This window comes from Mytilus edulis, chromosome 9 (genome assembly GCF_963676685.1).
Source record: "Mytilus edulis chromosome 9, xbMytEdul2.2, whole genome shotgun sequence".
Lineage (NCBI taxonomy): Eukaryota > Metazoa > Mollusca > Bivalvia > Mytilida > Mytilidae > Mytilus > Mytilus edulis.
In genome coordinates this window covers 81,909,933-81,982,021 of record NC_092352.1, presented here as the reverse complement: position 1 = coordinate 81,982,021, position 72,089 = coordinate 81,909,933, and the positions used below count along the sequence as shown (strand labels likewise).

The 72,089-nt window shown below is 31.6% G+C and overlaps 3 protein-coding genes across 5 annotated transcripts; 2 read left to right on the top strand and 1 right to left on the bottom strand.

Moving 5' to 3' along the window:
* Positions 1-6,538: 6,538 nt before the first annotated feature.
* Positions 6,539-17,607, top strand: LOC139489181 (uncharacterized). Its single transcript, XM_071275360.1, has 5 exons — positions 6,539-6,649; positions 13,494-13,559; positions 14,051-14,235; positions 16,033-16,233; positions 16,637-17,607. Exons 3-5 carry the CDS (start codon positions 14,082-14,084, stop codon positions 17,605-17,607), a joined length of 1,326 nt encoding a protein of 441 aa, XP_071131461.1. The 5' UTR covers positions 6,539-6,649; positions 13,494-13,559; positions 14,051-14,081.
* A 22,805-nt stretch (positions 17,608-40,412) lies between these two features.
* LOC139490217 (uncharacterized) lies at positions 40,413-42,035 on the bottom strand. The gene has a single exon (XM_071277065.1). The coding sequence runs from the start codon at positions 42,033-42,035 to the stop codon at positions 40,413-40,415; it is 1,623 nt and encodes a 540-aa protein (XP_071133166.1).
* Positions 42,036-45,822: 3,787 nt separating this feature from the next.
* LOC139489177 (BTB and MATH domain-containing protein 36-like) lies at positions 45,823-67,446 on the top strand. Of its 3 annotated transcripts, none has more exons than XM_071275351.1 (4): positions 45,823-46,100; positions 61,991-62,060; positions 63,720-64,010; positions 66,840-67,446. In XM_071275351.1, the coding sequence occupies exons 2-4, from the start codon at positions 62,051-62,053 to the stop codon at positions 67,202-67,204; spliced, it is 666 nt and encodes a 221-aa protein (XP_071131452.1). In that variant the 5' UTR covers positions 45,823-46,100; positions 61,991-62,050; the 3' UTR covers positions 67,205-67,446. The 3 variants fall into 3 exon arrangements, with proteins under 3 accessions (XP_071131452.1, XP_071131451.1, XP_071131453.1); XM_071275350.1 differs by lacking the exon at positions 45,823-46,100 and adding an exon at positions 57,613-57,691; XM_071275352.1 differs by lacking the exon at positions 45,823-46,100 and adding an exon at positions 61,034-61,076.
* The last annotated feature ends 4,643 nt before the right edge of the window (positions 67,447-72,089 follow it).

Here is a 72,089-nt window from a genome sequence, read left to right as displayed (position 1 = left end):
AATCAAGGGTCCTAAAAATATGTCATCTTGACGAAAAATCAGTGATGAGGAAATGAGGTGAAAGGCTGCGTGTAAGACCATTTATACTGCAATCAGCTATTTTACTATACAGATAAAGCTATACGTATAAATTAAACGTTAGCTTTATACGCCAATGACCTCAACTAACCTATAAGCCCCGCCTATTTACCGGAACTACTGTATTTCATCAACAACGTCACGTCACAACCATGACAATGTGTAATAACAATGGTCAAACTTTTATGAATTTAAACTTGTTACAAAAAATGTATATCTTCAAATTGATAATTTATATACCATGTTTATTAAATGTTATTAATTAAGTTCATTTTTCCTTTCTAAATCCTTAAAATGTCAATGTCTTACCGCCTTGACTACGCTCATAGGGAAATACCCCAAAATGGTACCCCATGAGGGAAATTCTAAACACTTTTTTCAAACAATATTTGTTACATATTTTTTTTATTTTTTTATCGATTTCAGTATAGAGACAATACACGTATAGTGTCTTGAAATATGAAATTTATTTGTATTCGGCACGAAACGGGAAAATGCTCGGTTTCTAAGCCTCATATAAATAAATTTCATATTTCAAGACACTATACGTATCATGTATATTGTCTAAATCTGAGATGAGGAATACAAATATTTTGTCTGTAGATGCAACTCTGATAGTCACGAGATTCAAAATCAAGTCTTGAAAATGAATTATTAGTTACATAGTGTGTAAGTGACCTAATATGATATATACGGGGTCAGTAAATTCCATATTGGGTGAGAGCGATTTATCCTTTAGCCTTATAATGACAAACTTCAATTCAAGGAGCGTAAATTTATGACTTGGATGAAAGGTTGTCAATTTAACACTCATACCACATCTTGTAAATATGTTTAAAGTACTATTGATAAGGCTTGCAAACACCACCTAAAACTACCGGTTAACCGGTTAATCGGTCGAACGATTGTCCGAGTAACCGGTTAGGCAAAAGTGTACGATTTGACAACCCTAACTTAATATGTTAACTTCTTCTTCGTTTTCTTTTGTAAATCATAAAAATTTTTATAAATATTTCTGTACTGTTTTTTTTTATATCCAATACTGTAAAGCAATAACAGAGAGGAAAACAAAAGACTTAAACGAAAATTCAAAACATAGACTTATACAACCAAATAAGTACGCCATCGTGTAATCATCCGCACGATTCAGTGAGACATTGTCAAACGAATGTCTAAATAGTGTGACAAAAAAATTGTATGCGTTTGTGCATTTTTCTTTTATAATTTCAATCTAGGTTTTGTTGTTCGAAGCGAATTTAATTTGAACTATAAACATAGAAAACGTACAACGACAGCCATGTCGTAGATGATGGTATAGAAAACAAATAACATAAGGGCGTTTTTTTTTAAAATGGTATTGATCTTTACAAGTACATATTTGTGCAGTCAGTACATTACATTAGATTAAACATATTTTTTAGCAAAGAAACATACTATTTTTAGAGTGCTTAATATGATATTGATAACTGAATGGTTAATAAAACAAGAGGCTCTCAAGAGCCTGAATCGCTCACCTGGTAAACAATGCCTTCGGCCATGTTTTTCGACGAAATAGAAAATGAAACACAAACTTTATTTTATACACCCTACTGATCATTCAAATGAAGTTTGGTTGAATTTGGTTGAGTAGTTTTAGAGGAAAAGATTTTTTAAAGTTATGATGAACAAATTGTGAAAAATTGTCATTAAAGGACAATAACCCCTTAAGGGGTCAATTGAAAATTTTGGTCATATTAACTTATTTGTAGATCTTACTTTGCTGATCATTTTTGCTGTTTACAGTTTATCTTTATCTATAATAATATTCAAGATAATGACCAAAACCTGCAAAATTTCCTTAAAATAACCAATTAAGTGGCAGCAACCCAACAATGGGTTGTTTGATTCATCTGAAAATTTCAGGGCTGATAGATCTTGACCTAATGAAAATTTTTACTCCTTTCAGATTTGCTTTAAATGCTTTAATAGTTTTTGAGATATAAGCCAAAAACTGCATTTGACCCCTATGTTCTATTTTAAGAAACGGCGGCCATGTTTTTTGACGGATTAAAAATCGAAGCACAAACTTTGTGCAGGATAATCTAAGGAACAATCATGCTAAGTTTCATCCAAATCCATTCATTAGTTTCAGAGGAAAAGATGTTTGCAAAATTGTTAACGACGACAGATGACGACGACGGGCGCCAAGTGATGAGAAAAGCTCACATTTCCTTTTAGAAAAGGTGAGCTAAAAACTGCAAAATTTCCTTAAAATTACCAATTCAGGGGCAGCAACCTAGCAACGTGTCGAACATCTGAATATTTCAGGGCAGATAGATTTTGACCTGATAAACAATTCAACCACAGTCAGATTTGATCTTAATGCTTTGGTTTTTGACATTTTAGCCGTGGCAGCCATCTTGTTTGGATGGCCGGGTCACCGGAAACATTTTTTAAACTAGATACCCAAAAGATGATTGTGGCCAAGTTTGGAATAATTTGGCCCTATAGTTTCAGAGGAGAAGATTTTTGTAAAAGATTACTAAGATTTACGAAAAATGGTTAAAAATTGACTATAAAGGACAATAACTCCTAAAGGGGTCAACTGACCATTTCGGTCATGTTGACTTATTTGTAAATCTAACTTTGCTGAACATTATTGCTGTTTACAGTTTATTTCTATCTATAATAATATTCAAGATAATAACCAAAACAGCAAAATTTCCTTAAAATTACCAATTCAGGGGCAGTTACCCAACAATGGGTTGTCCAATTCATCTGAAGATTTCAGGGCAGATAGATCTTGACCTGATAATCATTTTAACCTCCGTCAGATTTGCTCTAAATGCTTTGGTTTTTGAGTTATAAGCCAAAAACTGCATTTTACCCTATGTTCTATTTTTAGCCATGGCGGCCATTTTGGTTAGTTGGCCATGTCACCGGACACAATTTTTTAACTTGATACCCCAATGATGGTTGTGGCCAAGTTTAGTTCAATTTGGCCCAGTAGTTTCAGAGGAAAAGATTTTTGTAAAAGATAACTAAGATTTATGAAAAAAATTCCTTAAAATTTCCAATTCAGGGGCAGCAACCCAACAACGGGTTGTCTGATTCATCTGAAAATTTCAGGGCAGATAGATCTTGACCTGATAATCAATTTTTCCCCAATAGTCCGACATCAAAAAGTCCGACACTGAATAATTGAAAAATATTTTAAATAAATAATTTTATTTCAAGTTGATAATTCCATTAGTTAAAACTAACCGTCCTGAGAGTCCTCAGAATAATAATAATATATTTCATAAAGTACTCACAATATTATCATTTTATATTGTCCAGCGGGAAATATTACAAGCATGTTCAGAACGAGAACAGTTTAACAGTACACATGATAGGTAGGTCCTGTAATAGATGCCGTCTAGGATGAAAAAAAGGTCAATGAAATTTTGACTGCCACTGGACAATGAAAGTATATCGAATAAGGACAGGAATTTACCTTGCAACAGGCTAAAACAAAAGGCCAGCGACGGCCCTTTAAAGAGTTGTTGCAATGGTTCTTAACCTGTGGAGAGCGTGGAACTCTCGCTACAAGAGGCATCGGACATAAAGTCACCACTCTTGACATTTATTGAAAATTAAAATACAACCCGCACAATCAAACAAACATCGAATGTTGACAAAGGTTTACTGCCAGTCGGATGAAAACCATGGTGATCACATGAAGATACGCAGCTTTGTATCTCTCCCAAAGCAGAGAAATAAGAAAGTTAAGGTTCCAATAATGAGGATATGAGTTTACAACAGCAAACAATACTGGAAAATAGAAATAATGAAAAACACATTTCTGGGACAGTCTCAAAGTGTATAATATTTGATATATGACAAGTAAATAGATGTTACCATCTATAGTTAAGTTGTAATTAAATATTCAGTATTCACATTCGCGATCGTGAAAGGAGAACTGGGATTTAGTATCGACATAAGGAACATATCTAACACGGTCAACTTACTCGTAATGGCGTCCGTAAAATTTACGAAGGGATGATTTCAACTTCACCATTTGGAAGTCTTGGTTTGATAGCTTCCTTGTGAGCAGGAACCCTCTATCAAGGAAATCATGATATGGAATGTTGCTACATAGAAATGGAAAGTTCACAATTGAGAAGCTGAAATCATCTCTTTTGTCGTTAAGTTTTCAATTGTTTCAACCGACCCAATTTTCAATTTCTAGATGTAAGTCAAGATATGAGGCAGACTTAACTGAATATGTTGTATCCTTTTTCTCTAGTTCGATGGAATACAAATTTTAAAAGAAATATTCCTACTCTGATACACGCATTGGCATGATATTGTAAAATTTTTTGAGGGAAATGATTCAAGTCCCCTTAAGCTTATAAACAGTACGGTGGGATGCCTCCTTTTTGCAGATGATCTTTTAATCCTGTCAGAATCAAAAGAGGGTCTTCAAAACAGTTTAAATAATGTTAAATTATATTGTAACAAATAGCAACTCTCTTTGAATACAAACAAAACTAAATCTTTGATTTTTAGTCAGTCAAAACATAAAAGTGAAACATCACATATTTACTATGAGAATAAAGCCATAGAGAGTGTAACAGAATATTCATTTTTGGGAATGTTGATAAAATGTAATGGAAATTTATCACAAAGTACTTTAGAGTTGACAAAAAAGGCAAAAAAAGTATTTTTTGCAATAAAATCCTATACTAAATCATTGAATAATCTACCTATAAAAGTAGCAAATAATCTTTTTGATTCTTAAGTAAAACCAATTATGACCTATAATTTTGGATACATATATTTCTTTTCATCGAGCCAATAACAGAGCCTTATCTTCAGGAAAAAGAAATTAATCAACTTGATTTTATAGACAAAACCCCCATTGAAAATATGCATCTTAAATTTTGTAAATCTACTCTAGGAATAAGAAAAAATGCATCCAATTTAGGAGCAAGAGCTGAATTAGGGAGATTGTCTATCGAATGTTTTATTAAAACACAAACCCTTCTATATTTAGCTAGACTATATAATAATAATATTAATCCATTGATAAAGGAAGCTTTTTCTCTAGCACAGTCTCTAGATTTGACAGGAACTTACTCATGGTATACATATGCAAAAAATATTGTTAAAGAGACTAATATTGACCTTAATATTCTTTCTACTTGTAAGGACATAAAAGATGTAAATAAAATAAAAAAAAGATATAAAGTTAAAAATGAAAAATAGATATGAAGATTTAATTCAAAATAAATTTCAAAACATTGATGATAAAAGTAAATTTTTTCTTTATAAAAAAATTAAAAAAAATTACAAACTAGAATCTTATCTTAATACATCTAATTTTCAGATAAGGAGATTAATCACTAAATTTAGAATAAGTGATCACTCCCTTTTGATTGAAAAGGGGAGATATTTTAAAATCCCAAGAGAGGAACGACTTTGCCATAAATGTAAAATACTAGAGGATGAGAAACATTTTTTACTCTATTGTAAGTATAATAAAACTCTAAGAAATGATTTTTTTCATCACATATGTACTGAAAATAATAAATTTAATAATTTAAATGAAGAAGAAAAAATTCAATATTTACTAAATCCATCATCGCCTTTACAAACAAATAAGTTAGGATCCTTCTTGAAAAAGTCATTAGAACTGAAGGCAGGGGACTCTTGACAACTTGTTTGTTGTTAAAACAAAATGTGATGCTGTTGTTATTGTGTATGTTTAATATGTATGTTTATTGTGTTTATTGTGTTAATATATGTTGGTCACAAACTGTAAAGTTTGATATGACAATAAAATATTTGTTTTGATTTGATTTGATTTAAAACTCGCATTATATATGGTTGAGAAATATCTGTTCTTGTCATTTATTATTTATATTAAATTTGTAAAGATTAAAGATAAAATAAGAAGATGCACCTCAAATACTGTATTTTTACTTCGATATATATTTTCACTAGTCAATAAATCTCCTTTCGAGATATCGGAAGACGTGTTTAACGTATATAATCTTATTTTGTTTTACTGTGAGTTTTCTGTCAAAGGCTCATCATTCAATCCGTTTTCAAACGAGATATTCTGTTTTGTATTAAAAAGTAAAATCACAAAAATACTGAATTCCAAGGAAAATTGAAGACGGAAAGTCCCTAATCAAATGGCAAAAGCAAATAACAAAACACATCAAACGAATGGACAGCAATTAATTAATTTTTTTATTAAAGCAAAACTACTGTATATACACAACGATGAATAAGCTTACAATAGTTCGTAATAATAAAAGTCACTGAAAAGTGATAGAGTTTCATTTTCCTACGGGTGAGTGGTTGTGCAAAAGTTATTTTTTTCAAATATAAAGTTATAATACAAACAGTTGTTCACTGTAACATATCTGTACTACTTCAGTACACATTATATAATAAAGAGAGCCATAAATTGTTCGTGAACTGGATGAACCACCTGCATAAAAATATCAAGATGATGGATAACTGACATTGGAACGTGAGGTTGATATGAGATTTGGAGCTGCGTCCGTGTGCCTAAAAATCTATTTATAGATATTCCAAGGTAACGTCGTCATGCAATATCTCGGTTTTATTATTTATTTTTTTTAATATTAAACATATTTTATTAACAATCACCTGTTACATCAACCCTCAGTTGCCCAGGGGAGCAACTAAGGGGGTCCCAATTTTTACAGTCTCATTTGTCGGGGAAAAAGCAAATGAGAAGAAAAAAAAACTCCAACTATGAATTATTAACATCAACCTTTATAAAAATTATCTATCCTCGTACAATTGTATTTATTTCTCACAAAGGCTACATGTATGTATTAAGCAGTTTCAATTTTATCCTACATCAAGTCTTTTGTTATGTTAATTTCAATTACATTTAAAGTGATCATTTACCACGTGCGATTTGTTAAAGGGATGTGTAGTTCATTCATAAAAGAAAATGGATTAATGATTTTGATTATCAAAAAGGATTTAATAAATCCTTTCCAAAAAGGATTTGATTAAATTATTTCAAAGATAGGGTGAGTAAATATTTGTTTATAAAATGAACCTGTTTTTTCTTTTTCTTAATCTTGTGGTCGGTTTATGTTTTAATTTTTTATTGTCCACATTTGTATTAACCTTTATTGAAACATTTATCTTATGAAAGTTAGAAACTTCAAAAGCAGATGTATTTAGTATAATTAATCAACAGGCAGTGTTAAAAGTATCTTGAGCAAATACTAGAACATTTGAGAATGATAAAAAGTCATATAATAAATCAATTTTTGACTTTGATTTCAGTCGATAAAATGATTCAGGGAGCTACTATTTGATTTTAATGGGGGTGGGGGGGGGGGTGGGGGCAGGATTAAAAAATTTCTCCTGCATTTATTTAGCAATCTCGGTACTGCCCATTTATTTTTCGCTCTGTTCGGTCCTGCCTTTTTTTTTATTAGTTTGTCCTGACTTTTTTTCATAAATTGTTATCCTGCCTTTTTTTAGCAAAGTGTGTCATCCTGCTTTTTTTTTACTCAGAACTCCTGTCCTGCCTATTTTTTTCCAATTTCATCCAACCCCCCTCCCCCCTAAAAATCAAATAGTAGCTCCCTAATCTACCAAAGAGACATATCACCCTCGTCCGTTTACCTCGGTGAATATAATATCTCTGGGTTAACTATTCTGTATTAAATAACCTAATGAAAAAGTCCATAATTCTATTTATAATACTATTCCTTAGAGTATATGAAAATATCTCGTTACAAATGATGTGTCATGTGTTTGGTTAGTATTCGGTTTGAATTAGTTTCCGTGTGCATTCACACATCAATACATGCAAAGTGAATTTAAGTCAAGCATGGTGTTATATAATTTTATTTCATTATATATAACTTCTTAGTTTCTAAAGAAACTATAAAAAAATAATTATCGTTTAAACAATAGTTTGACTTTCATTAAATTCTAAAATTGGGTTCACAGACATCCATCCCTGTACCTTACAAAGAATGATTAAATCATTCTTTTGAATGCTTCATTTAATTCAAAATGTAATGCATGTGTTAGTAATATATTTTTTATGCAATCTACTTTAATTATTTTTTTAACGAACAAAAGATGCAAAGGTGCATTAGAACCCATAAGTCGAAGACAAGACTCCAACATGGTGAAAACAAAAACCGACGAAAATATAAACAATTATTGTCCACACAAACTCCAACAAAAAAATAGATTTCATTTCTACTTGACGATAAAAAAACATAACTGATTTTTAAGAATCACGGTAAACATAATTATACATCCCAATTATATCCGGTAACGTAAATAATTGGGTTTGACAAACCCCAATCTTAATTAATTAAAGTACACGTAGTCTAAAATTTGGTAATGACATAAAAGGGCATTTCAACGATCTTGAAAGATTTATAGAATCACTTATTACAATACGGGCCCATATATGTAAACAGTCTTAGGCGTATACATGTCTGCTTTCTATTTTCATTGCATTGAAAGATATGTGTTATTTTATTTTTTCTATTTTATCTCGTAAGGCCGACGTCATAAATTATTTATAGTAACAGAAGTTGTCAATAAAACAAGAAAGAGTAGTTTCAAAACCCAAGACTTTAATATGTTAAAAAGTAAAATCACAAAAATACTGAACTTAGAGGAAGATCAATTGGGAAAGTCCATAATCACATGGCAAAATCAAACAAAACGCATCAAAAACGAATGGACAAGAACTGTCAAATTCCTGACTTGGTACAGGCATTTTCAAATGTAGAAAATGGTGGATTAAACCTGGTTCTATAGCGCTAACCCTCTCACTTTAATGACAGTCTCATCAATTTCCGATATTTTTACATTGATGCGTTAAATAAACAGACACAATTAATAAAATAGTCAAAATATGGGTACATCAGTCATCATCGTTTAACAATTTTAAAAGAAACAATTTAACAGAACACAAAAACATCTACTATCTACGAACACATTTATTAATTTGAGTGTCTGACGTCAGAAAATTTTATACGTCACATAAATTTGTCGTTCAATGTGCGTACAAACAATTTTAAAATTTTCATGGGAATGTTAGCATACAGGGTTAAAAAATCAAAAGTATGTAAGAATAAATTTAAGAAACAGTCTTAGACGTATATATACAAGCCTGCTTCTTATTTTCATTGCATTGAAAGATGTGTGTTGTCTTATTTTTTCTAACTGATGTCGTAAGGCCGACGTCTTAAATTATTTATAGTTACAGTAGTTGTCAATTAAACAAGAAAGAGTAGTTCCAAAACCCAAGACTTTAATATGTAAACAGTCTTAGACGTATACAAGCCTGCTTCATATTTTCATTGCATTGAAAGATTTGTGTTGTTTTATTTTTTCTAATTGATCTCGTAAGGCCGACGTCATAAATAATTTATAGTTACAGAAGTTGTCAATAAAACAAGAAAGAGTAGTTCCAAAACCCAAGACTTTAATATGTAAACAGTCTTAGACGTATACAAGCCTGTTTCATATTTTCATTGCATTGAAAGATGTGTGTTGTTTTATTTTTTCTAACTGATCTCGTAAGGCCGACGTCATAAATTATTTATAGTTACAGAAGTTGTCAATTAAAGAAGAAAGTCATGGGTTTTTAACTATACTCCTGAGTATACCCATATAAATTAACTACATGTTCTGTTCAATGTTGCTAGTTTGGAATAAAGGGTATGGAATAAATATAAATTTTGTTTATATAGAGTTAAGATTCTAGATATGCGCCTTTGATTCGTTTTAAGTGAGGTTCTAACTACATTTGTATATTATACAATGATTGAAAGTATTCATGACGTTTAATCACGTTTAAAAGTTTCAAGACAAAATGAAAAAAAAAAAAACAATGTACATTTTGCCTCTTAACGAAATGCTAGTTAAAACTTTATAATCGAGATTTAAATGCAATTTACTGATATGATCACGGTCCAGACTCTAAAAAGAAACACCTGTTATTGAAAGATCTTATATACATGTAACTATATACAATGCAAGGAGGCGATGGGTATACCCCAATGAGACAGTGTTCTAACAACAAAAAACAAACAAACTATATCGTGATGTCTATTTGCCGTCAATAATAACGAAAATTTCTTTGCAAAGTGTCAAACTCGATTTTGGACTCGTCTGAGGAAAATGCGAAAATTCAAACAAAACCGTTCGCAGATCTGTTTTCAATAAATTAAGAAAAATAATGCTTCAAAACAAATCGAAAACCAACAAAATTTATCATTAAGGCAACCATTTATGATGTTCTAAACATGACAGACAAAAAAAAAAACACGCGACGAGATTTTTACGCACCCGTTGTATGGTATATTATTTTTCATGCTGCTATTTAGGAGATTTGTTTTGTTGTTCAAATATTATCATAATTATATAACGTCAATTGCTATATGTAACAACTGTGTATAAGTTTATGTCACCATGTGTTGCATAACACTGTTAATATCAGATTCTTAATATATATATAGTTGGCTTTTTTTTTATCAATTTCGCCTTATCAATTACGCCATATCAATATATAGATAAATGAAAAAAGATGCTGTTCAAAATTAAAAATGAATTCAATTATTTCTAGTAAAGGATGTTGTCGTCCGAAAATAAATGATAGTTGAGTAAGTAAGGTAATCTTATTTTGTCATTATTAAAGACAGTGATTCATAAATGTGGTTTATTGCGCATGATGCTGTGTACAAATAATATCATCCTTTAGTTATCAGATATTCATTTATGCAACAACATAAATCACAGTACTGAAATACTGAACATCGGATGACCGCAGGTTCTTGTGGATGGTCAAAAGCACATGTCACAGAAACAGATCACATTTCTATACCTGAAACTGAGGTTAATTTACAGAGATATTTTTTTCTAATACAAGTTCGTGCGTGCTTGGATGATGAATAAATGACAGGAAATTTAATCTCACCGGAATAACTATTATATTGTAGTGATACAAATCAGTATACCTTGGACTATTATACTGATATACTAGGCAAAAAAAAAGAAACGTTTACATCATTGTAAGATCATTTAATTTTTTTATAATAAAAAATGATAACAAAAAGTTAATGGAATAGTTAGCTAACATAATTTTAAAGAGAAAAATAACAAGTTTTCTCTATAGAAAACAATAGTCATCATCATTGCACATTTTTGGACAATTTCAAACAGGGCGACTACAGAATTCAGGTTAATATGTCAATACCTTGTATGACCACCTCTTGAATTTATGACCGCCTGACACCTCCGTCGCATGGAATCAATAAGACGTCGAATAAAGTCTTGAGGGATGTTGTTCCATTCCCTAAAAAGAGCTGTTCGGATCTGGGCGAGCGTTTCCGGTAGATTATTCATAATGCCTGTAATTAAATATTTACATTGTAATCCACTAACGATGTTATCTTATAATGTCGTTCATTTGCACTCATTTTAGTGAATGCATCACTTGGCTGCCACATTGTCAATGAATGGGACACATGATCTAGCTTTGCAAATTGAGTGCCAAATTCTGTAAATTCGAGTTTCTCAGTCTCTGGATTAAAAACGTCTTATTTTTGACAACCTGTAGGTTTATACTTAAAGTAATACCCTACATCTTGTTTATGATACGTCAAATTACCAAATTTCAATAAAACCATGTGAGGTCGAATTTCTGTAAATATCGCCAGATTTGGTCTAAGGCCATAAGATTCGTAGATATGGATATTTTAACACCCTTCAGTACCCTGCATCACCCGTAGGTGAACGTTGATACTTTCATTGAAATTACATTGCATGTATGTTTCATTAAAATACGTTCTTTCATTCGGCTAACAGCCTTCTCGCGTCAATCTAAAATCAACTACCATTTCACAATGACACACATTTTCACAATGAAGTGCATAGGTAAATTAAGGAAAACTTGCATTTGGTAGTAATCGAGTTTTCATTATTATAGCGAAAATATGTAATTATAAGTATTAAATGCTTCTTTGAGTAGTTTTATAGGGTTGTAAAAGCGTTGACCGTGCGCACATTTTTAGACTGAAGAGCTTCAACGCTTCATACAAATGTACTTCGGTTAACGCTTTTACATCCCAATAAAACTGAGAAAGAAAATGGGGAATGTGTCAAATCGACAACAACCCGACCACAGAGCAGAAAACAGCCGAAGGCCACCAATGGGTCTTCAATGTAGCGAGAAACTCCCGCACCAGAGGCGCCTTCAGCTGACCCCTTAAAAATATGTATATTAGTTCAGTGATAATGGACGTCATACTAAACTCCGAATTATACACAAGAAACTAAAATTAAAAATCATACAAGACTAACAAAGGCCAGAGGCTCCTGACTTGGGACAGGCGCAAAATTGCGGTAGGGTTGAACATGTTTATGAGATCTCAACCCTCCCCATATACCTCTAGCCAAAGTAGAAAAGTAAACGCATAACAATACGCGCATTAAAATTCAGTTCAAGAGAAGTCCGAGTCCGATGTCAGAAGATGTAACAAAAGAAAATAAACAAAATGACAATAATACATAAATAACAATAGACTACTAGCAGTTAACTGACATGCCAGCTCGTGACCTCAATTAAACTGATTGAAAGATTATGTCTTCATCATATGAATATCAGGCACAATCCCTCCCGAAATGAATTAACAAAATGAAGCATTCAATTCTTAAATACAATTTAACAACTAGGATACTTCGAGCTTCTACAATAAAGTGCATACTCAGGTAAATAAAAGAAAAACATGATAGGACTCGTGTTTGCATGATCCTAGCAAAAAATGTAATTATAAGTATTGAATGCTTCTTTTAATAAGTGTATAGGGTCGTAAAAGCGCTGACCGTGTGCACATTTATGTGCGTCTTACAAAATATACTTCTGGAAACGCTTGTACACCCATCAAATTTACAAAAAGAAGCAATTTCAATTATTTAATTTAAAAGCGCAAATGTCTTTTAGTGTTTCACGAAAGCAATTTGTACCTATGATTGTATTCAAACCTCCTGTTACATACTAATATGAAATACGAATTCAAATTGCATATTAATTATATAATAACATAATTTAAGATTATGTATGGAAGAATTTGTTATCAAATTGTATTGTATCTATTCAGATCCTGCTCCGCATGTGGAGCAGGATCTGCTTACCCTTCCGGAGCACCTGAGATCACCCCTGGTTTTTGGTGGGGTTCGTGTTGTTTGTTCTTTAGTTTTCTATGTTGTGTCATGTGTACTATTGTTTTTCTGTTTGTCTTTTTCATTTTTGGCCATGGCGTTGTCAGTTTGGTTTAGATTTATGAGTTTGACTGTCCCTTTGGTATCTCACGTCCCTCTTTTATTGATTAACTGTTTTGATAGACCATTTATACTTTTAGATCTATTTACATGCCAAGGAGGTTTATTCAAACACGGTCTTTAATTTGGGGAATACTGTTGATAAGGTAAGTGTAGTGAATGTTTTTACTTGATATTCGTTGAATACATATACTTATGAAACCTTTAGTATACATTTAAACGTCATGTTTCAAAGTGTTTTTTTTATTATGGATATCTTCATTGTGTCGAACAGATGAGTAAAGCCCTTTATAACTGTTTTTGTTATAATAGTTTGTTCTTAAAGGCAGGGTTTAGCACCAATAAACTATTTAAACCCCGCAATATTCTTTGAATGTCTGTTCTAAGTTAGGAGCGTGCAATTTAGTGGTTGTCGTTTGTTGCTGTATATCAATTTGTGTTTTCGTTCATTATTTTGTACATAAATCAGGCCGTTAGTTTTCTCGTTTGAATAGATTGGTCATTTCGGGACTATTCGTAGCTGACTATGCGTAATGGGTTTTACGGTTATCTAAAGTTGTTAATTTTGGTGTCATTCAGATTTTTGTTTCGAGCATTGTCTCATTCGAAATCATATCATATCTTCTTATTTTTACAGTTATTGTTTCTAGCATAATTACTCAAAAGACATGCATATTTCATCACCGATCAAAAGACAGAAATTGAGATTATGGTTGTCATTTGTTGCTGGTGTTCTTGCCAATGCGCTGTTGGGACCATCAGAAATATTCTATATATATGCAAATGAGCTTCAAGTCATATTTAACGCCAATAAGAAACAAGGTAATGATGTTATTATATGTATAACCCAAACTAGCTATCAAGCAAAGCATGTATGCCCTTTTTTTTATATTATAGTCAGTCATGCTTTACAAAGATTGATTTATTTTGTGATTTCAAAATGGCTATTTGCACATACAGGTGTATCCGGCAATATCAGGTAGAAACTTTAGACTCTAATACAGGCAAACAAGTTGGTACCGTTAAACAGAAAGACATTTGATAATGTATCAATGAAAGAAACTTGAAACTATAACAACGAGAGAAATTTAACACTAACATAAAAAAAAACACTTGACACCGTAACAAAGTAAGACATTCGACATTATAACACAGAAAGAAAGTTAACACCATAAAACATTGACAGAAACTTGATACTGTGTCACAGAGATAAACTTGACACTGTATCACAGAGATAAACTTGACACTGAAACACAGAAACTCTTGAAGGGGCACTCAAATACTCATATTTTATTGATAACTATGTAAAACATGTATCCAAACTATCAAAAGTCTGAAGTAAACAATTTTCAGAGCATAGGGTCAATGATATGTAGTTTCGTTTCGTGTGTATTTTAGTCTAGACTCCATCTTATTTACTATCGAGTTGACCATATAAGCGATGTAAACATAAATATAGATATAAATAGATTAAGCCAACACGTGCAATTGGATTTTTATAGGTCGGTTTAATTTAATTTTGTAGATTAAAAATATATGTTTCTCATCGTTTTTACCTGTAGAAGAAAGTTTTTTGTGGATCGAATCAGTCACCAAATGATTTACCTTTGTTTCACGTTCAATGTTGACGTTATTTTCTTTAAAATAACCAGTACACGTACGCATGCGTTGTCCATCTCTAGTAAAGGAGTTACATTGAAGTTCACATAAATACGGATTTAATGAGGTCCAATTATTCACTTGCAAGTGAATAAGTCATTATCAATGTTATTTAGCTTAATTTGACAAAATTGAACCACTTTGGCTGCCAAAAGCGAATTATTATTTCACTATTTCACTTTCATTATTGATTGAACAAAAACAAATCATACTTTAGATTTTTTTATATATCTCGTAGCTAGTGCCCCTTTAACACTGTAACAACGTTCGTTTGTCCGTCTTTCCTGTTTCAGGTTCGAGGTAGTTTTTGATGAAGTTGAAGTCCAATCAACTTGAAAATTAGTACACCCCTATGATATGATCTTTCTAATTGTAATGCCAAATTAGAGTTTTGATCCCTATTTACACCCCTGAACATATAAAATGATAGTTCCCGCTTCAGGTTAAAGTGTTGGGGGCATTATGTTTTTCGGTCTGTACGTTCGTCCATCCGTCCCGTCCGTCTGTCCCGCTTCAGGTTAAAGTTTTTGGTCAAGGTAGTTTTGGGTGAAGTTGAAGGCCAATCAATTTGTAACTTAATTCACATGTTGCCTTTGATAAAATCTGTCTAATATTAATGCCAAATAAAAGATTTGACCCCAATTTCACGATCCATTGAACATGAAAAATGCCATTGCCAGAGGGGCACCCGTGTACTATAGACACATTATTCTTATCAAATTTAATGTATCGTACGCAATTACCGCAATGAAACTATTTTTTAGATAATCTATCAATTTTAGTTTAGATATGCCTTTATACACAATTTAGTTTAGATATGCCTTAGTTTATATACAATTTAGTTTATATATGCCTTTTTATACAATTTAGTTTCAATATGCCTTTATATACAATTTAGTATAAATCGGTTGGTTGATATTCAATTACGATTCCTTTTTCTTGTTTTTCTTGTTTTATTAGTTGAAATGTTCGCTTCCATCCAGATTATAGGAAACGGAATTGGATTCGTGTTATGTACGTTTACAGATTCATTAAATCCCATGTGCTTATTGGTGGTTGGTTTCGTGTTTACTATGATTGGGCCGACTGTATTATTGATGGCGATATTAGATCAGCATATGACAAACAATTACTTCATTATGTTCGGATTTCTGTGTAACGGTAAGTGTATGTATGGATTGTAAATTAAGGACAATATTATTTTAACCATATCATGACCAATTGATTTCATATCCTAATTAATCATACTTCAAAAAAGAAAGAGTAGAAATTAAATGAATAATGAACTCCATGAAATATACATGTAGATCGCATGTACGGACTTTAATGATGAGCAAAACGTAACCTGAATATATAACTATAACAGGTTCTGACTTAACAAATTAGGTAACAATTAAAAAAAAATGCATGTAGGACAGCGGGACAGCTGGTCAACAGCATAACACAGGACAAGAACAAAATCTACAAAACAATAAAATAAAAATACATATGTATATATATACTGTACGTGTAACCTGCCTAATCCGACACCTGTGTATTCCAACATCCTTCTTTTTTGTTTTAGGATTAAGTGATTCTATTCAGATTATTATATCACAGAAGATAATTGCGAAGAATTTTTCTTCATCATACAGAGGAATAATTATGGCAATAATGGGAGAGAGTATCAGTATTGGAATGCTGCTGTTTTCCATTGTTTATTACATCATTCCGCCAAAGAATCATCGATTTCAACAACTCATGATATTTCTTTTTTTCTTTAGTGTATTTGTATATATATTCTGTTTATTGTTTCTTCGTGAAGTACATTTGGAAACAGTTTATACGAATATCTTGCCTGAAGATGATACTCATGATCCAAGTTTGATAAGTGTAGAAGTGCATCCCACAGAAGTTATACTTAAAAATACCTTTCTGCAAATTGTCAAAGACCCAAACTATCAGTTGTTAGCCTGGTTGTCAACGCTAGCGTTTGCCACAGGTTCTGTGTTGCAAACCAACTTAACTGTGTTGACTCAAGTCTCCGGGTTGAGTAGATTTGATTCTTACATTTTTAGTTTTGTTCCAGTATTTTCTTCAATTGGTGGTATTGTAGTGGGAATTTTGTCTGATAAACTGCGATTATCTTTAACAAGAATCCCCTTCCTTTTATTTTCATGTACGTTACAAACATTATGTTCTTTTATTAATATGTTTTTTGTTCAAAACCTGGCTTTTATTGTTTTATCTGTAGTTTTAACTGGAATGTCATTAGGTGCTTTGTATGCGTTAATAAGCTGTATCGTTAGTGAAATGTTCCACATTGACAACTATAACAGAAATTACGGCATGATCAAAGGAGCACACGCAGTTATCGCCCTTCTCTTACAATATCTATTCGGAGTATTTTATGACGACAATGTCAGTGATTCGAAACTGTTTTGCAGAGGTTTGCGTTGTACTAAAATGGGATACACGATGAATACTATTATAAGTTTAATACCTGTTTTACTCTGTTTAATTTTATTAAAAAGAACTGCATTAAAAATTACATAGTAGAAGTCGTGTGTTTTGTTTTTCTTAATATTTCCGAATTTTCAGAATTACGACAAATTCGACAGCTAACACTTTGACGGTTTTATTATTATTATGAACTAGAACACACCTGCGAAATCGCGGGCATTCAGAGCGTAGTTTAAAGTATGTAAAGTGTTGTTGGAAGAATTTTGTGAAATATTGAATGACTGGAGAATTTCAGCAAAATTATCATAAATCGTAGGTTATTGGGGACAGGAAAATGTTTTTTTAATCCCTCCTCCTTTATTTCCAAAATTTCCAATGTGTGGTTTTCTATCAATTTCAATATGAATATACATTTAGTATGTTCTGAACATTTAAGTAAGGAGCCTGTACTTCAGTGGTTGTCGTTTGTTTATGCGTTACATATTTGTTTTTCGTTCATTTTTTGTACATAAATAAGGCCGCTAGTTTTCTCGTTTGAATTGTTTTACATTTTCATTTCGGTGCCTTTTAAAGCTGAGTATGCGGTATGGTCTTTGCTCGTTGTTGAAGGCCGTACGATGACCTATAGTTGCTAATATCTGTGTCATTTTGGTCTCTTGTGGAGAGTTGTCAACATGGCAATCATACCACATCTTCTTTTTTTGTAATCAATGAATTTTGTAAAAGATTTAATGACTGGAGAATTTCAGAAAAGGTATCAAAAGTGCACATGAATAATTTTAGCGCTTATCTGTATATTATGAACATTCACTATATACTTTAGAGACTTTGATTGTCGAAATGCGTATCTGATGTAGAAAGATTCGTAACAATTATTTTATTACTATGTAGCATTTGGCCTATAGAGTTATGTTGGTAAATGTGAAGTCATCATTCTGCTTGCGAAGTTTTACGGACACCTTCATGGGCCTACTTCGATTGCCGAATTTCGTTGGTTGACTCAAGTTAAAAGATCAGTACTAACATGACTAATGCGCATGTGCACAACCTTTCCGGATCAAATTCAACACTCGTCAATTGAGATCTCTACAAAAAAGGAAACTATCGGTTTTAAAAGGAAAGTGAAAAGAATAAACAAAACGTACATTATGTTTCCTAAAAAAAGTGCTGATCATGTATGCTATTGGAAATCAAATAGTTTGTGAAAGAAATTGTCAAAATATTTGTTCCAAGAAAAAGATTTATCAAACACTCCGGTGTTCATTTACGCCCAAAAATCCTACATTGATACTCTGAGCATGCCGATTCTGTTCTATTTATAAGCATCAGGCAAAAATAAATTCCCCTTGTCGGTCCCTTTCTTTTAATGTATTTTGTTAAAAATGTCCATTATTTTTATCACACATTTCTTTGCTGGTGCTGCATGACATCATTTAAAAACTCTACTTAACCTGCCCTAAGACACAGGGTAGATGTCGAGTTAACTCCGGTAGGTACAAAAGGTCAAACTATGTGGATTAGGTTGTCAGTCGAGTAATCTTGACAGACTCTACTAGCCCGAGTTGGACGAGTCGAAGTAGGCCATGAGTTGCTGATTATAAGGAAGAATCTCTGTCGAAGAAGACCGCGGATATGCCATACCGGTCAAAGCCAAGATCTCGTTACATTTTTATAGATTATCACTAACAGAGAACTATCCCCAAATTTAATCCTATCTTAGCTGACTGATGTACATTGTACTCCGGCGAGGTTTGGGAATTTTTGTCAGATTTTTGGACTCCTTAGTATTTTTTTCTAAAATACAAGGTAAAATCCTTTGACCCATATCAACCACTTTTCTTGACCATAAAACAGGCTGGCCCCTTTACAAAAATGTATACTAGTTCACGTAGACGTCGTTCTAGACTCCAAAACATATAAATTAACTATAATTGAAAAAAAACCCAAACTAGACTGATAAGTGGCATAGGCTCCAGACTTAGAACAGGCGCACTAATAATGCTTACTTTGTAAAAAAAAATGTCCGGACTAGAATTATTATAGTGATAATGTAGTCTCTTCATATTGTTACAGTTACCGAAATTAACAAAATTATCGCATAATAACTGTATATTTCCACAACATATTTAAGAAATAATTGATGCAAGCTATACTTTATAGTTGTTTTAACATGGATAAGCATTATGTTCGTGATTATTTTTGCCCGAGCGATAGTGAAATATACACATCCTGATCATTCACAAACGATGAGCATCCTTCTGTAACGGAGATACTGTGAAATAATCTCCCTTTGATAGAATATGGGACGACTCAAAATGAACTATATAACTGTGCAAGAACGGAATACCAAATGAAAATATAAATGAAATTATATTATGATGTTTTAAAGACTTTTTCTAGGAAACTTTGCCATTCTTATGGAGGAATTATACCTTATAAATGAACTTGTTAAAAGAATTGACTAATAATTTGTACTGAGTCTCAATTAGACCAGTGTAGCTGTATTAATTTTTTGCTCCACATTTTTCACTGTAAATTGACTTTGAGGAGCTGATATACTAATTACATTAATTCACTAAATCCAAGCTTCGATTTCATTGTTCACATGTAAATTTATGTGGAATATTTTAATAAAGTATCTGAACATCTGTATTTGGTCTCATTTGCCAGAGCTCAGTCACAGCGAAACGAACCATAAACCTACACGAGGGGAAGGTGACGCATAGCCACCCGACCATCCTGTTAAACTTCTGTAATATTCAATTTCACTAAACAGGGATAGAGTGTTCATTTTCTGAAGGCTGAATGGTTGTACAAAACTATAGTTACTGTATTTTATGGTCAAATATAAATTTTACACAAAAAAAAAGTTCTTCACCACAAAATAACTTTACTGCTTTAATAACTACACATTATACAATAAAACGAATCATAAATTATACATGAACTGGGCAGGACACCTGAATATAAATATCAAGAAGGTTGATAACCAACCGACAATGGAACGTTAAACGTTACAAGACCGAAACGTACAACAATCTCAGTGGAGGAGCTATCATGATTAAAGGACATTTATTGCACATTGGATACTGAATATTGACCCGTTCTCAAGGACCAAACAGTATAAGTGCAGTATTATGAAATTATTATACGTGTGCATCTAACCGAGGTAAGTTTAACACTACAATGGCTGTTCAATGTCCAGTGACAAATATAATGCATTTTCATTACGAGAATAGTGAATGTAACATATTAAATATTAATCCTACGTTGTATATAAAAAACAAGAGGTGGTATGATTGCCAAGGATACAACTCTAAGCAAGAGACAAAATCACAAAAATGAGCTTAGCCCATACCTGCGGTCTGACAAGTATTCTAAACATATCTTTCCGACTCAGGGTTTAGCCAAACAGTCGTTTAATTGGCACTCATACCACATCTTCTTTTTTTATATTTTAAGTTGATACAACTGCTCAATAGAATTTTTTTATTTTATATTTGTCTTTAAATTTCTCATAAAATTTGTTAAAAATACACACGGCTTCTATGGTATGACGGAAGCATACTCTCGGCAATTTGGTTAATCCATAAACCTACAAATGTACAAATTAGTATAGATGTATTTGCTGCGTCTCTACCAAGTACTCTGTTACTAACACTTAAACAAAAAGAAATTGGCATTACGAATTTCCCAAAGTTGGTTTAAATCTTGCATGGTGGTACTTTATATATAAGATGGTTGGACAATCAGCTAAATTTGATGTTGCTTACATATTTCCTGCAAGCGACATTTCACAGAGTCAAAGAACTTATAATGGATTTCATGTGGATACCGCCTTCAACCGTCACAGGTTCATGGGAGTCTATACAGAGTATCCTGAAATGCTCCTACAAGTGCAAATCAAAAACAGGTGGTACTAGCAATAATCAATGTTTCCAATGTTTCAAAATTTTTCCAATCTTAAAAAAAGATGAAGTTCAAAAGACACCTATCACGGATACTGGGACATGATCGTTTCATGTATACATAAAGACCAATGAAGAGTTCAAAAATGGATTAGTTACACGTTAATATTGTGGTACAAAATAATAAGATTTAAAAAAATATATCAAGGTACAATGTATACTAGTCAATGACAAGTGTTTTTTATTTAATTTTCCAGTTGTATTGTTTACAGAAATTTGGTTGACTTCAAGTAAACCTTGTCACTAAAACTATTAAATGAGTGCAGATGAACTTGACGTATTTAAAATTCGTGTAAAATGTTAGTCTGCAGTAGGTGGACTCGCCCTAATAACTCTTTTATGTATTGTTCGTAATCATAGTTACGGTGAGGGATTTTTTGCAATGTGATACTGCTAATATCTATCTCAACTATAAATTACACTGAATAAAAACTTTGAATTTTGTAAAAGTATTGTTCAAAAGAGTGTAGGTCGATTCAATGGTTAAACGACCAACATAATACACTTACAACCTTGGTTTATTTTTCTTTTTTCAGTATATATGGGAATATTATGGATATTAGAATACCACATTTTAAATATAAATTAAAATAATTTAAAAATGAAAATGAAAAAAAAGTACAGAATACCCTTATTTTTAATGTGAATTAGATGATCCTTTCCATTTGATAAAGAGTGTAGTGTGTGTATGTGCAATAAAATTAACGGTATCAATTTTCTTACACCAGATGCGCTTTTCGACAATACATGTCTCTTCAGTGATGCTCGTGGCCAAGCCAAAATATTTGAAATCCAAAGCTTATATAAAAGATGAAGAGCTATAATCCAAGATTTCCCCTCAGACAAATATGATACTAAATATATATTAATCTTTGATATGTACGATCAATATGTGTTCAGGTAAATTGGCGCAAATGAGTTCCGAAAACTGGCGCAATTGATACATTTGAAGAAAATAAAATTGGCGCAAATGATACCCCTGAAAAACAGTAATTGGCGCAAAAGGAGTGTTGCCATACACTACACGTCGATACAATAGTATCAAGAATATTGTTTATTATTTTTATTTTAACTAATTAAATTGGTTTTATATTTACTACAACTCATATAAAGCCTTCTTCTATTATGAAGGTAGATATGTTAAAAGTTCTCACAGAAACTGTGATGAGACGATGAACCTGTAAATTTTGTCCTTGATAGAATTCGTGTATGTTTCGGCGAGAAGGTTTTCCTATGAGTACTGGCTTGGGACAGGCACATACAGAATTTTACAGTCATACATTACCATGTATGCAGGTGCCAAATCTGGGACTTCGGTATGAAAGCGGAACACACATGAATTAAAGCGCTGTTATTTTGCTTTTTTTATGTTTTTTCTTGACTGTGCATAAACTGACTTTGTGTCATAAATTGATATCCCTTATCCTTTCATTTCTTTTATGTAAGAACTTATTATAAAAATCAGTTGAACAGGGGGTGACTCGTTATAATTTTACAGAGCTAAAATAAAATAATAGGAAATCCTGTATAACCGACTTTAAACCGATTCACTCTATAAACATTATTCGCATTTTAGAAAGCGCAAAAATAACATATTTAAATTACTATGATTCATTTACATTTTTAATATCTATAATTTATAAATTGGAAGCTTTTAACATATTTACTATTTTCCTCTACCTTAAACTTATATGTATATATAACTCTATATAGTCATTAAATATACTAAAAGTGAATCAATTATACTGTTAAATACAATACAATACAATACAATATTTTATTAAAGGCTACGAATTAATAGATTAAGAAAAAAAACCCACAAACAACAAGCATATTTTTCTTACACTAAAAATGTATTTTTAATCATGAAAATTAAATTTTAAATTAATAATTTTTATATTATATGATAATCTGGCGCAATACCCTACAGGGTATTCGTTATTAAGTCAAATTTAGATGATATTAGAATTTGTTTTGTTTGTTGCGTTTTATGGATAGGATAAATATAATTTCAATGGTGATATATACGGTAAGACCTATTAACGTTTTGTTTATGGTAAAGTTGATGGTGGCCAAGTTGTTAGCTAAGAAATAATGTTTTTTTTTCAATTTGTTTGTGATATTAAAGTTAAAAAAACCACTTGAGATTTTGACTTCGTTTTAAATAAAAAGTCAATCATACCTGTCCCATAATAAAAATTAAGTTAGAATTTTTATATTAATCAGGACATTAGCCAGGACAAAGTCGATGTTGGTAAGTGCAAGTTTGTTAACTTAAAATATTTTGTTCACTTTTTTTATCAAATTAAAACTTAACTAATGTTATAAACTTGCTTGATTTCAATTTTGAAGTCAATCCATTTAAAAATTTAAAAAAAGTACTAAGCAGTTTCATATCGGTCAGGACATTAGTCAGCAAAATTCAAAATTTTTCAGGTCAAGTTTTCTAACTACTTTTTTTCTTTTTTTCCCTTGTATTTATATTACAAATGTTGTCATCTAGCTTGGTTCCAAATTTAGAGTAAATCCTTTGAATAATAAAAAGAATTTAGCATTTTCATATCGGCCAGGACAATCGTCAGGACAATTGTCGGGACATTATTGTAACCCATGCTTCAAATTTGACTATTTGAAATGGGGAGAATGAAATCATCTTGTTTTTGAAACAATTTGGCCGAAAAACTTTAAAAAGTAGGTAGGATACCAGTTAGGTAGGATACCTGTTATTAAACCTGAAACTTCATCATACAAGGTGTTTCCTTATATGCAAACAAATCAGAAACAATATCGTTCTATCATTATTTCTTTTTACGATATTCTATATGTAGCAAACTAGTACATTTTTTGTGTACATGTATTATAATACTACGGTCACGCTTCCGATTTTTCATACTAAAAGCCGTTAGGTTTCTAAATTGAATTGATTTATAGCTTTCATGTCGGGGCCTGATATAGCCGACTATACTGTTCGGGGTTTTCTCACTATTGAAGGCCATACTGTTTCCTATAATTACGAAAATCCACTTTATTTAAACTTTTGCGGATAGTTGTCTCACTGGTTATCATACTGGTCACATTTCCGTATTTCTAAAGTATATGATATATGTTGACTAGCCAGCGAAAGCTCTTTTTTTGAGAGCCCAGTTGGTTGTGTGGTCTAGCGGGACGGCTGCAGTGCAGGCGATTTGGTGTCACGATATCACAGTAGCATGGGTTCGAATCCCGGCGAGGGAAGAACCAAAAATTTGCGAAAGCAAATTTACAGATCTAACATTGTTGGGTTGATGTTTAGACGAGTTGTATATACATTATGTACACAGCCATGTATCACCATCATTGATGGCGATCCGATGGATACATCTGTTGTAGAGTTGTCACTGACTCAGACGTACTTATAAATATAATTATTTTCTGTGACTGTATATTACATTAATTTGTAGGATCCTTTACTATAGATAATTTAGCTGATCTGTAACAATAACATCTTCATGCCTTATATATCATGTACTGTAGTACGCCGCTAGATTAAAACTGACGTGGAAAGGTAACACATGGCCAGCGAAAGCTCTTTTTTGAGAGCCCAGGTGGTCGTGTGGTCTAGCGGGACGGCTGCAGTGCAGGCGATTTGGTGTCACGATATCACAGTAGCATGGGTTCGAATCCCGGCGAGGGAAGAACAAAAAATTTGCGAAAGCAAATTTACAGATCTAACATTGTTGGGTTGATGTTTAGACGAGTTGTATATATGTTGACTAGAATACAATTTGCACGTGGCTGTATTTAAAGAAAATCAACTAAATTGCATTTGTATTCAATAATATCTGGGGATTGTTTTAGAATAAGAGGGGTGTGGTGTGCACCTGATTTACATAAGTTACACTGTAGTGTGTTCTAAACTATAGGTTCAAAACCCTGAAGAGTTATTATTTTTGTAAGTTTACTTGAACAGCCAAATCGTTTAGTTAAAAGATTTTTTGTTATATTTTCTTTTGTAAACAACAAGGAGATGATCAGAACATGTCAGTCAGAAAGTTACCCATCGACACATCATCTTCATCATGTAGACTAAGTCTTTGACAATTTACTAAAAAATTCACTACATGGCAATTACTGCCCAGGTTCCTGATTCGAGACAGACAAATTTACATAAAGATTTTTTTTAAAATTTATTCTCATTTCTCAGCCTCTTTAAATTGTTCATCAACCTTCATTAATGTAATATATGTTTAATATGGCCATTAGTTTTCTGGTTTGCATTGTTTTACATTTTTCATTTCGGCACCTTTTATAGCTGACTATGCGGTATGGGCTTTGCTCATTGTTGATAGCCGTAAGTTGACCTATAGCTGTTAATTTCTTTGTCATTTGGTCTTTTGTGGAGAGTTATTGCATTGGCAATCATACCCCATCTTCTTTTTTATATAAAAATGGTAGATCAAACCTTGGTCAGCTTCCTTATACATGTTATAATTGTTCTAGTTGATTTCATTTGTTAAATTATTTTTTGTGCAAATATTCCCGAGAAGTATATGCACTTGTTTTGAATTCAAATAAAACTGAACCTAATAAAATAGAGAAAAGAAATGGGTAATGCACCAAAGACACAATAAACCGACCAAGAGTAGAAAAAAAAAAGCGGAAGGCAACCAATGGGTCTTCGACACAGCGAGAAAATACTGCATCCGATTGGCGAAGGCGGACTTAATAAGTTTACCCCGCCGCATTTATGCGTCTGTCCCAAGCCAGGAGCCTCTAACCTTTGTAAGTCTTGTATGATTTTTAATTTCAGTGTTTTGTGTATAATTTGGAGTTTAGTATGACGTCCATTATCACTGAACGAGTATATACATATGGGCCAGCTGAAGGACGCCTCCAGGTGTAGAAGTTTCTCGTTGCATTTAAGACATATTGGTGACCTTCTGCTGTTGTCTGTTCTACGGTCGGGTGGTCTCTTTGACACATTCCCCATTTCCATTTTCAATTTTATTGTTACCTCATATGTCGAAATGATATACCTCTTAATTTTGTTTTATATGCTTTGGGCGAAAGTGGTCGAACCAAACAAATCAAATCAAATCAAATATATTTTATTGCTTATCAAAGCGCCCACAAGGATCAAAACAATCAACGTTAATTACATACAAATGATTACAAGTGATTCAATATGATTAATTATGAAACCAATCGGAGCTACTCGGCTTTTCTGCGGAATCGTACTAACAAAAATACATTTAGAATATAGTTTATTATGCGATTCGGTTAACAATGTTGATTCATGCGATCATTCATACCGCAATCGTCACGTACACGTAAATTGCGACTAAGCTATTTATATGTGACATACAAAGGACGTCTAGCGTCATGAAATAAAGATAAGGAAACGTCAAATTGATATGATGGAGGAAATGAAACTTATATAGATATATATTGCTGAACTAAATTAAGTACAAAAATAAAAATAAAAATAAAAAAATAAGCAAGAAAATCTTCTGTCACCTTCTCTAAGTTCCAAACACTGCTCTGTTTCTTAAAGTTCATGAAATATTTTACGCTGGAGAATAAGAATACCATAAAAAATATTTATCGTAGAACACAGACTGTTTCAACATATTGAGATGCAGGGATAGTAGAGTATGAATATAGTTTTGCTGAATGAACTGGTTCCATAAACCAGGCTATTATAATATATTATTAATCGAAAAATTCTAAGGATTAATTTTGTGATTCGTTAAAACTTGATCACATGTACAATGGCATTTACTGATGTTCCAAGCCAATACTTTAAATTGTTGCATTTAGTTTTTCGTTGGTCAAAAACTACATATTGCACAGGGAATACTGCATGCCACAAAAATATATTATAGAAATCCCCCAGTTTTAAATTACATTGTTCAGGCAATAGTTGTTAATCAATACACTGTAACAATTATAACCTATGGTCAAGAGAGTTGGGGTCAATACGATGGTGTATCTATATAAGGGAAGGATATCGACCTCGGACTTTGTCTTCGTTCAATATGCTTCTCTTAGGTCAGTATTTCCTCGTGGCAGGGTACTACGTCTTCCTGTTGACGGGTGATGCATCGACCTAAAACAAAGGCTACAATTGCATAATAGCGTGTATCTAAACTTTTCCTGATATAGACGTAATTTTAAAAATGCATAAATTATTATAAAAACGTTAGTTACTATATACAGGGGCCTGAGAAAAATCCCTACCTGAAATTTTTCATCCAAATGAGTGCTTTAATGGTTGTTATTCTCTTCCCTTTGTTCAAAGAATTACACAAACTAAAAGATTTCTTCTTGAATATCAATGAGGGGAAAAAAAAGATTTTAGTGCAAAACATTCAATAAAAAATATAAATGTTGAATGTGTAGAACCAAGAATACAAATGTGTAGATATCATTTTGAGGGTATTTGTGTATTCTCAAATTAAAGCATTGATATCAATACAATGATGTATCTACTTACTGAGGGATATAAACCTCGGACTTTGTTCTCATTCACTATGCTTCTCTTAGGTTGATGTCCTAAAGCATTGGTGCTGTGTTGTGTACTTTAAGTAGTCATAATCACCTTTCAAAATAATTTTGGTTTTTTTATTTTACCTTTCCTCTATACTTATGTTTTTGTGGGTCATTAAGGTTAATGTTGTTTTTACGATGATATTTTATCAGAATTTGACAACGAATTGAGGAGTGAGACATAATTCACACTATAATGACCCCCATGACCTAGACATGTTCTGTACAACAACTTGTGACTGAAGTATCTATATATTTATTACTTCTACGTAATTTATATAGATTTATGTTGTGTTCTTACTTACAATGTAACTGTGTTTTGACTGAAAGTTTATATTATTTATACGGATGCAATTTTATAAACGTAAATACAAAAAAAATAATCCCTTTTACGCGGAAATATATTTATCTTCAGGGTTGAAGACATCAATATAAAAGTGGATCTCCATTTCAAGCTAAAAAAAATCTTAATTTGAAATAATTTTGTACAATGCATTGGGTTCATGGGTAGGGACTATAGCAAAGCGAATAATGGTCAAAATACAGCTATAGGAGGCTAAAATGAGACAATAAAAGACAAAAAATAAGAATAACGAAGTGCTATAATATAAAAAAGATAACAATGGGGTGCTAAAGAATAAGGGATAGAAAATAATGGGTAAAACAAATAATGGAAACAGAATACAGAAATGAAAGACCCAAGCACCAACAAAGCTGATGCATGCCACAGTAACGTTCTACAAACGTCAACACCCCTTCAAACATTAAAGCCTCTGAACAGAAAATAATACCGAAAGTGATGGTTTATTTTACTAAATATTTAAAGAATAAAACTTTCCAAATCAAAAATTAAACATTGAGTTGAAAGACATTTAATGAAGATTCTAGGTCAGAATCTTTGAAAAAAATCGTATAATTTTCAAAACGCGCATAAAATCCGAACAAAAAAAACATGTCTGTCAAAATGATTTAACTTCCTCAACATAACTGTGAAATAAGATAAAGAAAATATGCAGTACTTTATGAAAAAACACAAAAGGTGCAATGCATGTCTATGAAATTAATTACAAATAACACGCTTTTTGTACCTATAATGGTCATACTTCAGTTTATCATGATATATTTGAAATTTAATCTTTGGTGTATCTGATAGTACAGTAAAACGAAGGTATGTTCTTCTCTTAAAAGCATTAATTTGTACATGAAAACCTTAAATTTGTTGAATATCCATCAAACTTGATCGTGAAAGATCAGGCAACGCATTATTTTGATCGCGAAAGATAATGCGTGACCAGACTTATTACTAGTAATCAGAAATCAGAATTTCTTTTACCATTTGATAAACCTGCAACTGATTGAAGCCTGTAACTATTTTGATAAGGATGAACATTAAAGCCATTTTTTTTTATTCAACACTTTACCCCGAAAGTTAAAAAAAACAACAACTAAAAACGTCTCTAAATAAGTTTGAAAGATTCAGCTCTGAGAATCGGTCAAGTGCAATTCAGGCAGACCGACACTATTTAGCCAATAATATGGATATGCAACGTTTAAACCAAAATGCTATCCATCAAACAAAAAATTACAGCAAAACAGCATCTTTCAGGAGTAATTTAAGATTGAACGATAACCAACATTTTGTGCAACAGTACTTTCTTAAGTTCTGTATATACAACGCAGATGTGGATTGATTTAACTATATACTACAGACTATAGAATACCAGAGCGCAAATGCTGTAATGTCTCGTCTGCTTTACTTATGATAGTTATTTTTTTGAACGTCTATAATATCAAGGGTTTTACTAGAAGTGTCAAATGCGCTTAATGCGGTTAATGTATTTTTGTCCATCTGATGAGTTAAGCCTTTGCAATTGATTTTTATAGTTCATTCTTATGTTGTACTGTTATACCACTGTCTCAGGTTAGGGGGAGGGTTGGGATCCCGCTAAGATGTCTAACCCCGCCACATTATTTATTTATCTGTAATTCAGTGGTTGTCGTTTGTTTATTTGTTACATATTTGTTTTTCGATCATTTTTTTTTTATATACAAATAAGGCCGTTAGTTTTCTCGTTCGAATTGTTTTACATTGTCATATCGGGGCCTTTTATAGCTGACTATTCGGTATGGGCTTTGTTCATTGTTAAAAGCCATACGGTGACCTATAGTTGTTAATATCTTTGTCATTTTGGTCTCTTGTGGAAGGTTGTCTCTTTTGCAATCATACCCCATCTTCTTCTTTTTTTAAATTATGACTGTCAATGGTTCATAAAAAGGGTGCAAGGTCAAATGAACCATGACATACAGATCTCTACAAATACCCCGTAGACCAAATAAATGTGTTCCGATCCTTACAGTGCCTTAGAAACTGACAAATGTAAAAGTTATGCTTGGCCAATCAATTCGAAACATAAGGTCAATAGTATATGAACCCTGACCGCCAGCCAGACATAGACATCAATATATCAAATACAATTGACGTCATCATGGTCATATATGAAACATGCAGACAGACATGTACACCATACACGAAATACCATGGCGCTATAGCATATAGGTATATATCCAGAAGGCTAGACAACATAAAACGACCATTGCCGAATGATGCATGATAATGAGTTCGATGTTATTTGAAACCTTGCAGAAGTCGAAAATGTACACCTCACAATCACAACAACAGACAGTTATCCTAAAGCTTAACGAATCAGCGATAAGGACTTGAACACAAAAATGAATCTTCATTCACGAAATAAGGCAAATTCGGGGTCAGGTGAATCCTGCCTGACGGACATGTAGTTTATAGGGTTCAATATACAAAATGTGGGTATCCTATAACTCGTGATAAGTGAGTACTTCACATGACAATAAAAAGCTTCATCCTACAATCATCCAACTATTTTACATTTCATTTTCTGAAAATATTAATACTGTGAAAAGCTTAAAGCTTTTCTCAATACCAATAACAAATATTAATTATGATATAATTGAAAAATAATTTGAACGTCTTCGTAGCATCAGATCTTTCACGATCCTTTTCACGATCTTCAAAAATGCAGTACGTGATCTTTCACGATCCGAAAAATCAATTTTTGTGTAAATAGTTCTTTATTTACCAAGTTTCAGATTACGTTATACAATATAACTATGAGAACCATTTGATTAATTCAAATAGTATGCCCTTATTCGTATTAAAGTAGTTTTTCTAGTCGAATTTGTGAAAAAATCATGTTTGTTTACATTTTTTATGTCATTGAAATGTCGAGAAGCAATCTGCCTTTTGTTATTTTGTAATAACTATGTACTTTTAAAACTGGATATTCTCACATACTGATCATAATGTGGAACCATTTTGACAGACAGTTTTATTTTGTCGTAAATTTGTCTGTGTAATTAATTAAATTAGAATATGTATTGACCTTTCATATGTCTTTCGATTAAATGTCTTTCACGATCCGTTACCAGAACTTTCACGATCGTCTCTCAATACTTGACCGCCGTTAGATATTCGTTCACGATCATTTCTCTCGTTAAACCGAATGACACCCGTGCTTGTGTTCCGGGACATTTATTATGCAGGAAAACAACTAAATTGCGATGTTATTTTTAACTACAAGCATGTGATTTATTTTTACATTTGACATAATAAAAAACAAATTTTCAAAGGAGTGTTTTCATATTATGGGCTAGCTGCATTAAAGTATTGACATCAAATGTTTACATTGTTGACAAAAAGGAAGTTTCCCTAAAACTTCTATAAACACCAATACTGTTACAGTAACAATATTTTTTTTTTAAATGATGAGGGGAAGAAAACTAGGCAACGGAATGAAAGGGTTAAAACAAATCAATTCAATAACCTTTTAACATTTCTGAATATAGTAAATTTTATGTATATTTTTATTTTAACTGAGAAATGTTTTCAACTTGAGTGGTTCACGTAAATTATAACTTTCGTCGTGTTTGCATGGTGAGTTTTTTTCCAGATTTAATATCATAATTTATAAATAAATATGGATGATTATGTGTAGTGAGGGGTTTAATACTCTAATACATTATATTTCTGGCTTGCTTTATTTGTTTAATGTGATAAATAAAGTAAGCAAATTAAATATGAACATGTCATTTGATTGTGATGAGCGATTTATCACGATACTAGTAATATTATTATTGTATTATTCAATTTCATATACACACATATTTTTTTCATGTTGTATTGAGTGTAATCGTTTGTCATGGATTCACCTCATACACTTTTATAATTTCATGTACGATATGATTGAATTTGGTGATACATTTAACATGTATACCGATATAAAAGCTTCCATCGTAGTCATGTACATGTACACACAGAACCCTACTATCATACGGAGCATTTTTTCTCACTGAAGCCATTACGGTAAACGGAAAGTTTTGTGTATACTTTAAGGTCACATTTAGGTGTCACGGTGCACTTTCACATTTTGGTTCTTGTGGAATTTACAAGTATGAAAGATGGTCAGAGTGCAATAACATATTCATTTTTTTAGATAGCTGAAGATTAAAATAGCCTTCAAAGTGGGTTCATAAGAACATCAATATTGTGTATTAATGTATGTAATATGGGCTGTTTTCTGTATGACCATCCGTATTTTCATATCCATACCAAACATTGTTCCGGCACTTATTATAAACTTGTTTTCCAATTTTTTGTTGCACGATTTTTGTGATTAAATTTTACGAAAAAATGAGGAGGAAGACAACCATTTTCGTATTTGAAAATTTGGTTGATTATTGTCACCAGTTTCAGAAAACTCATCACTCATAGGCATTGCAATTTTAGTTTGACCCACACTGTGGGGGAATATGTGCCCCTTTTTGAAAAATATAATGGTAAAGAAATGCATAATGTTACCTTTTATACGAAAAAAAAACCATTGTCAGTAACATTTGAAAATCATATCTTTGGAAAGATACTAATAACATACATATGATAAAATTGAGAAAGGAAATGGGGAAAGTGTCAAAGCGACAACAACCAGACCATAGAGCAGACAACAGCCGAAGGCCACCAATGGGTCTTCAATGTAGCGAGAAACTCCCGTATCCGTAGGCGTCCTTCAGCTGGGCCCTTAAACATATGTATACTAGTATAGTGATAATGGACGTCATACTAAACTCCGAATCAACATAAGAAACTAAAATTAAAAATTATACAAGACTAACAAAGGCCAGAGGCTCCTGACTTGGGCAGGCGCAAAATTGCGGCGGGTTAAACATGTTTATGAGATCTCAACCCTCCCACTATACATCTAGCCAATGTATAAAAGTAAACGCATAACAATACGCACATTAAAATTCAGTTCAAGAGAGGTCCGAGTCCAATGTCAGAAGATGAAACAAAAGAAAATAAATAAAAATACATAAATAACAACAGACTACTAGACCTCAATTAAACTGATTGAAAGATTATGTCTTCATCATATGAATATCAGGAAAATGTATAACTTTAATTTAAAAGTGAATTAATGTTTTCGAAAGCCCGCAGAAATAGAAGACAATTTTAAACCTTTTTCAATTTTAAATATCATTTCTTACTGCGGAGTGCTACCTAATAAGAAAAAGGTAAATAACAGAAATAACGAACTCTGAGAAAAGTCAAACTCGAATGTCCCTAATCAAATGTCACAATCAAAAGCTCGAACACATCAAACGAGTCATATTCCTGGTACAGGCATTTTTAATGTTGAAAAGGGTGGATCAAACCTGGTTTTGTAGCTAGATAAACCTTTCACTTGTATTTTTAATTATATTGTCAGAGTGACAAACAAACGAACATAATAGGAAGACATGTCAAAAATATGCGTACATCAGTCAACATTGTGTTCTAATCTTAATAACTGTTAACAAACAAATATGTCAAATAGGAAAACTAAAATGTATATAGACAATTTGAAAGTATATAATGATATAAGCAAACACGAGATCAAGAATACAACAAAATACCATAGTACAATACCACAATGATGGGATGTATCGAGCCACGTCAAAATGGATATTACAAAAAATGGACTAAACAGTAAAAGTGATAATTGTAAAAGACAAATAAAAGAACACTATAACACGTAACTATGAACTAATTGTTCGAGGCATTATTTTTGAAGAAGATGCAGAATATTTATGAACAAGGTCTTGGTATCATCCGATGAACTTTTTGACATAACCCTAGCTGGTTTATCAACTTTCTGCTTTTTGCTCTGGGAGAATGTAACGCTCGTAGCCTAAAAAAGACCTCTCCAGCAGCAGACTCTATGAAGGCTGATGTTAAGACAAAATGTTTGTACCATCCAAACTGTCCATCAATTTTCAGGGGTAATTGAAGTTCGTTTCTTCTCTGTGTCCTAACTGGACACTTTTAATCTCGTGTTTATTTCATATCACCCATTTCATATTCATGGTGTAGCCTTGTTGTGCAGAACCCCAATTATTAATCAATCAAACAAATAAATAATTAAACAGGTAAACAATCTGAAGACATGGTTTACATATCTTTCCTAGCAATGATTTGTCTTGTCAATTATTAGTAACTTGTTTTTGTGGTTAACCACAGTTTGAACTTAATGTTCTGATTGTGGTAAAATATAATTTTTATCCGGTATTAATATTATAATTATAACAGATTTGACTATAAATTATGGATGAAAACATGATATTTTTCAAAAACTTATCAACATGAACCGGACAAGCATTTGGAATGCATTTCCAGATCGTACCATCACATAACAGTCTTTAATTTGATTGATTGTATGCAATATTATTGTTTTTCCGGCATTTTCATTTATAGCTATAACTTTTACTAAGAATTTCAATTAATGTATGTCAATTACATAATTACACTACGAAAAAATGTTCCCTGTTTAATTTTGTTTATCTTAGTTATAGACCTGAAAATTATGTTGAAAGTTCACTGTCCTTTTATATGCAAATTAAGTCACACGAAAATGTAGACTGGCAAATAGATCACCATCAATTTTTGACAGGTTGGCGACAAATCAGCGATACTAAAACTATGGTAGTACGTCATTTGTTTGAAAATTCAGAGAGAGAGAGAGAGATTTTCAACTTAACCAATCTTTCTTCAAGTGCACTCCATTGAAGTGGAATCACAATGTATATCTCCTGTCGTTTTATTTCTTGTGCATGAGAATTGTTCATTAACTCCAAAACCTTGCATATCGCATTAACTTAATTTTGAAAGGAAAACTATGAAAAAAAAAAATCCTTTCCAAACACCTGTATGTTTGCCCCTTTTAAGATTCAACCGATGAATTCATTTCCATCTCCTTTGACATAAACTGTTTGATACCGTGCTCTGTATCCTTGAGCGAACATGTTTTGAGGTTGAACGGACTGGATATCCTTACAATATTGAACTTGTTAAGTCTTAATTATGCTGCATTATGCTTACGTAAATATAGAAAGTAAGATAACAAAAAAAAAACAAACACCAAGAACAGTTAAAAAAGGAAAGTTCCTTATCAAATGACAACATCAAAAGCTAAAACACACCAAACACATGATAAATAACCATCATATTCCTGACTTGGTACGGGCATTTCTTAATGTAAAAATGATGGATGAAACTTGGTTTTTAAGTAAGCTAAGCCTATGACTTGTATGACAGTGTATTCCATAATAACGACAATAATGTATGAACAAAAAAAGCAGAAAGGACAGGAAATGACTTTGTAAAAGTCACAAGTATGATGTATTGCCTTCGACTGCTTGATTGAAGTACAAACAAAGTGGAACACAGATTCTAATGCAACTTTTGGTTTTGTATCTCTCTATTATAACAGTGATTAAAATAAAAACACAAATATTGACTGCTATACACCTGGTGTTGACATTTTTACCTATTATTTATGTTTGGTTTGTTCAACCATTGTTTTCATTATTATTGTATATAATACGAATGTCACACAAGTGTTTTTTTGAATTTTTATTTTGGCATGTTGGGGCTTTAACAATAAATAAAATACCACATTACACAGACATCACAAAATAAAACATTACTATGGACAAAAGGGAATTAATCAAAAACATTCCAATCCCTGTCTTCAAATGCATACATAGTCTCATGAAATATATAATGTAGGATGCTAAGGAGTCAGTTGACTTAGTGTTGAGTTCCCGTTCCGGACAATTTTGGCAACATAACTACAAAAATAAATGCAAATCAATTAAAAAAGAATTTTTAAATTTCTATACCCCTTGACAACCCGTGAGATTCTCACACTACGCCATGTTCGTTCCACTTGCTTTGTGTACGGAGGGATACAACTCTTCCTACAATGTAGACATATACTTAATTTGTTAAATGGGAAAAACATATTGAATGGATGTGGCAAACTACTGTTAGTTTGGAGAATGAAGAAATTGACAAATCTAAATGATAATTTGAACGGTGAAGAAGAATGTTGAGTAACAGATAATTTTGCTGTACACTGACAAGTTGTCGTTTAGCAAACTCAAATCAATCAATTAAGCTTTTATATTTACATCAAATATCAACAAGGATATTTCCTATATATTCTTTAGTGTGTGTGTGCTAAATAATTTTACAAACGTGTGCTTACTATTATTATTCTGTATAAATAATCATGTATGTGCACATGGAGCTGTTACAGCAAAATTATCTGTTACTTTACAATCTTATCCGTCGTTTCAAAATCATTACGATTTTTGATTTTCTCATTCGCCAAATTTGAACTACAGCCTCCTGACTTTCGACAGACACCCAAAAAATGCAGAGAGGTTAAACCATTCAGCAGTTGAGGTCATAGTAAGAGGTTTCAAATTTGGCATGTACTAGAAGGTGGAGTGGAGTGGACTAGAGTGGTGGAGTGGACTAGAGTGGTGGAGTGGTGGAGTGGTGGAGTGGTGGAGCGGTGTGGTGGAGTGTTGGAGTGCTGGAGTTTTTTTGAGTGGAGTCAAGGAGTGAAAACATGGAGTTAGGAAATTAAACCAATTGATAAGATATATTTGTATGCATGTGTAGCTATAAAAAATCGCAGAATAAATGTTTCAACAGCACCCAACTGCATTCATGTTCATTATACCAATATAATGCACCTTGCTTGTGTCATAGGCATTTTGAAGGTTATATCTCCAAACAATATTAAAAAAAAATAAGATTAATGTTAAATGATAGATTTCTATTATAAGTTATATGGTTCGCTACTGATCCCCTACGAATCCATAGAGGGTTAGTAAACTCCATAGGGGGTGAGGCCGGAGGCCGAATCCCTTATGGATTTTATTCACCCTCTATGGATCCGTAGGGGGTCAGTAGTTAACCGTATAACGAATTTATCGCTCGCTGAATTTTTTCGGCTGCGTTTTGTTAAAAAATAAACAATGAAACACAACAACATTAATAGATGACGTCACCATTAACGCATCAGTAACCCCCTACGGTCTCATAGGGGGTCACCATGTGACGGCGTTAAACCAATCACAACGTGATAATTTACCCGCGGTGCGATAAAATTAAGGAGGGGGTCTTTCAACAATTTTACCTTAGTTAACAACATTCTGGTGAAGTAATTTAAAAGACAAGATACTGAAGTTCAAAGAAATGATTTAACTAAACAACTATTCCATCTCACTTAATAGCTAGAATAATAAGAAAATGATTCATTTTCAGATGAACATAGAAAGGTTCCAAAAAATCTTGTCTTTAAAAGATAGAATCATAGAATGTATATAAGTCCAAGATCTAAAATCTTGAAACAATCCGATTCTCTACAAAACACATATTTTCATTTAAATGGTGACTGTGCAAGAGAAAAGGATCCTCAGTTTGAATTCAAAGATGTTGTAATCCATAATGAAATAAAGCGAAGCTTGTTTATCAAATGAGCATTTGCTTTTACTAAAATCGATCGCATTTCAACATTTAAAAATGTTCAGGACAATAAAATTTGTTGAAAATGTTTTCATAATATGCAGAACATATAATGTGTGGTTTGTACTGATTTAACATTTGTTTATTTCATCAAAATTATCAAAAACAACAACATTTCTTTTTTATTAAAGTTATTGGATGTGTTTTGTCATTTGATTTTGTCATGTGATTATGGACTTTCCGATTGAATTTTCCTCGGAGTTCAGTATTTTTGTGATTTTACTTTTTAGTTTCTGAGGTTATAGAATATTGAAAACAACACGCTATTAATTTCTTGCGTCCGAAGCGCTTTTATGGATTTACCTTCACCAGGAACGATAAAAGCCAAACATTTGAAATCCGAAGATGTATAAGTACCGAAAGAGCTTTATATCAAAAATATCTAAAATAGATAGCCAAATTTATCTAAAGCCAACTTTGCCTGAGGGAGTTGAAACCTTAGTTAATAATTCATAAATTTATAAACGGACAATTTTAGTAAAGTTTGTTAAATCATTTCAGTACCGAAATACTGACTACTGAGCTGATGATACCCTCGGGGATGATAGTCCACCAGCAGAGGTATCAATCCAGTGATGTAAAATATTGAAAACAACAGGTTATTAATTACTTGCGTCGGAAGCGCCGTATAGTAATGACAGTTTTATGGGTTCTATAGACAGGCGATGGTGGCTAGATACATTTTTCTTATCTATTTTTGATTGGAAGAAACAAACTATAGTACAGCCATTAAATTAACATGTAAGATAAGAAGAGAAAATGTTGATTGACAATTTAATTTTATTATATCATAGTCCATTGATAACAAAAATATTAATAATTTAAAATGTTTTATCACAAGATGATTTTTTTAGCCTCAGATTATTATAATTGTCTGATTCAAACATATTTTGCCGGGAATAAGACATACATATTTTTAACTAGGGACTAAACCTACCACAATTTGAAAATTAACATAAGCAATGTGTGTATTTCAATAACAGTTTTGTGAGCTTGTCTAAAGTTAATCTTAACTGCATAGGTTACTGGGCTTTTGCTTTCCCCTTCTTATTAGAAATACACAATTCAGGACAGTAAAATAAATAACATGATAAACAACATTATCCCCCTCCATCTAAGCTGTCATAAAATGCTACCCAAAACATTGTCCAACTTTGATGAACAATCAAATATGTCAAATGAAATAATATAAAATCATTGTGTGCTGCAATTTAAAAAACCCAAACAATTATAAATGATTTTTAAATTGATATTAATTTTTGGATATGTTAAGTATATTTCACTCCATGACTCCACTCCAACACTCCACCACTCCACTCCAATACTACACTCCACTCCACTCCACCTTTTAGTACATGCCTTCAAATTTTGCGGTCATACGCAGGATTTCAAATTAGAATGAAGTTTACCTGTAAGTATTCGCATCTATCAATTACTATAATGTTTAAAGCAGTGTACATGCATGATAGAGGCACATAACATTTTAATAACCTTTTTGAATGGTAGATTTATTACAATGTAATTATTCCTAACAGTATATACAAATTAAAGTATAAATCAATGACCCAATAATGATTTATGTGAATCATAATTGTATTCATTTTATAAAAATGTATTCATTAAATAGAAACGTCAACATTAATGTATAATAATACTAATACACATTTAAATTATCAAAACACGAAATGAAATTCTAACAACAAACCCATATAAGTTTTGGTAATTAAAAATATTGAAGTTATTATTAGAGCAAGAAATGTTCATTCTGATGTGGTTCTTTCTCTTTCTTTTAGTTTCTCATTATTTTCGAAAAGTTATGTTTGTATGAAGTTATGATTTTTTTGTTTTACCTTGTTATTGTTTTAGTACTATATGAAAATACACTTATTTTTTCTTTAGTTGAACCAAAAAAGGTGAAAGTTACCAAATCGACCGAAAATGTCAACAGAATGATCCTCATCAAAATGTGACTTAAAAGTTAGTATGAAAGGATATCTTAGAAAGTTCAAACTTTAAATCACGGTCAAGCTGACCATGGCCTTTGTTAATTTGTTCTCCAATACTCCGAAAAATACGCATACAGTAACAAGAACTGATACAGGAAGTAATCAACGTACTGTATGTGCAAATAGTAAACTACCCTTACTGTTTCTATCATGAGTATCAGTAGATCGTTTGCTGGTAAGAGTGTGCGATGTAGTAACTTTGTTTTAAGATAACTATGTTGTATTATTTATTTACTCGGGGTCTCGGTAATCGAGTGGTCTAAATAAATTAATATTTTAATTTGCCTGTCAACCATGAGTTCGATCCTGTTCGTGGCTGTTGTGTTCAGATCATATTTTTTATCGATGGCCTCTTGTTCTCTTCAGTTACATCGGCTTCCTCTCCTACTAAAGGCTTGCCATTTATTTTTCTACACTGCTTTTCGCAGCCTTGTGGATACTTTCACACTATTAGATTATACTGTAAACAAGAACGGGACCTTGTGTAAGATTTGCAACAATAATGCAGTTATTTTCCGCGTCATAGGCTAAAGGCCATGGCTGATATAATCCATCATTTCGACCGTCTAGCCTTTTGCTTCTGTTTCCATCACTGGCAATAACGATCAGAAATATATGTCCTGTAACGTATACATTTCCCTTGCTATCTACTACAATACCAAAAGGTTTATATTCTTCGAAAGGCAATTTCCATATTATTTGATAATCGGAATTAATTGCAGCAACAGTTCTCTCCTTACTGTTTGTAAAAAATATTTTGTCCTCAGAAGTTGTGACATATGACCCCCATGGTAATTTGTCTTCGAATATACGTTTAGGGTTACTCAGTTTCCGGTTCGTTGTAAAAATACCATCATTTTTCACGCTGAATATGATTTTCCCGTCGCGATAGGTTATTCCACAGCAAGCATTTGTCGTACTAGTACTTTTAATTACTGTATTCTTTTTCAAATCAATTATATGAAGAGAGCAAGACATTCCGTTGGTGTAGGCAACTGTATTTACATCGATAGCACAAACATCAAATATACCTCTGTTTGTAGGTATGGTAACCGACAAACCATTGATTTCTTGAATGATAAGTTCTCCGGAACTGTCAGCCAAAACTATCTTTCCACCAGGAAGAACGCAACACCCAGTGATGTCCCCTTTTCTTTCTATGCTGTATAAGTCTGTCATTTCAAGTTTGATATTATCATAAGCCGATGCACGTTGCATAATTATCTGTCCCTGTGTGTCTTCTTCCTTTGCAATTTTTACCAGAGTTGCTGATTTCCTAACGATTATTTCTTTCTCAGCAAATGTGTTTTTGTCCCTACTGCTTGAGAGAGAAATATTGATATTATCCAATGTACCTTCGCTGTAAATGCTATTTAGATATATCTCTTCTTCATGTACAATTTCCTTCATTTCTAGCATGCACACAAATGCATGAATGTCAGTCGCATAGTTGTTGATATATGTGAAACCCTTTTCTAAATCTAGCATTTTGACTTCTCTTTTCTGCAATTCGATAATAATTTCTTTTAATTCCATTTTATATTTTTTGGAAATTAATGCTAATTCATTAGAAATGTTTGACCGATCTCTATTCAATGACATATTTTGCTTTATTCTATCTTCGTCAGCACTTATGTTTGTCAGATTATGTTCTCGATCAATTGCAGCTTTTGACAGATTATTTGTAACATCCTTTAGGCCCCTATATAACAAGTACATTGATGTTGATGTTTTTACATTTTTAGCAGCGTCAGTAAGTATAGCAGTGTTTTCGCAATTTCGGTGAGTGGAAAGGATACATTTTCGACACAACGGAAGTTCGTGATCACAGCAATACATTTTTAATTTTTCACTGTGTTCCTTGCAGGACAGTTTAGTTGTACGAATTATATCTGGGAGCTTCTCATAGTCCATCATAGTGAAAATACTATGTGTGCTTGTTACTGATGACAAACGATGACGATGGGAACATTTATCGCATAGTTTCTCTACACATTCATGGCACCATGTGACAGCTATGGATGGTGGATGACCCGTGACGCAGATGTCACATGATTCTTGATATGATGCCATATCATATATCTAAACGAAAGACATGAAAAAAGCATGGTGATATTGTGCATTACTATTAAACATGATTATCAATATGATGAAAAAAGTCAAATATAAAAAAAAAATCCAACGTAAACTCAAAAGGGAAAATCCGTTATCAAATCGCAAAACTGAAAGTTCGAATACACTGAACAAATTGAAACAAACGCCATATTCCCGACATGGTACAGCAGTTATCTTATGTAGGAAAAGTGTATAAACCTGTTTGTGTTTTGCTTACCAAACCTCTCACTTGTACGAGAGTCGCTTAGGAGAAAAACAAACAGATAGATTTTTTTTTGTTTCATTTTTGATAATAAATTCTTTTCGAACTGACATGTTAAGATTATTTCAAAGTTTTATTGTTGAGGTAATGAAGGATCGGGAATTCAATATCAAAATGCAAATAGGTTAAATGATATCTTGTTCATTTTACAAGCTATATTCTGTCGAACTTTGAGGGTTTGGGGCTCAAGTCTGCATAAATATTCAGGGGCATTATGATTTTGCATTCAATAAAACAATAAAAAAAAATTACTGAAAAGTCCAAACTCTGACTAATCTGTATAATTTGGACATTGTGATTCTTCAAATCTGTATTAGACCTTCCACATTTGACGTTGTTGTAGTTCACACGACAAGGGTTTTATAGGAGCGTTTCGGGTACAAATGTGGAAACGTGTTTACTTTATAATGAAACAATAGCCTACTCGTCACTTGATTATATCAATAGTGCTGTGTCAATGTACACGTTTTAACATTTTTCATTGTACGTCTCTCGCAGGTGAACTTGTAGGTTTAAATGCAAAACAAAACACACACCAACGAATAGCTATTACCACGCTTGAGAAATATGTTTTGAATAAAACATCCTTCTTGTGAACAGAAGACGTGTTGACAAATAAAACAATCCAATTATCAGTTTTTACACCAGAACTCTGGTATAAGATTACATCCTTATAAAAAAAAAGGTTTAACGTTAAGTGGTATTTACTATGAATATCAGGTAAGACATCCTCCTTTTGATGTACATTTTCTATGTAATTGCTTGACTAGAAACAAATATATATGTTATACAAATAATGTGGTTTAATATGTCTCTGGTTAAACAGAAATACAAAAGGGGTTGCTATCTTACTCGTGGTTTTAAAAGTGACAGAACATACATGTGCGTGAATAGAGATATATCGATAAGGTTTGAAAAATGAGTTTTGCAAAAAATTGGGGTTTTTTTTAACCTAAGGAAAGCAGAAGTCTGATAAAAAATAAAAGATGTTTGTAATTTGTCTCTGTTAAGCATTTGAACACCGGCTTCACATATCTTATGATCCCATGTTAAACGTCACGATATGTTAATAGTCTATTAAAAAAAAAGTAATTGGGTTCGTTTTCATTACGGTGTGGGTTTGAGATGATTGAGTCTTTTCAATTATATATACATGTATAAGTGACGAAAATAAAATAATTAATATGACTCACCTAAAAAATCAATTAAACAACCTCAAAATGATTATGTCCTCACATGTACATGACGAAATATTTAGATTTATTCTTACATGTCTATGTCTATTTTAGAAACCTTTTATAAAAATATTCTGAGGTATGCTCTTGCACAGGTAATTTAAATTCTTTAAACGGTGATTGATTTTGTTTTTCATTGATGATTTGTATTGTCACTAACTGCAAAGATGTATTCATATTTGATACTTCTTACCAAACAGGTTTTTATCATGTTTATATTTAAATTGTAAATTTAATCGTCATCTTATGTAAGAAATACATAATTTATCGGTGGATTTTAAATTTTGAAAGACAAACAATCAGTTGGTACATATCTTTTAAATGAATTTATTATACGTATTCAAGCACTAAAATATGTATAATACTCATGGGTTACTATTTAGGGTCGTCGCCTCTGTTGGTAGACTGTCAATGCCAAACCAAAATAGATTTTAGGGGTTTCGCTCCCTAATGAATCTATGAATATGGTTAATCATATACTTTTTTAATATCCTATTCATAATGCCGCCTTGGCGGACCCTCGTCTTCCACATCGTGGATCTGTATCTATTATCGATCCAGTTACCTATGCTTCGGTATTAAAATCTTAAAGGATACTTTTTTTGTTTTAAGTATCGTAACATTTATTACTGCAAACATAGCAATTATATGTACCTTCGTTTGATCTATTAAAGGACAAATAAAATGTTTTTCTCTTAAAAACCATCGATAGCAGTACATTTTAATCTTTCTGCAAAGGTAACGAGTGCTATGCAGTATCAGAGTTACATCAGTTTATGTCTTTGGTGTGGTTTTTAGGGGTTATTAAATATAGATGTCCGCGGCTAGGGTTCATGAACTACCAACTCAACTATCTTATTGCTAAGTCATCTCTGTGAATTGCTACCAGATGGATATACTGGACTGTAGAAAAAAAAAAAAAACCTTCTCAACTCTGACTTAGCTAACCTCCATGGCATGTAATGATATCATAGCTTGTTGTCCACTTGATGTCTCCTTAAATCTGCTATTTTGAAAGCTTCTAAATAAACAAACCATAGATACCAGGATTGAAATTGTGTACTTACGCCAGACTTACGTTTCGTTTAACAAAGACTCATCAGTGACGCTCGAATAAAAAATGTTAAAAAAGGTAAAATAAGGTATTCTAACTGAATGTAAATGACATCCTTATCTTTTTATATTTTCTACAAAATGGTCAATTACCTTTCTGCATGTATTAGTTTGTCTACTTCTGTGTTAATGCAGTAACTATAAATAACTCAGCAGTGTCTAAAATGCAATGCTCCCTAAAGAAACCAATGTATTTGGTGAACATGATGAACAAGAATGACCAAACTGTTGTAGCAGATGGTTGCTGTTGTGAATAGGAAAAAAAATCTTCATGTCAAAAAGTAAAATAACTAAATTACATAACTCGAAAGAAAAATCATATCGAATTGTCCCTTATCAAATGGCAAAATCAAAAGGTCAAACAAATCCAATGAATGAAAAACAACTGTCATAAATTCTGAGTTGGTACAGACATTTCCTTTTGAAAAAAAATGGTGGATTAAACCTGATTTTATAGCATGTTAAATCGCTCACCGACTTGCCAGTCGCATACAACTCCATTACATTGGCAACAGTACTATTATGTTACAAAATATCTTCAAATCAATCTTTTCAACCTTAGTTCTAATATATTTGTTAATATTATCGGAAGCACATGGCTGTATTTCTTCATGTTTGACACATGTTGATGAGCACATGGTTGCATACCTGGTAGGTTGTTATTGTATGACTTGATTGGTTATTGTATGTCGGAATGCAGGTATTCGAGGGTAAGATCGTGATTCTCGTGCAGACTCTTATTATAGATAATAGATATTTTTATAACAAGTTATTCGACGTTCTGCCTTTCCCAGAAGCATACCTTTCGTTTCGTTATACATATACCCCCACCCCACCCATTTGATAGATTTTAGTTAGCCAGCTTAATGATGTTACATGATCATTTGTAATAATGTATTTATTGTATTTTGTAGATTGTCGTAAATTTTGATTTTTGTTGGATGGAATTTCGATATGGACTTTGTATTGGTGACATTTGTGTGATATATTTTTCTGAGATTAGTTATTAGATGTAGAAGAACATTCAAATGAATATTGAAACATGAAATGGTTTTGATAATTGAGAAAGATTAAAGTATTTTAAAGTTTGCTACTCACAAGGAGAGCTCACTCCTATAGTATACATGTATTGAGTTTTATTGACTAAATTATTTATGTTCGGTTAAGCATGGCGAATAAGAACATAACATTAGTAATACTTCATGGGACAATGAAAAGTAAATATTTGGATTAGCACGTTGGATACACTGTGGGTTATATTTGTTGCTATATCTTATATTTCAGATTATATAATTTGTTACAAAGTTCATACACTACTGTTTGTTTTTAGATAATACAAACTACAAATTTATAGATAAATAACCGGCTTATGACCTCCATGCCAGCGACGGATTACTGAACACATGTCTAAAGGTAATGTAATAATTCTGAGAAAGTGCGCCTATGGTGTTTAATTTTAATGTAGAATAATATCAAATGATTTATGCTTCAACATAAGACAAATATGTAATGTATAAATTTGTATTCGAAATATCTTGTCATGTTCTGAACATGATGAATATTTTTTAAAATTTTAGGCTGGAAAGAATGGTCATTTATAAGTGCACGTTGCGTGCTCTTTGTATATGCTGGTTAAAAGAACTATTCGATATTTCCAATAAAATGACTTTACTCGACATAACCGACCTAACTCAACGTAATTCGTCCTATTGCATTGAAGCATAACAGAGGGGAGAATACACAGCATGCGTGTTTGCTTTTTAAACACGCATTTTTTGCTGAAATATACTTATGTAAAAATCTCCCCCAACTATTTTTTTTCATCTTTAAATATTTTGTCATTACATTTCGATCGATTTTATTGACACACATATTATAATGGAATAAGTAAGTAAGCAACTTGTAATCAAATACACCCATCATTTCTTGTCATTTCTCTTGACCCATATTTTAGTTCTCCTCAAATTATGAATTCTAAAAACTACCAAGACAATATTTAGCATGAAAATATTAAAATAATTAATTCCGAATCGAGAAGGTTGTCTCTTTTTTTTTTAAATTGTAAGCGTTTAAAAAGCGTTTGCCAACACACCCGAATGTAGAAGTTGTACTCGACTATTTAAAAAAAATTCTTTTATTTAATTGTAGATAATTTAATGTGGGCAGAAATTTATATCATTGACATATTTATCGAAAAGTACTTTTTCGTCTTTACCTATACTATTGTATGGGACGAGGTTTTTGTCCATGTCCATGTACTAACAACGGAGATTTAACCTCACAGTATAGTACCTATGATGATGATAATATTGATGTAAGTCTTATGTCCTGCGACAAATATTACACATATATAAGGATGATGAAATGGTAATGATTGTACATGCCCAACACTTATAGCCGCATTTTCATATGCTAGGTAACAAGAGAGCGTAACCGCTGACACAATTGTCTTTCTACGAGTAAACCAATACCTGCTCTTACTCGTGATTGTATCATGCATGCTGGAGAAGCCGAAAAATACAGTCTTAAAGTCATTCAATCAGGGGGTCCAATAAAATTGCTACCAGTCGATACCATATAACTCAATCAATATATGTGATATTTTAAGAATCAACTTCTAATTGGATAAGTAAGAGCATAAGAAAATTCCCCTAAAGACTGAAGTGAAAAATGTCTGAAAAATGTAGTAAGTATGTAAATTGGCATTCTCAGCCCCTTTTAATGAGAGATACTTACGGACAGGATATTTTTATCCAATTACTCTGTACTATAAATTGATAGTTTTATTTAGTAGTAGTGGTCAATGTTTATAAGCAGATTATTAGTCGTCAGTTGCTAATCAAGTACACCTTCCAAATTACAATTTATATAACGAATTGCTGTACACATTTATTTACATACATTATTATCAATTACAATATATTTTTTTTAATGTTCATTGACTTTCAATTGAGAGAAAATGTATGTTAACCTTTAAAATTCAAAGAATTACAAGACCTGTATATATCTTTTTTAATATACACATCCCGTTGTCGTACCGTACTATGTTTTTCCTGTTGAAAAAAAAATCAACGATTGTAAATAAAGGAGATTAACTGCAGAAGAAATATAACGGTTGAAATAATGCTTTATAAAGTATGATGCAATCCAAGTTATCAACTTTAACAGAGACACATTCTCATTAACACTTTGAGTTCAATAATTCTGAAATCGCTGAAAAAATCGATCTAATGATAAATACCCACGGAAATTAAATATTATAAAATATAAAATAAAAAACGAAAAGAAGAAGGGAAATCAATCTGATAACGACAAACAAAAGCAATGAAAATATCAAATAATAAAAGGTTCATTAAGTTTTGAAAAGTATATCGGAAAAACAAAGTAAGACAAATCAAATAAATCGTATGATAGGTAAAGATACGTATATATATATATACTTCTGAGTCAGTGACAACTCTACAACAGATGTATCCATCGGATCGCCATCAATGATGATGATACATGGCTGTGTACATAATATATATACAACTCGTCTAAACATCAACCCAACAATGTTAGATCTGTAAATTTGCTTTCGCATATATATATATACGTAGTCTTATGTCAAAGAAGTTTAGGCGGGAATCTCAATAATCATATGATATATAAAAATCATGATTTCTTTCGTTTTTCATCATCTTAGAAATCCTTGAAATTAATCAAATTTATTGTAAATGGCTTTTATAGTTAAGGAATACTTAGTTAAAACTTGAGTGACACATTTAACAAAATTGATAGGTTATCAATAACCGGTCCCGTTACGTGCGTTCGTCGAGTTAGGTACGTATGTCATTTTTTTGGAAATCTCTATTCAAACATAATCAAACATGATCAAAATCTAAGTATTGGGAAAGTCGTGAACGGACTTTTTCCAAACATCACGACTAGATTTATTGAGATGACATGGGTTAAATATTGTAGATAAGCAAAGACCTATGGAAACAAGATCTGATAAACAAATTTAATAATACTTTTAGATATTTGGATGATATTTTGGCTCTCAATAATGACGACTTCAGTATGTATATTAATGAAATTTATCCTGTTGAACTTACTTTAAATAAAGCAAATACTAACAATGACCACTGCCCCTTTCTCGATCTTGATATCTATATCACTAATGGAAAGCTGAATACTAAAATTTATGATAAAAGGGATGATTTTTCATTTCCTATTGTTAATTATCCGTTTTTAGATGGTGACGTTCCCTTGTCATCATCTTACGGTGTTTATATATCTCAACTTGTACGATTCGCTCGTGTATGTAACAATGTTTTAGATTTTAACGAGAGAAATTTATGTATTACTGAAAAATTATTACACCAGGGTTTTCGATATCACAAACTAGTCAAAACATTTACTAAATTTTATTATCGGTATAAAGACATCATTCGTAAATATAGCTCAACATGCAGAGTTCTAATACGTTCAGGTATTTCACATCCAATTTTTTATGGAAATATTCTTTATAAAGCACAAAGGTGTCAGTATTCACCTCAGAAACTTAAAAAACCTTTGAATAGACTTATTAAGAAGAGATATAATTACGATACTGTTGTCAAGTCATTATAGATTGCATATTTTGGCGTTAATATTGAGTCACTGATAAGGTCTTTGCATCGGAACTAAACACATTTATTCTAAAAACAGTTGTTGGCATGACAAGGGTTATGTTCTTCTCACATATGTTATGATGGTATGATACTAAACCCCTAACGGGAAGGATTGTGCCTGATGTTCATATGATGAAATCATAATCTTTCAGTCAGTTTAATTGAAGTCTGGAGCTGGCATGTCAGTTAACTGCTAGTAGTCTGTTGTTATTTATGTATTATTGTCATTTTGGTTTTTTTTTCTTTGGTTACATCTTCTGACATCAGACTCGGACTTCTCTTGAACTGAATTTTAATGTGCGTATTGTTATGCGTTTACTTTTCTACATTGGTTAGAGGTATAGGGGAAGGTTGAGATCTCACAAACATGTTTAACCCCGCCGCATTTTTGTGCCTGTCCCAAGTCAGGAGCCTCTGGCCTTTGTTAGTCTTGTATTATTTTAATTTTAGTTTCTTGTGTACAATTTGGAAATTAGTATGGCGTTCATTATCACTGGACTAGTATATATTTGTTTCGGGGCCAGCTGAAGGACGCCTCCGGGTGCGGGAATTTCTCGCTACATTGAAGACCTGTTGGTGACCCTCTGCTGTTGTTTTTTATTTGGTCGGGTTGTTGTCTCTTTGACACATTCCCCATTTCCATTCTCAATTTTAGGTTGGTAGTTTTAAACTATCTCAAATTAAAAGAAAAAAGTAATATAAAGCAAATATGAAAAGTAAAAGACGCCGTCCTTTATTTTAACACATGTGCAGGTCAATTTAAGTACGATTGAATTAAGCATTTAAGTTCACTTTACGAATCGCGCCCTTGAATTTAATCACTGTGTAGTACATACATTATTTCGTGAAAGGCTACGAGTCGATGGACGCGTAACAAATTGTCAGACTGGCGATCGCATTGCAATATGTGACCCAATACCAAATCCTTTGCCAAAAACTTTATTCATAGGTAAATACAAAGCAGTGGTACTCCATCGAGGTCAAGTTGACACCCGTACAAACATTAAATGCAATAAATGTCTACAAGAGGGACATAAATCTTATGAATGCCCAAACGATTGGGTGTGTCGAACATGTGGTGGCAGCGGTCATAAAGCAAGCTATTGCACTACTTGCCCAGATGATTGGGTATGTCAGACATGCGGGAAGTCCGGTCATACAGCAAAATACTGTAATGCAGACTCCGAATCTTTTAGTGAAGATAGCCAATCTGAATCAGAATCAGATTCAGACATTCCCACACATCCAGAAAGCTGTCAAAAGGATGCGTCACAAACAACCCAAGCAGCTGAAGCAGAACAAAAAACGCCTAGCTTTACTTTTAACAAACAGGCAAGCAACAATCTTGAAAATCATTCAAACCTAAGTGAAAAAAAGGAACAACGACATGTCAAAAAGGCTAAACGAGCAAAAAATAAAAAGGACAAACAAAATTCAAATAAAGATCAGCCGAGCATGGAACGCTTCCTAGCAGAAGCCTTTAGAACTCCATCAAATAAAACAAATGAAGAGAAAAAAACACGTACTAAACAAACAGCAAGTACTCCTACTGATGAGCTTCACAAGAGAGAAGAACCAGTGAAAAAAACAAAATCCTAAGCTCATCTTAATTATAACTATCAACTACAAATCTCCATGGGTTTTAAATTGTATATATTGTATATATTTCTTTGTTTACTTTGTATTATAAACATAGACTGTGTTTATCAAGTGAACAAAATTGTAATTTGTGAATGTGATGTCTATATTGTAGATAGCATACATTCAAAAGAGAAATATCAGAATAGTTGTTTATTTAAAAATGTAGTAAATACAGCATATATGAAATTATTTGTAAATGAAAAATGTATAGACTATGAATATAAAGGTGGTAAATCTTCTTGGATAAAAAATATTGTTCCATGCACATCTAAAACAAATGAAAATTGCTTAATTGGTTGGAGCACTAAATTAACGAAATGCAGTATTCATAGACACACTTTAATCCTTTGTCATAATATATTCTTGGAATCAAGTAAAAAAACAGCCAGTCTTGAAGTATAAAAGTACAGTTTCGGTAAATGACAATCTTCCGATGTTCTATTCTTCAGGATACGAACATATTTCTACACAGTTATTTTTTATAAACATTAACGAAACAGCCAAAAATATCCAACTGTTCTTGAACTTAGATATCACACACTTCTTTAATTGTTGTGCACATATTTCCAGAATTAAGCACTTCTAGTAAAGTCATTTGGCTAACAACATTCTGTGACACGATTAATTCCATATCTGTAAAAAAATATAAAAGTTGTAAATACAAAAGAACCACCCGCGCTATCAAAAATACAGTAAATGACAATGCTAATGTTTACAAAATACAAGACGTTTTCAGAAAGTCAGTAATGAAACTAAAAATAGAAATTAACTTTACCTGTGCTATTTATAGGTCTAAAAATAACTACATGTTTATCTGGGTCACGATACATAGAACAGGTTTATACATTTTGCTAGATTTAAATAAATCGTTTAAGAGATCAACAATTAAACTTCTTTAATACTATAATGAAAACAAAAAACTTCCACATTTGCTCACTTAATTGTCAAGGTTTAGCGAGAAAGGAAAAGCGCTTTAGATTATTCTCTTGGTTTCAACAGCAGAAATGCGACATTTTAATGGCACAAGAAACTCACTTGTCAAAAGATTTGATAAAGCAAATTAACAATGAATTCCATGGCAAACATCTTCACAGCCTAGGCACAACAAATTCAAGGGGAGTTTCTTACTTTATTAATAAATCACTAGACTTTAAATTAATTAATGAATTTTGTGATAAAGAAGGGAGAATTATTATAATTAATATAGAAATTCAAGATAAGATTTTTACCTTAGTAAACTTGTATGCACCTAATGAAGTTCATGCAAGAAACCAATTTTATAAAAAAGTAAGTAAATTAATTGAAGAACACACTCTTGGTGCTCTAATAGTAGGGGGAGATATGAATGATTTACTCTCAGCTTTAGATACAAAGAACAATAAATTACATAAAAAGTTAAAAAAGCCAGTCAATGGTTTAAAACAATTAATTAAAACACATAAATTGATAGACATTTGGAGACAATTAAATAAAGATAAAAAACAATTCACATGGAAAAGAAAAAATTCTACAAATGAAGCTAGTAGAATAGACTTCTTTATAATATGCACACAAGCACGCCTAAGTACTGTATCTGCTGATATCAGGCCTGCACAAATTTCATTCACAGACCACCAGGCTATTTCGCTTAAATTAGACATTTATGCAAATAATCGGGGTAAAGGATATTTTAAAATGAATAACAGTATATTGACTGATACTCAGTACAATAAACTAATAAATAAGTTAATTGAAAAGCATGAGCAAAATTTTAATCTTACAAATGTCCTAAATCAGTGGGACCTGCTAAAAACTGACATAAGAGAGTCTACTATCCAATACTGTAAATCAAAAGCCAGAGAAAGGAAAAATAATATTTTAATAATGGAAAACAAACTAAATCTTTTAAATGAAAAATTAGACAAATTACCTGATAGGAAAAATAATGAACTTTTTAATCAAATAAAAAATTTAGAAAAAGATTTAGAAGAGATATACTCTTTAAAAGCCAAAGGAGCCCAAGTTAGATCAAGAATAAAATGGGTAGAGGAAGGGGAAAAAAATACTAAGTACTTTTTATCTCTAGAAAAAAATAGACAGGCTAAAAAATCTATTAATAAATTAATGACCAAAACCGGTGAGGTTACTGTTGATCAAAGTGAAATTTTAGATGTAAGTAAAGAGTATTATAAATCTCTGTACAAAAGTACATGTCCCGAAACTGAAATTTTAAAGACATACATAGAAAATACCCCCATTGATCATTCTTTAACTCCTTGTGAAAGCAAACAAGTGGATGGTAAATTAACTTTAGAAGAGCTAACATCTTCTATTTATAATATGAAACTAAATAAGACTCCAGGCAAAGATGGCTTAACAGTTGAGTTTTATCGACAATTTTGGCCAAATTTAAAACATATTGTATTGAATGTTTCTAATACATGTTATGATAATGAAACTTTATCTGAGACCCAAAAGATTGGGATAATATCATTGATTTTTAAAAAAAATGACCCTTTGTCCTTAGATAATTACCGTCCAATTACTTTATTGAATACTGATGTAAAACTTATTACATATACTTTAGCACAAAGACTAAAAAAAATCTTACCCCTAATTATACATAGAGATCAAAATGGTTATGTTAAAAATCGATATATAGGATTTAACGTACGCCAAATTCAAGATATTATAGATTATGCTGAAAACTTTAATATTGATGGAGCTATACTATTTATTGACTTTTCTAAAGCGTTCGATTCACTCGAATGGGACTTTATGCTGGAATCATTAAAAAAATTTGGATTTAATAAGTCTTTTCAAAAGTGGGTCAAAACACTTTACCATGATATAAAAGGATGTATTTTAAATAACGGGTGGATTTCTGAAACCTTCGGGATTCAACGGGGAATTCGACAAGGATGCCCTTTAAGCGCGTTATTGTTTGTTTTATCAGTTGAAATACTGGCTTGTAGGATAAGGGATAATAATGATCTGAAAGGGATACAAATAAAAATTGATAAAAATACTCACAGCCTAAAAATCTCACAGCTAGCAGATGATACAACTCTCTTTCTAAGATCTAAAAATGAAATAAAAAATGCACTTAATTTAATAGAAACTTTTGGATCTTTTTCAGGGCTTAAACTTAATAGAAATAAAACAGAAGGTATATGGTTAGGTAAACTAAAACACTGCAAAGACAAATTTGAAAGTATCAATTGGAAAGATACGGTGAAAAGTCTTGGCATTTATTTTGGCCTGAACAAAAAAGAATGTGAAACAATAAATATAGAAAGACAGTTTGAAAAATCAGAAAGGATACTAAATGATTGGAAGAAAAGAAAATTGAGTATGATAGGAAAAATAACTATAATTAAAACACTAGTTATTCCCAATATAACATACGTTGCTTCATTGATAAATCTAAGCAGTGAAATTATTAGTCAATTTAAAAAAATCTTATTTAATTTTTTATGGAAGGGTGGTAGCGAGAAAGTTAAACGCTCAGTGTTAAGAAAAGATTATATTGAAGGGGGATTAAAAATGACAGATATTGACGCATACATTGAGGCTATTAAAATAAATTGGGTTAAAAGATTAACTGATGAAACTTGGGCTAACTGGAAAATCATACCTACTTTTTATTTTAGAGAGTTTGGGGAAAATAATTTAATATTTAAAATGAATCTTAATACTCATAAGTCACTAGAAAACCTTAAAAACTTACCTACATTTTACTTTGAAATTTTGAAATGTTGGATTAAAAATGGAGGTGGAAAGACGAAAGTACCTGATAATTATAGAGATATAAGAAAGCAAGTTATTTGGGGAAACCAGTATATAAAAACAGGTGGTAAAAGTTTATATTATAGTAATTGGGTAAAGGAAAACATAATTTTTGTAAATGATGTAATTGATGATAAAGGAGAAATTTCTCATAAAATATTAGATAAACTTAAAAAGAAACAAAATTGGATTTCCGAAATATGTTCCCTTCGGAAAGCTTTACCCAAAAGTTGGATCCAAAAATTAAAGAGCAATATATCAAAACATACTAAAATCAACATTACACAAGACATTAAAATGTTAAGTAATGGATTGTATTACGATCTAGACAAAATTAAGTTTAAAGAAATTTATAATATTATTATCAGGTCAAATAAAGAGCTTCCAGTAGGTTTTTGCTCATGGAAAAACCAACTATCAGGTGAAAATGTTATATATTTCATTAAGAAAAATTTATCTTTCACCTTTCTTTTTTTAAAAGATAATAGATTAAAAATGTTTAGATGGAAATTACTGCATAATATTTTAGCTATTAACCATAATTTGTATCGCTGGAAGGTAGTTAATAGTGAAAACTGTGAACTATGTTCTAAATCTGATAGCTATAATCATTTTTTCTTTGAATGCACATGGGTAAAAAATTATTGGACATTTCTACACAAAATATTTATGTATCTTAATATTGGGCAACATGTTTTTTGTCTACAAAATCTTGTAGTAGGGTACAAAATTGAAGATGTGGATTATCATGTACTTAATCATATTATAACAATTGTTTGCTTTGTGATTTATAAATGTTTTTATTTATCCGAAAAGAGAACCAAATATGTGAATATGATGTCAGTCCTAAAAAACGAAATTGATACACAAATTTTATATCATCCGGAAAATTCCTTTTTGAGAAAATTTCAAAGAAAATTTTTAGAAAATTGATTCTTTGGCTGTCATATTTATAGTTGATTGACCTACATTTTTGAGAATCACAAAAATGTCATTGAAATAAAAAGAAGACAAATTTCTAACGAAATTGCTTTTTACTTTTTTTGTTTGATTATCATATATAGTATATCATTCAATGTTTAGCGTACTTGAAAGATAAGACACTATCTAAAATTAAAAACTACCATAATTCAATTATACTGACCTCTTAATCCGATCGAAACCATGCTCTTTCACTTTCGATTAATCCAAAACTAAAAGCTAAACAAAAGACGGTCAAAGTTCCGTTTTTCTTTTCATTGTGAAGTAAAGTACATGTTGTAGACAGCTATTACTCTGTTAATTGTAACTAACACGCAATACTACATGTATGTAAAATTATAAAAAGTTTACCAATAAAATCCCCTGGTTTTATTGGTAATTAACTATACAGGGCAGAACCTTAATGCCATTGTTGTAACATTAAGGAGATTTGTTAACAACTATTATAGTAAAATAAAGTATCTGAAGTTGTAAAAAAAAAAAAAAAAAAAAACTATTTAACATGTGACTGACACAAGTATAGTTTTCTTTTACGTTCACTTTGTTATAGATTTAAAAAGTTGTATTTTTCTCTCTTATTAAACAATAAAAAGTGTTTTCAACAAAAAAAAAAAAAAAAAAAAAACGAATCGTGGACTGCATAACCCTTTTTATCTATTGAGATAAACAGATAGTCGAAACACACATGCTCAAACACATTCTGTCACACAGGTATCAACATTTAGATTACACAGTTTTGGATTACATAGGTGTGAAACCGTTATTATGTACCGGATCCAATGCATGGTTTGGGCTACAGTAGTTACATGAGAAAACCACTCACATTCATTTAAGACACATATAATCGTGTAAAACATTATCAGTCAAAAGTGTATTAGAGAAAAAGATAATAATATTGAGCATCCCTTTATTGCAATGATATATATCATATCTAAAAATGAAAATACAATCATTAAATAAATCAGTCAGTCTAATGCTACATGTGTGCAAAAGAATAAAACTTCAGATTTGTTAACTTTATGTTATAAAAAAAAATGAAAAATCTCATTGCATCATAGATTTGATAAAACATTAAACAATATAACATATTCAATCACATAGCTTCAAAAATCTAGAATATCTAAATTAAACTTGCTTATGAAATAAAAGTCAGTTATTTGAATATGTCGAAACAGATTCTTTTTTAACTTGGCTCCCGTTTACCTGATGCCTGCAAAATAAATAAAAATTTGCAATTGCATCACATTCTCTATATTGCTGGTGCTGGTAAAATAGAATTTTTATAGAAATATGCTATTTTCGTGAATTAAGATATTTTAATTACAGCCGGCAACATAGCCACTGTCTATTTATTAAAAGATCACGTCACGGTTCTTACGTTTACTGTGGACCATTATCAGCTGACTTTCGAAATTAGAAAAAAATATGCAAAAGGAAAGCCCAATTTCATTGTATTTATACATGTTATAAAACTACTGATAATTATTCAAATCTGATACAATACATTTCTCATATATCTGTATAACAATTTGATCATGACAAATAAGTGTAAGGCATTTAATTGTATTAACATATTTATTTTCTATTCCAAAACACATTGCTACATATTATAAGAGTCCAGCACTTTAGGGAAGGGTCTCTGTTTGTTAATACCAGAAATGCAAAGTAAACTTCTGTTTAGATAAATTTATCTAATAATATAAGATTAATATTTATTTTATAAGCCTAAATTATTATATTATCAACAAAGAGTTATACACAAATATCAGTAAGTTTTATTTAGATAACAATTTACAATACATAATCTAGCATGTATTTTTCGTATTGACTCCGGAAAAGTTTTATATTTCTTCCGGGGGAGTGTTATTTTTATAGACTGCATAAAATACCTTCCTTAAAAAGTAGTTATCCAACATTCATTGATTGTTTTTCAAATAGTGTGCTAAAGAAAAGTCACAGGTATGTCTGATTTAAGATTTATTTGTGATTTAAATAAGAGTAAGATTCTATAAATAATTCAATTTCTGATCTTTTCTTTATTAACAGTAATAAGTCCCGTTATAAATCATGAGATATGTAGCGGTGAAAGGTAAAAATTATATAACTAAATATTTCCAGTTCGATCTATGTGTAATTTGTAAAATTATCTCCTTTATTGATTTATTAGTTAAAGCCTTTATGTTTGCTAAATCATATACTTTTCAATATAGAAATAATCATAAAAAGTTTGCAGTTTTGTCTGCCACACGTTAATTTATATCTCGTATTGAATTAATATATGTCATACATTAATTTTCCTATTTTTCAATATTGATGAATTTTATGTAAAAACTATGTATCTCATATGTTGATTATTTGGTGAATACCACAATCTAGCGAGTCATAGATTAATACTTTTTACTCTTCCAAAAACATTGGCTTATTTTATTCAATTTAACAATGTATTTATCCCATGTGCGAACTGATTCTTAAATAAATAATGGTTAGTACCATCAGTGATTTCTGACAACTGTAATTTTTTCCAAACATGGTCAAATTTCTTATCTTCAAATTTCTAAAAATCCTTTCAGATTTTCCAAATGTTTTTCAGCCTTTTTTTCGCACACATTTATGTTTCAACAAAAAAAACCTTAACATTTAACTGATTTAGCTGTACAGTTGATGGTTTCACATTTTTTTTCAGTACATATTTTCCCCAAATAAATGCCTTATGTTTTTTTATCTCTTTTATTAAAGCCTTGATAGTGTAGCAAATACAGATTTCAATCATATTCAAAACTGTCAAAATGTCTTTTCACTTGTTTTTTTTTAAGTGTGGTGTCATCTACAAGTTGTCTGATTTTTGATTACCGTGTTATCCCATTTTTTTTTTAATTTTAAATCTTTCATATTATGGGCTTGACATATAATTCATGGCTAATATTATTATCAGGTAATTTCAACTCAAATGATAAATGTTTTCATTGAGAACAAATACATACGCATAATGTATTATAGATATGTTGTTTTTACCGTACTGTTTTACTTAGCACCAAAAAGACCATTGATGTAACACGGTTGTGGTTTGAAAAACCGAACCCAAAGTAAAATTCATAATGGAAAGTCCCTTATAAAAAGGCAAAATCAAAAGCTCAAACACATCACACGAATGGAAAACAACTGTCATATTTTTGACAAGGAAAGGCATTTCCTTGTGTAGAAAGTGGTGGATTCATCCTGGTTTTATAGCTAGCTTTACCTATCACTCATATGACAGTTGCATATAATTCCATTTTATTGACAAAAATTTGTGAAGAAAATAAACATACATAATAGACGTAAATTTCAAAAAAAGGGGTACACCAGTCAACGTCGTGTTATAATCGTAATCTCTATACAAAAGAGGTTAACCAAAAAAACATTACACAGGGGCATTTAAAACAGGCACATAAGCAAAAAAAATTAAAGACAATAAACTAAGTACGTATACATAGCCACATCAAAATGATTTTAACTATAATGGTCTACACAGTAAAGGTAAATAACGTACAAAGAAAACAGAAAAACACTATAACACGTAATTAAGATGATAAACAACGTCAGTACCTACAATTTATATTTTAGACCATCGTGCAAAGTGATTTAAAGTCTGTTCAAAGTTTTGATTTTTCTACCCTATATACCACTTTGCCTCATAATAGAAAACAATTTTTAAGGGTTCCACGGAACCCAGTGTCTCGCCTACTTTGTGAAGCTAATAAATGTTTTAAAAACATTAACTGCAGATTGTATGTAATGTTAACTGGAAGAAAACTGCGTACATAACTAACTTGATTAAGTAACATACGGAAAAACAGGAAATAAATTTTTACAAAATTTCCTTCTAGATACTATTTTTTTTATCATAAACAAACATCTGTCCAAGTTTTGTACAAATCCAGGATAGTTTAAGAAAGTTATTAAAATTTAAAAAACTTTAACCTAAGAGTGAATATTATAAGTAAAATAGATAACAAAGGAATTTTGTTCACAAAATTTACTTCTGGATACCATCTTCTGATCATAAAAACAAGCTTTTGACCAAGTTTGGTAGAAATCTAGGATAGTTGAAGGTATTTCAATTTTAATAAACTGTTATCACAGAGATACATGTATGTCTCGCGTTTTTGTAATTTGGATAATGCAAATGTTGAAATTAAAATAGCAACATTTTAACATGTAAGTTTTGCAAATATGTAAAGTCAGTGAACAATGAAGGTATATGGCTAAACAATTTCCATGGGAATGAGATTTTCCAATGCTAATACAACTGCATACCAAATATCATTCACTTATTATAAGTATTTACCGTTCGACAAACCATAACACAAACTAATACATGTAAAATAAGCACAATTTCAAAGTCTAGACCATAACTGAGGTGGTAGGCCCAAATAATCTCCATGGAAATGAGATGTGCCAGTACTAACACATCTGAATACTAAATATCTTTCACTTAATACTAGTGGTTCATCATAAACTAGACCTTATCACAAACTAGAACATTGTTCACGCCGCCACCGTCGCTGACGCCGACGCCGGAAACAGCATACCTATGTCTCGCTTTTAGCTCCATTAAGTGAGACAAAAACTGTAACCACAGAGTGAATGTAATGTTAACTAGCAGAAAAACTAAGTCCATAATGCATTTATAAGTAAAATACGGATAAACATGGTTTTGTTTTGAATTTACTTCTGGATACTATCTTCGGATCAGAAACAAACATCTGTCCAAGTTTGGTAGAAATCAAGGATAGTATAAGAAAGTTATTAAAATTTCAAAAACAATTTAACAACAGAGTGAATATTTATGGATGCCGCGACGAAAACAATTACGATGCCGACAAAAACTACTAGGACGCCGACATAAACTACTACGACGACGACGACGGAATGTAGGATTGCTATGTCTCGCTTTTTCAACAAAAGTCGGAGACTCGACAAAAAAGCACACACCTTATCAAATTTGCATTTAAAATGAAGTCAGAATCCCATTATATATTTTCAACCTCTTTTATGTCATTTTTAAGTAGCAACAAACAAAAGAACTATGTTCATGGAACCTGCTATGAAAATATAACTGCACTTGAATTTTTACTAGATAACATTTGTGTTCGCTATGGAGATTCCGTGTTATGTAAAGTTATCGAAATTTCAATGGGAACTAACTGTGCACTACTTATTGCAGACGTGTTGCTCTATGGTTATGAGATACAATTTATAACTAAAATCAACAAAGACCAATCGATACAACATCTGAAATAAAAAATTAATAACACTTTTAGATATTTCGATGATGTAAAGGCTCTCAATAAAGACGACTTCGGTATGTATACTAAAGAGATGTATCCTGCCGAACTGACTTTTAAAAAAAGTTGACAATGAGCACTGCTCTTTCCTGGATCTTAATATCTGTATCTCTAACGGGAAGCTTAATACCAAATTTCATGATAAAAGAGATTATTTTTTTTTATTTCTTATTGTCAATCATCCATTTTTAGATGATGACGTTTCCTTGACACCATCTTATGATGTTCTATATCTCAACTTGTTCGATTCGATCGTTTTTGGAAATAAACAAACATATTTATTAAAAAAAAAACACAGGTGTTGGCACAGTACGGGCACGATACGGGTTATATTCCTCTAAAGTATTTTATGATGATATGATACAAAACCCTCAACGGGAGGAATTTTGCTTGATATTCACATGATGAAGGCATAATCTTTCAATCAGTTTAAGTGAGGTCTGGCGATGGCATGTCAGTAGCCGTAGGAAGTCCTTTGTTATCATTGTCATTTTGTTTAGTTTCTTTTATTTCCTATTTTTACTGAACTTGTACACATTTTAAGGGGCCAGCTGAGTACCACCTCCGAGTGCTCGATTGTTTCACTGCGTTGAAGAACCATTTGTGGCATTCGGTTGTCATCTTCTCCTAGGTCAGGTTGTTCTCTCTTTGACATATCCCCATTTCAACTCTCAATAAACATTAGTATTGGAGGTTTGCAACTATGAATTCGAAAATAATTTCAATTAAAGCTACCAGGAATGAAAATTTGTATTTGCGTCAGACGGGCGTTTCGTCTACAAACGCCTCATTAGTGACGCTCGAATCAAAAAAATAAATGTGTATTGATCTGTTGATCTTTATTTAAAGTATCTATGTACATCTATAATGCATATAATGTATACGTAAGGTTCATTATTATTTTCTTTTTTGCCTCCTACAAACTATACAGATAAACTCGATGAAAATAGCTGCTTATGACATACTATACTAGCGACAGCTTACAGATAACATGTTTAAAGGTAATGTTATAATACTGAACAATAATAAAAATGAAACCTTTATAAACAATCATAATTAGAAGAGGAAGCGCATGTAGTCCTATATTACCAGGTGATGAATTCCAATCAGAAATGATACAATAAGATTTTTTATAATAGATACGATATTTAAATGTTCTAATCATAATGAATATTAATCAATATTTACGATGAAAAACACGATCTTATGTAAATGCAAGTGAGTTAATGTACAAAAAAATGTAAACATGATCAAATATAAGTATGATGTGCAAAAGTGGAATAAATATTTTTTCAAGACATCACGACTAAATTCTTTTAGACAATATTGGTTGAATATGAGTATTAGTTTTACATTGTCTCAAATTAAAAACAAAAATACTTTTATTGCAAATCTATAGCGAAAATACGACGTCCTATAATTCTTTAAAAAAAAAGGGAAGATGTGGTATGATTGCCAATAAGACAACTCTACACAATAGACCACATGATACATATATCATACAAACAACTATAGATAACCGTATCGTATTCAACTATGGGAAAAGCCCATAACGCATATTCATCTATAAAAAGGCCCCGAAATGACAAATGTTAAACCATAAAACACGAGAACTAACGACCTAATTTATGAACAAAATAATGAACGAAAAACAAATATGCAACACAGCGACAAACGACAACCACTGATTTACAGGCTCCTGACTTGGGACAGGAATATACAGAATGAGGCGGTGTTAAACATGGGGCGTCTAATCCTCCCCATTACATGAAACAGTTGTGTTACAGTACAACGAAAAAACAGACTGAAAATCGGTTGAAAAAGCCAGTAAAAAGTAAAATCACAAAAATACTGAACTTAGAGGAAGATCAATTGGGAAAGTCCATAATCACATGGCAAAATCAAATAAAAAAACGCATCAAAAACGAATGGACAAAAACTGTCATATTCCTGACTTGGTACAGGCATTTTCAAATGTAGAAAATGGTGGATTAAACCTGGTTCTATAGCGCTAACCCTCTCACTTGAATGACAGTCTCATCAATTTCAGATATTTTTACATTGATGCGTTAAATAAACAGACACAATAAATATAATAGTCAAAATATGGGTACATCAGTCATCATCGTTTAACAATTTTAAAAGGAACTAACAGAACACAAAAACATCTACTATCTACGAACACATTTATTGAGTGTCTGACATCAGAAAATTTTATACGTCACATAATTCAGTGGTTGTCGTTTGTTGCTGTGTTACGGTTTTGTTTTTCGTTCATTTTTTATACATAAATTAGGGCGTTAGTTTTCTCGTTTGAATTGTTTTACATATGTCCTTTCTGAGCCTTTTAAAGCTGACTATTCGGTATGGGCCTTGTTCATTGTTGAAGGCTATGCGGTGACCTAAAGTTGTAAATTTCTGAGTCATTTGGTCTCTTGTGGAGAACTGTCTCATTGGCAATCATACCACATCATCTGTTTAAAATTAACTCATTAGATGGATACAAAAGCATGTAGAAATACATCCAACAAAAACATAGGCAGGTATGTACTTGTACATACCAACAACAAAATAAACAAAGTACATTAATGTTTATGATTTGTTGGAAACCTTGCCCTTACAATTAACAGAGAACAGTTGTTATGATTTTTTTTAAACAGGGATAAAGGCGTCTGTAAAAGTCAAATGCGTTGAAATTGATGACATAACAAGCAAAGTGCAGAGAATGAAATCCAGTTTTGCAGAACCCGATGTTGTGTTGATAGTTGAGGGAGAAAAAATATTTACACATCGGGCAGAGTTAATGAAGAAATCGCCTGTGTTTAATTCGATGTTCTCTTCTAATTTCAAGGAGAAAGATAAATTTGAAATAGAACTGCCAGGAAAAAACTTGCATCATTTTTTAATGTTTTTAAGATGCACCCTTGATGGATATGGCGATTACATAGAAGGTATATATTAACCTCGATAACTTTTAAAAAGCGAAGTTTACATCATCAAAAACAAAAACAAACAAAAAAGGGGGCGAAAGATACCAGAGGGACATTCACTTTCACGGATCAAAAATAAACTAACAACGCCATGGCTATAGAACATAAATATAAGAAGATGTGGTGTGAGTGCCAATGAGACAACTCTCCATCTAAATAACAATTTAAAAAAGTAAACCATTATAGGTCAATGCACGGCCTTCAACACGGAGCCTTGGCTCACACCGAACAACAAGCTATAAAGGGCTCCAAAATTAATAGTGTAAAACAATTCAAACGGGAAAACCAATGTATGCAATAAATATTCTTTAAATAGACTTATTAACAAGGGATATAGTTACGATACTGTTGTCAGGTCATTATAGATTGCATATTTTGGCGTTAATATTGAGTCACTGATAAGGTCTTTGCATCGGAACTAAACACATTTATTCTAAAAACAGTTGTTGGCATGACACGGGTTATGTTCTTCTCATATATGTTATGATGGTATGATACTAAACCCCTAACGGGAAGGATTGTGCCTGATATTCATATGATGAAATCATAATCTTTCAATTAGTTTAATTGAAGTCTGGAGCTGGCATGTCAGTTAACTGCTAGTAGTCTGTTGTTATTTATGTATTATTGTCATTTTGTTTTTATTTTCTATGGTCACATCTTCTGACATTAGATTCGGACTTCTCTTGAACTGAATTTTAATGTGCGTATTGTTATGCGTTTACTTTTCTACATTGGCTAGAGATATAGGGGGAGGGTTGAGATCTCATAAACATGTTTAACCCCGCCGCATTTTTACGCCTGTCAGGAGCCTCTGGCCTTAGTTAGTCTTGTACTATTTTAATTTTAGTTTCTTGTGTACAATTTGGAAATTAGTATGACGTTCATTATCACTGAACTAGTATATATTTATTTAGGGGCCAGCTGAAGGACGCCTCCGGGTGCGGGAATTTCTCGCTACATTGAAGACCTGTTAGTGACCTTCTGCTGTTGTTTTTTCTATGGTCGGGTTGTTGTCTCTTTGACACATTCCCCATTTCCATTGTCTTACTTGTGAAAGTTGTAAGCTGCAATATTTTAATGATGTTGGTGAACAGACTTGGGTCAATTACATTGGAATGAAATTAATAAAATTACACATTACATTGCAAAAATAGTCAAAAACACTAATTACACATTACACAGTTTTTGAAATGTAATTAATTAAATTACAATTACTTTACTAAAGTTATTTATTAAATTACACATTACATTTCATCATAACTTTTTTTAAACAATATATATTATGTATATATAACATGTGTAAAATATTTATGCAAGCGTATAACATTAAGTTTTAGCAGTGCATTCGATCATCATAGGTATTTTTAATGTTTGCATCTCTCTGGTCTGAACACTTTGTTTCGACAGGAGCTGATGTGACAGGTATTGCTAGATCATAAGATGTGTTGATAAAAGAGGGTATGTGTACCTATTAACTTGCCAATACATAATTAAGGGGTATTTTGACAACTCCGAAATGGAGCCATTGGGGTTCGTGTTGTTTATTCTTTAGTTTTTTATGTTGTGTTATGTGTACTACTGTTTGTCTGTTTGTCCTTTTCATTTTTAGCAATGGCGTTGTCAGTTAATTTTCGATTTATGAGTTTGACTGTACCTCTGATATCTTTCGTCCCTCTTTTAAGTAAACATAATATAAATAAATTAATTTTAAATAAATAAAAAGTTTGTCCATGGTTTTTTTTACTTTACAATTATCATGATTATTCAAAAGTATTCTTGTCACTAAATTGAAAATAATATTTAGCACAAACAATGTATTATGTCTAAATATATATTAGCAATATTTTTCTAATTAGATAAAATACATGTAATAGTGGCATTGCCCCTAGGTTGTTTTATTACACATTTAGTCTGATTAATTGCAGTTTGTTTTTACAGCTGATAATTTTTATTTCTATAATCCTTTTGTGTATACTAATTTGACAAAATTATTGTATGCAGTCATTTAAAATTCTAAATGAACTGTCTAAGAAAGATTTACACATTTGTTTAACAATACATACATGAATTGATTGTATGAATATATACATGTTGTCAATCTATCTAGATAAAGATCTTTCTTAAAAACTGAACAACACCAATATATGATTCTCACATATTATTTTTTTAATTTATAAGACTATTTAGCAAACATTTCTGTATTTCAAATAAATAATATTTATATTAACACAATTTATTATCATTAACATGATTAATATCATAAAAGTGCATGTAATTGAAATGTAATTCAAAAGTAATTTAGCATTACATGCTTTTTTCATTGTAAATATTTAAACTACCATTACATGTAATCAAAAAAAATCTCACTTTCACATTACATTCAATTACATGGAACATTGTAATGCATTACTCTTAATTACCATTACATTTTCAATTACCCCGTCCCTGTTGGTGAACCTTGTTATGAGGTATGAAAAACTGGAAAGCCAACACATTTCTATGTACATTTTAACTGTACATAGATTTAAAATCAGCAGTCGCTTTACATCTTCTTATTCATTCAGTACAGAGATATATGCTTGAAGATATTACTAAATGTTTGTTATCAGATAAAAAAAAAAAAAAAAAAAAAAAAAATAAACGTTGCCATCCAACACACTATAGCTATGTAAAACAATCCCAACTCCTCGCAATGAAGATTATTGACTATTAACTAGGTACTGAGTATATATATATCTCAGGGTTGGTGTATGGTATGCTATTAACACAATGTAAATTGTCCTACAGATGATAATGTCCATTTCGTTATGGCACTTGCGCATGAATATCAGGTAAAGGAAATTTTGGAAAAGGCCGACACATTTTTAGCTAATCTATATACATCAAAGGGAATTGACGGATGTTACAGCGAAAAGATTGTACAAGGAATACTGGAGGCCGAAAAATTTAATATAACTAAAACCTTGGACGTATTAATAGGTCTAGCTTCCAAGAAGATATTGCATTATTTTTCATCAGCAAAAGGATACGATAAAATAGACAAATCAACTCTTTATCGAATCGCGATGAAAAGATGGGATGATAATATTGATCCTAAGAATGGTGAGCCTGTTTCCCTTTCAGGTTATGGAACTCCTTCAAAATTGAAATAGTGGACACAATAAACAGAGAAACAATCTGCTGAAAAAGAAATTTGTGTATCTATTGATGGTTGAGACTTTGTTGTTGTTATAATAGTGACGTATTCATGATATCTCATTCTATATATATAGAATGGGAAAATCGTTTGCTATTACATAAATGCTTTCTTGTTAAACTACTGTAGTAATAAAATCTGATACAATACATTTCGCATGTACCTGTATAATAGTTTGATCATGGCAAATAAGTGTAAGGCATTTATATAGGATTACATATCACATAGTCCAGGATTCGTTTAAAATAACTATATAGCATAAAAACAAAATAAGATCAAAAACAAAATGAAACATTTTGCTAATAACTGACGCAAAAGGTTTCATCAAAATGTACTCCATAACCTGTAAACCTGTGTATTATATGAAAATATTTCTTTTTGTTTTTCAATGTTACATAAAATGTGTTTATTTAAACATTCAATGTTGTTTTTATTTTTTACTTGTGTATAAGCATTTATTAAAAGTTGTACATAAACGTTACATACTATCAAGACTGAAAGAGACATTATTATACATTGTTTTTACATAAAGAGGTACACAGTTAACATCAAACTTATTCAATTATAATCCTGGTACCTTTGATAACTATTTACACCACTTGGTCGATACCACTGCTGGTGGACGTTTCGTCCCCGAGGTTATCACAAGCCAAGTTGTCAGCACTTCTGTGTTAGTTTAAACATATTTATTTATAGTGGATTGGGAAACAAGTTGTGCAACTTATATTAATCCCGTTCCACTTTGCGGATGTGAGTGCTGCCTTGTAGCGGCATTAGCCTGCTTTTTTTTTCGAAAACTACAAGGGTGTCTTTAACGTGCAAGAGATATGGCTCTCTCTTAAATAAAGGCAACAGCAGTATATCGATGTTCAAACTCATAAATCCATGGACAAAAAACAAAATCGGGGTAACAAACTAAAACTGAGGGAAACGCATTAAATATAAGAGAACAACGACACAACACTACAATGTAACACACACAGAAACGGACCAAGCAACAGACAAAATCCCACGAGAATAACAAATATAACATCATAACCAAATACATGAATTTGGGATAGACAAGTACCGTGACACGTCTTATCGCAATGTGAATTTACACTCAAAAATAAGAGAAAACAAACGACGCAACGTTGAAATGTAACACATACAGAAACGAACTATAATATAACAATGGCCATATTCCTGACTTGGTACAGGTCATTTTTAAAGAAAAAAATGGCGGGTTGAACCTGGTTTTGTGGCATGCCAAACCTCCCCCTTTAAATTAAGCCATGTGAAATATAACATTAAGATGACAACTAAACACTACAGGACTACAATATAAATAAATTGGAGAATACAATTGACAAAGAAACACACGAACCACAGCCAACAAAAGGCAACAAGTTGAAAATTTTAATACGCCAGAAGTGCATTTTATCCACACAAGATCTACTAGTGATGCCCAGATACAAAAGTTTGAAAGCCAAAACAAGCACAAAGTCGAACAGCATCGAGGACTAAAAGATCAAAAAAGTTGTGCCAAAAACGGCCAGGGTTTTCTGTTAGTTACCAGAACATCCTTATCATTTAGAATAATTTATACTTTTCCAAACAGTAAATTTATAAAATTAATAATCAAAAGCTGTACATGATAGAACTGAAATATTAACTAATTACAGGAAACAACTGAAATACATTACATAACCAGACATTTGCAACACAATATGTAGACCCATCCGAATATGTTTAAACCTCAACGCCAAGTGACGTCATATTTGAAATTGTAAAAAATGACGTCACTTGAATTTGTAAAACAGATCATCAAAAAATGAAAAATGACGTCATTTGAATGAATAAGATAGAACTAGAACTGACCCAAGATTACATTTGAACTAAATACTGATATTGCACTTAATAACAATGCAGATTTCAATATTTATTAATTTGCAAACTAAGGCAGCAATTAACTATATTATAATAGTTATCAAAAGTACCAGGATTATAATTTAGTACGCCAGAAGCTATGTACGGTTTGTTTTGAATCTCACTTGAAACGAAAAATATCGCACTGATTACGTTGAACAAAATGAAATCTAATAAATGAATGCGGTGATTTATATTATTCACCATAACACATAAATATAATAGAAAAGAAGTCAACACATTTGACAAAATCCGATGATAACACGGGTCAGCCTTTATCGTCCCCTTCCGACGGACTATCATCGTTTCCTCGAGACCATACTCGCAAATGGTGTCAAGGGAGAGCCGAAATTTCAGTCCCTGAAATTTTCGTCCCAGACGGGAATCGAACCAGGAACCTTAGTGTTAGTAGTCCGATGCACTAACCACTACACCACGGCTCTCACACAGACTTGGGGTAATTGTAATTGTAATCGTTAATCAGCTGTAATTGATTACAATTTTTCAAGTAATCAGTGTAATCATTAATCAGCCAAAAATCTGATTACATGTAATTTAATTTAATCAATTACTTTTCAAAATACCCTGTAATCATGATTACTTTTTGATTACATTCTGATTACAATGAAAAAAATCTAAAATTGTGTTTTTGGTCATTAAGGTTCATCATAACAAAAAGACAAATATGGCTGTATTTACATGCCAAAAAATACTCTGAGTACAGACTTACCTGTGAAGTTTGAAAAGTTGTAATGCCTGGCATCCACTAGATATAATAAAGTTAAATGCATTTTGTGTTTCAGAAAGATAAAATCTCTTTTGGATTTTGATAGGCATTTTTTTCCCTTCATGCAAAAGGTGTGAAAATTAACTAAGTTGTGGTACAACTATGAGATGCTCCCTCAGGTAAAAACCCGGTTTGTATTGTTTTGATTGTCCTTAATTAACAATGGACAACAGGTATCTTCACAACTATTGGTGAGTTAAAGAGTTTATCTGAGTCAGTGAGTGGACAGTATCAAAGTAATTCAGGTGTTTGTTTATTTTTACACCTTCTGCAGAAAGGAAAAAAAATGCCCATCAAAATCCAAAAAAGATTTGATTTTTCTTAAACACAAAATGCATTTAACTTTTATATTACTAGTGGATGCTAGTCATTAAAAATTTCCAAAACAGGTAAGTCTGTACACAGAGTAGTTTTTGAGGTGAAAATACGGCCATATTTGTCCTTTTGTTATGATGAACCTTAAATGAACCTCTTTGTTCATATTTGATAAATTTTTAACATACTAAAATGGTTTGGTTACTTTAAGCTTGTCTACTTCAGTAAAAAATAAACTGTTACAGTATTGAAAAGTCATTATTAGCCTAAACAGAGACATATAATACAATTATATACCTTTTATCTTGGTAAAAGATATTGTACATACATGTATATTCATCGTTTTATAATGATCGTCATATTAATATTTGATAATAACTGTTATATATTCAAGTAATACTTTTCTTTAACCCTGAATTATAATCTTTTGTTAATTTTTGTGATTTTTGTCAACTTTGAATTGACAGGTAGGAGACTAATTAAGGTTTGTTTTTATTGCAATTACCAATTGAGTATAGCTGTAGGGAAATATATTTGATAAAAGATAAATCAGACATGAAAATTTATCTAATTAGCACAAACTAAATTAAAAGTTGGATAAATATGTTGTTTAAACTTTTTTTTGTATTTGGACTGGACGTGTAAAATGCAATGGTTTTTAATACTTTAATACATATTGTTTACAATTTGATTAAACATTTCTATTAAAATTTAACATAGTTTTAACTGGTACAAATGTAACTTTATTTCATCCATATTTAAACTTCCATAAACTGCAACTTGGAATACATATAAATTATGAAAGAGGTCAGAAGACAAACAAAAAAACTCTTGATTATGATATATCTTTATACAATTTAATTCAAAATAATTTAGAGATCATTTGTGATAAAGTGTAATGTATATATATGTAGTGAAATTTGGTGTTTATTTAAATAGATGACGTTTAATTTGAAGTTATCATTTTATAATTGAACCAAATAAAATACGTTCTCAAAAATGCTTTAGTTATTTTAAACGTTTATTCATCCACATCATTCAAAATGTTTTGTTTTTAAATTCATTGTAATCAAATGTAATCACGATTACTTTGCCAATGTAATCATTAATTTAATCAGATACTTTCAGAAATGATGTAATCATTAATTTAATTTAATCGTACAAATGACAAAGTAATTGTAATTTAATCAATTACATTGAAAGTAATCGGACCCATCTCTGCTCTCACACTTCTGTGTTGACATGAATACCAATTATATGGTCATTTTGAATTTCCAGTTTACAAAACTTTAAATTTTTCGAAATACTAAGGATTTTCTTATCCCAGGAATAGATTACCTTAGATGTATTTAACATAACTTTTTGGAATTTTGGGTCCTCAATGCTCTTCAACTTTGTACTAGTTTGGCTTTATAACTATTTTGATCTGAGCGTCACTGATGAGTCTTATGTAGACAAAGCGCGCGTTTGGCGTATTAAATTATAATCCTGGTACCTTTGATAACTATTATTCCATGAATTTCTAATAGAATTAAGCATGTAACACATGTATAAAGTTGTTCTTCTGTTTAAAGTGCAAAATAATAAAGCACAGTCAGTCATATAATTACGAAACTTAAGACACGCAGTTGTTAATTTAGGTAGCCGGTTTAAGGTTTGTATATTAAGAAAAGGGATTGACGGCAATCATATTCGAATTTAATGTAAAACATAGTCCCCAACAAGTAACACATTTTTCTTCACTTTCTTTTGTAAAGGTATTCTCTACCCTATTGAAACTATACAGTAGGTGAGGAGAATAACCTTCAAACTTTGTTCTATGATTAACTCT

Coding starts and splice junctions, on each gene's coding strand:
- LOC139489181 (XM_071275360.1), top strand. CDS start 14,082: ATGCATATTTCATCACCGATCAAAAGACAGAAATTGAGATTATGGTTG. Junction 14,236..16,032: donor TAACGCCAATAAGAAACAAG/GTAATGATGTTA, acceptor TTGTTTTATTAG/TTGAAATGTTCGCTTCCATC. Junction 16,234..16,636: donor GTTCGGATTTCTGTGTAACG/GTAAGTGTATGT, acceptor TTTTTGTTTTAG/GATTAAGTGATTCTATTCAG.
- LOC139490217 (XM_071277065.1), bottom strand. CDS start 42,035: ATGGCATCATATCAAGAATCATGTGACATCTGCGTCACGGGTCATCCA.
- LOC139489177 (XM_071275351.1), top strand. Junction 64,011..66,839: donor ATATGGCGATTACATAGAAG/GTATATATTAAC, acceptor ATTGTCCTACAG/ATGATAATGTCCATTTCGTT.